This window comes from Lycium ferocissimum, chromosome 4 (assembly GCF_029784015.1).
Source record: "Lycium ferocissimum isolate CSIRO_LF1 chromosome 4, AGI_CSIRO_Lferr_CH_V1, whole genome shotgun sequence".
NCBI classification, from domain to species: Eukaryota; Viridiplantae; Streptophyta; class Magnoliopsida; order Solanales; family Solanaceae; genus Lycium; species Lycium ferocissimum.
The window spans coordinates 14,228,155-14,300,243 of NC_081345.1; the positions used below are offsets into that span (position 1 = coordinate 14,228,155).

At 36.4% G+C, this 72,089-nt stretch overlaps 4 protein-coding genes and 1 pseudogene across 4 annotated transcripts; 4 read left to right on the top strand and 1 right to left on the bottom strand.

Moving 5' to 3' along the window:
- Window positions 1–5,132: 5,132 nt before the first annotated feature.
- Window positions 5,133–10,637, top strand: LOC132051588 (proline transporter 1-like). Its single transcript, XM_059442728.1, has 7 exons — window positions 5,133–5,489; window positions 6,501–6,725; window positions 6,834–6,928; window positions 7,190–7,379; window positions 9,076–9,200; window positions 9,813–10,028; window positions 10,142–10,637. The coding sequence occupies exons 1-7, from the start codon at window positions 5,402–5,404 to the stop codon at window positions 10,517–10,519; spliced, it is 1,317 nt and encodes a 438-aa protein (XP_059298711.1). The 5' UTR covers window positions 5,133–5,401; the 3' UTR covers window positions 10,520–10,637.
- Window positions 10,638–17,832: 7,195 nt separating this feature from the next.
- LOC132054376 (proline transporter 2-like) lies at window positions 17,833–22,939 on the top strand (annotated as a pseudogene).
- A 1,282-nt stretch (window positions 22,940–24,221) lies between these two features.
- Window positions 24,222–28,739, bottom strand: LOC132054377 (O-fucosyltransferase 19-like). The gene is made up of 8 exons (XM_059446400.1): window positions 28,258–28,739; window positions 27,450–27,522; window positions 27,290–27,360; window positions 26,545–26,633; window positions 26,323–26,455; window positions 25,753–25,985; window positions 25,036–25,512; window positions 24,222–24,919 (listed from the first exon to the last, which is right to left on the bottom strand). Exons 1-8 carry the CDS (start codon window positions 28,594–28,596, stop codon window positions 24,718–24,720), a joined length of 1,617 nt encoding a protein of 538 aa, XP_059302383.1. The 5' UTR covers window positions 28,597–28,739; the 3' UTR covers window positions 24,222–24,717.
- Window positions 28,740–57,905: 29,166 nt separating this feature from the next.
- LOC132051589 (large ribosomal subunit protein eL33y-like) lies at window positions 57,906–59,668 on the top strand. Its single transcript, XM_059442729.1, has 4 exons — window positions 57,906–58,061; window positions 58,148–58,376; window positions 58,477–58,519; window positions 59,411–59,668. Exons 1-3 carry the CDS (start codon window positions 57,994–57,996, stop codon window positions 58,516–58,518), a joined length of 339 nt encoding a protein of 112 aa, XP_059298712.1. The 5' UTR covers window positions 57,906–57,993; the 3' UTR covers window position 58,519; window positions 59,411–59,668.
- Window positions 59,669–61,803: 2,135 nt separating this feature from the next.
- LOC132051590 (transcription factor DIVARICATA-like) lies at window positions 61,804–63,712 on the top strand. The gene is made up of 2 exons (XM_059442730.1): window positions 61,804–62,791; window positions 63,065–63,712. Exons 1-2 carry the CDS (start codon window positions 62,415–62,417, stop codon window positions 63,561–63,563), a joined length of 876 nt encoding a protein of 291 aa, XP_059298713.1. The 5' UTR covers window positions 61,804–62,414; the 3' UTR covers window positions 63,564–63,712.
- The last annotated feature ends 8,377 nt before the right edge of the window (window positions 63,713–72,089 follow it).

Below are 72,089 nucleotides of genomic sequence, written 5' to 3' on the forward strand. Positions count from 1 at the left end.
CTGAATGAACAACCGAGGTTCCTATAGCAGCCTGACGACTCAGTGTCCTCGCTGATGCCGATACCTTTCTTTCTCGAATGACATCATTGGCGCCCTCTTTGACAATGCTTTTCCCTTTCAAAGATTTCCTTGTCGGAAGTCCTGAAAATAAAAAATCAGGATTACAATGCGATACAGAAAAACTAAGACCCTATGGGCGGATGGTCGAGGGTAAAGGGAATCTCGGCTATGTTAGCCAACATTTAGATACAATATATGAGCCTCCAAACCTGAGGAGCAATTTGACCAATACACACATGATAGCGGCAGCAGAAGTCCTCGATCACTCGAGGTATGGGGAGAAAAAACCCGATGGTAAAAGGGTAGGTGTAGATCATTGAGTAACCAGCGACGTGATGATTCATTTTCATACCACTTTCAACCAGACGAACATCAACATTCGCACCAAAGTTACAATCCTTCCTGACTATGGGAATAGTAGCATCATTGATACAGGACCCAAATTTCTCCACAGAATCGAGGTGATAGGATATCTTGCAGTTATTCGCATATTTGAAACCCGATGACAAAATATCCGCAGCCAGAAGTCCTAACTCCTCATTAGGACTGGAGGCCCCCGTAGGCGACAGAGGCGGTGAATGGGGAGGGGACATAGAATGGTCCTCGCCTTGGGTTAGTAATGGAAGAGAAGCCATTAATGTACAAAGCCAAACAAAGGAAGATCGCGTCCAAAACGAAGGAAATTTGCGACCCAAGAAAGGGAATAAGAGTTGGTATGAGCACGCCATGAGTTCCTAAAAAAGAAAGGTTTAGAGAAAAGATCAATGATGCGTGACAAAAAAGAGAAGACATAATGGGCTTTATATAGAAGAGGCTCCAAAAGGCTTTTTAGGGGTTCAAGAATTCTGACAAGGGCTGGTTCCCAAGAATGATTTGGCAGCTGAAGTAATAATGAGTTAACATCGGGTAGCATGCAGAAGGTTGACACGAACATCTTGTCTTAGGCAGATAAGGATGGCCCACTCAGCTTTATCTGGGTCCATTTCCAGCAGTCACTATTTCCCCTCGGGAAATGGGGGGACTATCTGTATACGGGTAAAACCGAGGGCATGGATATCCTCGGTTTCCAGGCATAGAAGCTAGGATCGGCTATAGTCAAAACCGTCATACAAGGTCTCGGGTTCTCGTGCTTGGGATGGAACAAGGTGCTGGGCCGCGATAAGAAGACAACTAATCGCTATAGGAGGAAGACCGAAATATCCGCCACCAGCCAGATATTTCGGCACCGATCTCGCCATCAATTATTTGGGGGATTTTTGCCTTATTTAGACTTGTATTAGGGTTAGGACTCCTCTACTATATAAAGAGGAGGGTCCCCTTTATTTTTCGGCCAGTTTTTTTCTGACTTAGACGCAAACAGTTTGTATTGAGCAGGCAACATAGTTATCTACATTCTTCTTGCTAACTCTTTCACCATTGTTCACTGTTCAATATCCGACCGCGATGGATTGAACTCGGTTCTTAACACCCGAAGTCGACCTATACTAGACGCGGTTAGATCTAAATATTTCATTTCCCTTTATCGTTTATCATATAATCTACTGTCGTGTTAAATCAAACCACATATCCTTAGCGCCGCGTACAAATTTAATTGTTATCCATTTTAAGAGTAAACAAAATTATCAACTTATTCTGCCATTAATTTAACATTTATGCTCAACTAGACATTAGAAAGTAATTAAATAACCGTTTCTCGAAAGAACAAAAAAACATTTTGAACAAAGATATATTTTAAAGTAGTCTTTTTTTTTCTTTTTTCTTTTTTAAAAAAAAAAACTGGGTAGTTACTTGTTCCTTATCAAATATTCCGCGATGCGTGGTAGAAAAACGTTCAAAGGTAGATGTTAGGTGTTCTATAAGAAGGCACCCATTTGCACTTGTATTCAAATACCCGCTGGTAAAAATTTTGAGGGTGAAAATTCAAAAAGTGAAAAAGTGAAAGTGGAATGTTATCTTTTATAGGCGGGGGTCGAGACGTTTGGCATTCCGTAACCGACCCCCACCCAACCGGATCACGATGGGTGGCTGGTGTCAGAGTGACGCAACGGATGGGACTTTGATCCTATCCATTTATGAGAAGCGTATGGGAGAAGGAACCGGACCAGGCTACAAATGCATTCGAGAACCAAGAAAGACGAAGCTCTAGCCGCATTTGATTCCGTGTTAAGCCATTTAACTCTTTTTATGGATCAAAGATCCGCAACCAAGGTTTCAACACGGCCAAGAACGAGCATCGGCGTTATTATGATCAAGATCAGGTAGGGTCGAGTATGCCCCATCTCGATCATAGCAAACGGGGGTCGCTATCAAGGCGTTTCGATTTTTCGCGCATTGCTCCAAGTTCGACAAATCAAGATAATAGTGGATCAGACGTTTCACAAACATAAACAGAAGTACAAATTCAAACAGAAGATACAAGTTGAATGCAATCGGTAAAGCCCGGAATAAGACCAAATAATGAAGTTCTATTAATTCGCTCGATATGACAAAACCCCCGATTTTATCCGATACATCAATCCAAGCAAACGGAGAAAAATAAACCCTACTCTGCGACCCTACACTAACAAAAAAAGAAAAATACATAACCGCGCCAGCGTTATAGCCGTATCAAAGGTTGAGAACTTTGGCCTACACCTTAGGATGTGCGGAAAGGTATGAGTCACCGACTAGACAATCCGGGAATACTTGGTTCCGGCTGATCCTCCTCATCAAGAACTATAGTCAGTGGGGCCCACCACGAGGCATTTCCCGCTGGGTCTCCATGATGTGGCGCGTTTTGACACTAGAGCCAATCCCTGAATGAACAACCGAGGTTCCTGTAGCAGCCTGACAACTCAGTGTCCTCGCTGATGCCGATGCCTTTCTTTCTCGAACGACATCATCGGCGCCCTCTTTGACAATGCTTTTCCCTTTCGAAGATTTCCTTGTCGGAAGTCCTGAAAATAAAAAAATCAGGATTACAATTCGATACAGAAAAACTAAGACCCCATGGGCGGATTGAGAATTATCGTGGCTTGCGCCTTTCCACCCCGAAGTGCCATTCTCCTCCAAGAACGGCCCAGGTTGCGAGAAGCTCCTAAAAGTGCGACTACCCATTCAAAGACAGTGACGATGAGCTCAGGTTCGATCGGGCTAGGAGTGAAGTTCCATATTTTTGGGAAATCGAAAAATAAAGGACGGTGAAGCTGGGTTGTACGTATCATCACAAACCGGTGAAGCCACCCCGGTCATAGTCATCCTCAGAGTCTATGAGGCCACGAGTTCCCCGAGGGAGCAAGTGAATTATTCCGTCTTGGATTACCCAAGGTACATATATATGCAGCAGATGGTCGAGGGTAAAGGGAATCTTGGCTATGTTAGCCAACATTTTGATACAATATATGAGCCTCCAAACCTGAGGAGCAATCTGACCAATACACACACGATAGCGGCGGCGAGAGTCTCGATCACTCGAGGTATGGGGAGAAAAAACCCGATGGTAAAAGGGTAGGTGTAGATCATTGAGTAACCGCCGACGTGATGATTCATTTTCATACCACTTTGACCGTACGAACATCAACATCCGCACCAAAGTTACAATCCTGCCTGACTATGGGAATGGTAGCATCATCGATACAGGACCCAAATTTCTCCATAGAATCGAGGTGATAGGATATCTTGCAGTCTTTCGCATATTTGAAACCCGGCAGCCGGAATATCGCGGCCCCGAAGTCCTAACTCCTCGTTGGGGACGGAGGCCGTGGCGAAAGGGAGACGCGAATGGGGAGGGGACACAGAATGGTCCTCGCCTTGGGTTAGTAATGGAAAAGAAGCCATTAATGTACAAAGCCAAACAAAGGAAGATCGCGTCCAAAACGAAGGAAATTTGCGACCCGAGAAAGGGAATAAGATTTGGTATGAGCACGCAATGAGTTCCTAAAAAAGAAAGGTTTAGAGAAAAGATCAATGATGCATGACAAAAGGAAGACATATGGGCTTTATATAGAAGAGGCTCCAAAAGGCTTTTTAGGGGTTCAAGAATTCTGACAAGGGCTGGTTCCCAAAATTGATTTGGCAGCTGAAGTAATAATGAGTTAACATCGGGTAGCATGCAGAAGGTTGACACGAACATCTTGTCTTAGGTAGATAAGGATGGCCCACTCAGCTTTATCTGGGTCCATTTCCAGCAGTCACTATCTCCTCCGGGGGCGGGGGGACTATGCGTACACGGGTAAAAAGGGCATGGATATCCTTGGTTTCCCCGGCATCTAGAAGCTAGGATCCTACCGTAGTAAACCGTCATACAAGGTCTCGGGTTCTCGTGCAAGGGATGGAACAAGGTGTTGGTCAATGCGATAAGGTGACAACCGTATTTACCGCGGAGGAAGGCACCGAACATCCGCCACCAAACGATATTTCGGCACCGATCTCGCCATCAATTATTCGGGGGATTTTTGCCTTATTTGAAACAGACAGTAGGGTTAGACTCTCTACTATATAAAGAGGAGGGCCCCCTTTATTTTTCGGCCAGTTTTTTTCTGACTTAGACGCAAACAGTTTGTATTGAGCAGGCAACATAGTTATCTACATTCTTCTTGCTAACTCTTTCACCATTGTTCACTGTTCAATATCCGACCGCGATGGATTGAACTCTTGCCTAACACCCGAAGCTTTATACTTGACGCGGTTAGATCTAAATATTTCATTTCCTTTATCGTTTATCATATAATCTAATGTCGTGTTAAATCAAACCACATATCCTTAGCGCCGCATACAAATTTAATTGTTATCCATTTTAAGGGTAAACAAAATTATCAACTTATTCTGCCATTAATTTAACATTTATGCTCAACTAGACATTAGAAAGTAATTAAATAACCGTTTCTCGAAAGAAGAAAAAAACATTTTGAACAAAGATATTTTTTAGAGTAGTCTTTTTTTGTTTTTTGTTTTTTTGTTTAAACTGGGTAGTTACTTGTTCCATATCAAATATTCCGCGATAAGTGGTGGAAAAACGTTTAAAGGTAGATATTTTATGTAATCCCACTTCCATCAGCAGCGTTATAAAAAAATAAAAAATAAAAAATAAAAAAAAAATAAAAAAAAATCAATGAAGGGTGTTCTATAAGAAGGCACCCATGTGCACTTGTATTTCTGCTAATTTGGTGGAAGAGCCATTAATTCTTCTTATTCATTGGTGTTGTATAAAAACACTTATATCAACCACTACCCAAATTTGTTTCACACCAATATACGCAAACCTTTTTTGTGCATTGGTGTGAAGCCTTACAACTCTCTCTGTGCCTTTTGAGTTCTGGCTTTGGAAATTAAAGAGGAAGAAGGAGATTTGCTTCTTCAAGAAATGGAAAATGGGTTTGGAGACAGTCCTTCTCGTAAGGAGAAAAAGAGTGATGTTGTGATTCCTGAAACTGCACATCAAGTTAGCAACGGTTTGTTTCTCACTTTTATTTGTGGAGAATTTGTCTTTTTCCCATTTTAATTGGTGAAAAAGGAGGGAAATTTTTCAAACTTTGAAGCCATTCTTGATCTATGGGGGTCACGTAAATTGTTGTAATCTCCGTTTTTCTTAACCAAAAAGTAATTCTCTGTTTTCTGCTTCGTTGTTTTATTATGCTGATTCTTTGGGGAGGAAAGAAAAATAGAATGATGATTCTTGGTCCTTTGTCACTCTAATTATGAAAAAGCAGGGAATTTTACAAGTACTGAAGCCATTATTGATCATTTTTTGCATAGAATTAACCGTAAGTTGTGAAGAGATTTTTGAGATAGTTTTTTTGGGGAAACGTATTCTATGAGAATTGTTGTATCTCTGCTGTTAATTTGTTGTTTTATACTATTTCATTGGGGAAAAAAAACAAAAAGAATGGTAATTCTTGGTCCTTTGTGAATTTTCCCACCTCTTCCAAATGGCTAAAAACATTTTAGGTGCAAAGGGGATTTAACAACTTTTATATGTGCAAAAAAATTCATTTTTGTCCTATTCATGTAGTATAATTTTTCTACGAATCCCCTTGCACCCTCTGCGTCCGCCCCTGCTCAGGTGTATCAGATGCCCCCTATGGATGAACTTTCATGTTACAAACTTCCAATCAAGCGTTTGAGTGCTTTTACATTTCTTTTTTGTCTCTCATTAATAATGAGAAAGAAGTCATTTTACTGTTTGTCTCTTCTGAAATGTTCCAAAAATAGGTTCTCTTATCCATCATTACTATTAAAAGAACTTGGTAGCTTCTGTTTTCTTTTGAGCCGAAACAGCCTCTTACCCCAGAAAGGTAGGGGTAAGGTCTGCGTACATCTTACCCTCCCCATACCTCACTTGTGGGATTACACTGGGTATGTTGTTGTTGTTGTTGGTATTTTCTGTTTCTTTTATTAATTTGTATCGTTGGCATGAATGCTGTTTGACTCTTTTGTTGATTCATTTGCTTTGCGAAATGTAGATTCATGGTTTCAGGTGGGAGTTGTTCTGAGCATGGGTGTCAACAGCGCATATGCACTAGGATATTCTGGCACAATTATGGTTCCTCTAGGTTGGATCGGAGGTGTAGTTGGTTTAGTTTTCTCCACAATTGTGTCTTTATATGCAAGTGCTCTTATGGCTAAGCTCCATGAAGTTGGGGGGAAGAGACATATCAGATATAGAGACCTTGCTGGATTTTTATATGGTATGAGCAATGAAGAAAATACAACTAGCTGATTTTCAAGCTCCCGACATCAATAGCTTGATTGTTTTTTCAGTTCTAATTTAAATTGAGCTTATTTTATTACTGCAGGTCGGACAGCTTATATGCTTGTATGGGCATTACAATATGCAAATCTCTTCTTGATAAATATTGGATATGTTATCGTGAGTGGTTCAGCTTTAAAGGTTAGACTCTTCCCTCGTGCCACCTTTTGTGTTTTTCTTTGGACAATTAGATATGGTGAAGTGGAAATCCTTTTACCCTCCCCTAGACGATAGAAAGGAGAAGAAAAAGGTGGCAAGGCATTGCCAGATATAGATATCACTGATTGAATGAATTTTCTTGTATTTGCGCTTAATTGTTTCATTGCACCCTGCAAATATTGAGTCAGTAGATCTTGACCCTTAAGTAATTCTGATGTACCGTTTCTTTGAGTTGATTGCCAGGCTTTCTATATTCTCTTTAAGGATGACCATCACCTAAAGCTGCCACACTTTATAGCAATAGCTGGAGTTGCATGCATCCTCTTCGCCATTGCAACACCTCATTTATCAGCACTGAGGATTTGGCTCGGGTTTTCATCACTATTCATGCTACTGTATCTCGCCATTGCATTTGTGCTGTCCGTTGAAGATGGTACGCGTGCTACTTCCTTTAATGTTTGACTAGCCATAGAGAACAGTGTGTGCATGTGCCAACAGTTTTATTTCACATTAATTAATTTAGTATACTAGTCCACGGAATTGCAGTTCATGACTTAATAAAGTGGAACATGTAATGACTTGAATTTAACACGAGATCTACATACAACTTGAGGAAGTTGTAAAATAGGAATCTTCCATAAACTATTGTACTTATGACAAAATTGATTATTAGCTTCCAAGTTGCTATTGACTACAAGTTCATTGATGATAAAATTTGATCACAAAATCATGATTATAAATGTTGAAACTGTTGGATGCCTATTCTCAGGATTTATACTAAATATCGCCATTTCTCAAAGTAAGAAAAGCCATATTGTCAAGTTGCTTATTAAAAGACCTGCAGGCTTTCAGTGCTCATCATGTAGTTTTGTTTTCTTCTGCATTATGATAACAACTTATTATAGGAAAACTAATGCATGTTTAAGGAAACCAATTGTGTTAAATTGGTTGCATAAACAGATAACTATCATTTGTTTCAGAGTGTTTGCTAATAAGAAATTTCAAGATGCATCCCAATGTCAAATATCACCAGTTTGTCATATTATACATGGGAAGGCAACTAGATTTTTTCAGTACAGCATGTCATTTTTGTTTTTTCTGTCATTCATTTCTAGAAAGAGTTCCAAAATCGCAAGGAACAGTTGGTAGAGCAATTACGAAAGCGATATTGTGGATTTTGTTCTTGCTTATCAGCCATATTTTTCTCTATCTAGACTGTTCTATGTTGTCTTAGTCTGCAAGCAAGCTTTGTGGCAGTTGTAAAAATGTCATATTCCCTGCCATGTTATCATCATATCAGGAGAATAGTTAATATGTAGGTTATCTACATATGGAGGCGTATCCTGTTTGCAAACCTGATATGTAGTTGATGTCACATTGGAGCATGATTTGATGCGCAAGCACTGTACTCTATATAAAAAAAAAAATTATGGTGTTCAGAATTGGTGAAAGGAATGTTAAAGTTTCAAAGATTATATCATTCAACCTTTCGATTTAAAAGACTAAAAAAGGAGGAAATATGGTTGCAGGAAATCTTTCTTTTGGCCCAAAAACCACTTCTTCGAGGGAGTTAAAAAAACATGAAGAAATTTAATTAGAATGAAGGAGATGCAAAATTCTGTAATATCAAAGATTCCACTCTAGTTTCTGACGGGATCTTTCAAATGGAATAATATCTTTTGTAGTCTCTCACCTTTTTCTCAGAGACCAGTCAAAGGGAAGAAATTGAACTTTTCCTTCCTCTATGTTTCTCACTTTTACCTTGTGAACTTTTTATTTTTTTTCCAAAAAATTTCATGGTCACTTAATGAATTTGAACTTTTTGATTTCTTCATTTACTTGTACTTATTATAGCATTAGGATTTAGGACTATGTTAACCCTTCAATTTTGGTGAGGACTTGTACTTGATGATGAATGTCTATAATAATTTATCACATGCATATCTTTGGCATATGGAGGCAGCTTTAGATTTTAGGCAGGTCCTTCGGTTTGATTTTATTGAGTGACAAGGATGCCTACACTTTCTTCCTTCAGAATTACTTGAAGCAGCTACTGATTATACTTTAGCATCATGTTGCTTGTCTTATAGGTTCTAAGTTTACTGAAGTGTCTAAGTTCCATATTACAGGTGTAAAGGCTCCTCCTAGGGATTATAACATTCCAGGATCAGGAGACAAGAAAATTTGGGCAATTATTGGTGCGATTGGAAACCTTTTCTTTGCATTTAACACTGGAATGATTCCAGAGATACAGGTTAGCAAATATATCCACCGACTTTTGTGATTACTGCCATCTTTTGTTATGAACTTCAAGTTACAATGACATGATTATATCCTTCAGATCATGTTATATGATCAGTATTATCTATATGATATCATATTCAGATTGATATGGCTTCTTTATTATCGAATTGGATTAACTTAAAACGCATTTGAAATGTTCGACCATCATTTGTAATTCCAAGATTTTCTTTTCTAAATACATTGATGGCCAGATTGCGCCCACTGGCACCTGATAATCAAGTCAATGCTGACGTGATAGTTTGCGCTTTTTAGCTCATTTTGAAGGATCTCACTTGCTGATAGAGTGATAATTTTGGTTGGTGCTAAATGTTGCTCAATTAACTGCCATCTTTAGTTTGCTCTCCTCACCTGAAAGAACAAAGTTTGTTTTCTCTCAATCTTTGTTGATGTTTCTTGCTAATTGAGAAATATTCTATCTTATCTATTTAACTGTTGAATGGACCCCGCCAGGCAGTATGGAAAAAGATTTTATCTGGAGAATTCTGTTGATTTTATCTGTTAGCTCTTAATTTTCTTTCAACCTGTTGTTTAATACAGTTTTCTTGAATTTGCATTGCAACAGGCTACAATCAGACAACCTGTCGTTGGAAACATGGTGAAAGCGCTTAACTTTCAGTTCACGGTTGGAGTAGTGCCTCTGCATGCTGTTACTTACATTGGTTATTGGGCTTACGGATCTGGTGTTTCGTCCTATTTGCTGAACAATGTTCATGGTCCAGCGTGGTTGTTGGGAGTGGCTCACTTATCTGCTTTTTTCCAAGCTGTCGTTACCTTGCATGTAATAATCACCTTGTGACTATACTCTTCTTTTTACTAAAAGAAAGGCCAACAGTTTCACTCAGTTGATTATTCTGCTCTAATAGTTGTTATTTTTGCTGCTGCTTCTTGTAGATATTTGCAAGTCCAACATATGAGTACCTAGATACTAAATATGGAATCGAAGGAAGTAACTGGGCTCCGCGAAATATTCTATTCAGACTGATTGTCAGAGGTGGCTACCTTATCATGACCACTTTCCTCTCGGCTTTGCTACCTTTCCTGGGAAACTTCATGAGCCTTACTGGTGCCATCAGCACGATTCCTCTCACATTCATACTCCCAAATCACATGTACATTGTCGCGAAGAAAAACAAGCTATCTAGCTTACGGAAGAGTTGGCATTGGCTAAATATTGCCGTCTTTAGTTGCATGTCAGTTGCTGCATTTGTAGCTGCCTTGAAGCTTACCATTATACAAACTCAAACTTATCATGTCTTTGCTGATTTGTAATTTTTTTTTTTTCTGTTTGGTTTAGTTGGAAGATGTTCCAAGGTCTATATTTCTTTGTTTAGTAACTTTTATTCGGTATTATTATAACAATGCAATTTTGGTTGCAATCGTTCATTCATGATGATCTGATTCAAGCTCAAACTTCGAATATATTAGCAGTCAGGTTTTGTGATTTTGATGCTGCCTAGCAGTTTTATCCATTCGCTGATATTTTATAACAGCCTAAGTTCAGTTTTGGTCTAAGCTCGTACAATTTTATAATGCATCACTAGGATTTAAGGCTTGCACGACCCAGCATCTCCTTCGTATTTTGCCGAGCATCACTTTCGTATTTGGCAATGGAGGATATGTCTAGTGAGTGATACACCTCTTTTATTAAGGGCATGGCGTTCTTGTTAAGGTTTCATCGTATTTTGTAAAGGTCTATTGCATATTTTGACTATGTTATTTGGGTTTACGTATAATATAAACGTAACCCATGTTATTGGCAGGTGTTTGTCTACCATTTTGTTTCTTTACAAAATGATACTTTTGCAATAATTATTCTCTTTGGTATAATTTTATTTATGACATTGACATCCTTCATCGATTAAAACTTTAATCCAACCTTAATTCTTCAAAAAGACAAAAGGAATTGTATAGGCCAGTGCACTAAATTACCACAATAATTATTATTCATCTAGCTGCATTCCTAATGTTATAATCTTTATATGCTTGTGAATAAAATGACAAGTGAAATATGGAGATGTCAACTTGACTGTAAATTCCTCTCTGACAAACCCTTTAAAGGTTTTTGAAGCGAAGAACAATGGTTGGTTTGTATATCATCAATCAAAACGGATGTTCACAACTATAAGCAGTAGTGCTGTACAATTCCTAGCGAAGAACATATACGGTTCTTAGTTTCTATGAATGGACATAGCCCATTAACTCATTGGAATTATATTGTTCGGATTCTCCAACAATATTGTTTGGTGTGTGTCATGAAATCCTCCAAAAGTTATGTATGTTGGAGTTATTTATCTATTTGCCACTGTTCTCTTGTTCTTGTAATGCAAAGCCAAAGAAACTTTGTGGGCCCCTTTTCATTTATTTGTCTTATGTGAAATGCACTTTATCCTTCATTGGTGGTAGAAAGTCTTTTCTTTCTCCTTAAGTTGACCCCCCCCCCCCTCACAAACAACCCTCCTGCGCGAGATATAAGACACCAAAAAATCGTCTCTGCTTCTTTTTCAAACTTCGTTTTCTTTTCTGGTCAATTCAGTTTGTGCAAACTCCAAACTTTTAACCACTAGTGCAAGTGTGTTTGGGAGTGGTGTGAAACCTTGGGAGCGATTTGCACCATAATCGGCCCGAAATCGCTTTCAAGACAGTGGCTTGCGCGAGTCAGCATTTATTCGATAAGTTGTTTTCCTATTTTACTTGATCTTGATAAATATTGTTCTAATTTTACTAACAATGTACTTTCAAAGAATCCAACACGAGGGAGTGATATCTGAAAAATTCGAGCAATATAAATTGTGTAAGCTAGCAATAAAGAAATCCATCATGCGATCTAGTAAGGTTCACGTTAAATGGGCTTATAGAAATACTGACAATTAGTTAGAGATACGAGCCAAAGCCCAGGAGCGCTTTATTTACATTTTTTTGCGCGGATTGCCCTTCTTTTGGGGTGGTCTTTAAATTTTGTCCCTCATATTTGTGGTCTTTAAGTTTTGCCCTTCGCTTGGATACCTAAGGTTCTGGGTTCGAACCCCCGCTTAGGCATAAAAAAAAAAATCACAAGGCAGGGCTGGGGGGAGTGTATGCCGAATCCGACATACAGTCCTTAAGGAAAAATTAAAGTTATGCCGGAGGGGGCAGACTTTGCTTTGAGGCATATATTTTATTTTATTTACTTTTCAAGACAAACTTTTAGTTATGCCTTAGGGAAAAGTTTCGCCTTATGGGGCATACTTTTAGTTACCCCTTAACTAAAAGTGTGCCCCATAAGACATAACTAAAAGTATGCTCTATAAGGCAGAACTTTTCCTTAAGGCATAACTAAAAGTTTGTCTTATAAGGAAAAGTCTATGCCTTAAGGAAAAGTTCTGTCTTATAGGGCATACTTTTGGTTATGCCTTAATTAAAGGCCAAACCCATCGACAGACACTTGTGGTCGTCCACTTCTTTCACTTGAGCACCTAAAGTGCCCCTTGTTCCATTTAGACACAAAGTTGACACTTCTGTTCCACTGAGACACTTTTTGTACTATCAGTCAAATATATATAGTGAGTGTAATACACTCGCTGATGACGTGTCAAAACAGCGAATTAAATGAAGACACGTGGCATATATACTAAAAATAATTATTAAAGAATAAAATATGAGTAGAAAAATTATTTTAAAACTATTTTTTTTTTTAATCAAAACTTTAAAACTAATTAGTAAATTAAAAAAAGGAGCAAAAAAAAAAAAAAACTATTTTCACCCCCTCCCATCTAACCCCTCCGTCCTCCACCTGCCATTCCCCCAACCTCACCTTCTTTCTCCATGTCTTTTTTTCCTTACAGATTCATTTCATTTTCAACGATGATTAATTTATCAAGCAAGCAATTCCAAAGAAAATACAGCAAACCCAGATGAATGGCTATTACGGGGAAAATTTCTGATCGAAATATTTGAAATTTCACCTTCAAGCTTCATATGAGCTTCAATGGAGTTCTATGAGTTTTCAAGTTCAACTTTAGCAATATTTCAGTTGGTTTTAGCATCGAGTTAGTTCAAACACAACTCCACTTTAGTTTCAGATTCGACAAGCAATAGAACTCCAAAACTAATACTCAAGTCGAAGCTCCGTCGGCCAACAATGGCGGATTTAAATTTTTGCCCGACAATGCTTCAAACCCGATGTAGCTTTCATATTTTCGGCTGTGATTGAACAATTTCGAGCTTACAAACATCATCGAAATTAACATCAACAAACAGACCCAAAATCCGAGAATCGAAGCCAAACCAAAATTTCAAACTCAAGCTTAGACTCCAACAATGTCTTTCAAATTTTCGCTCAAATTAAGGAACGATCACGGTTTTCGGCTCTAAATAATTGTTACTCGAAGATTTAAACCCGATCCAAGAAACTCCATCTCATCAACTTCCATTCGCATTTTTCAACGCCGATAATAATTTATCTTCAAGTTCGCATTTTCAATCACCTAGTCGAGTTTCAAAGAAACACCAATGATTTAAAATTCTTCGAACCAAAACTCGTGTGATGGACTAGACAAGACCAACAAGTGATAGATTTTTCCGTAATTTTCTAATGATTTTTGTTTTTTGATGTAAAAGAAAGAGAAAAGGAAGAAGAAAATTTTTAAAAAAAAAAGCGTTTTTTAGGTCTTCACACGCCTATTTGCTGTGCAATTCACCCAAATTGCCAGGTCAACAAAAAGTGTTTAAATGACCATGAGTCTAGCCCCACCTGAAGTGTCTAAATGGAACAAGGGGCACTTTAGGTGCTCAAGTGAAAGAAGTGAACGACCACAGGTGTCCGTCGATGGGTTTGGCCTTAATTAAAAGTTTGCCCCATAAGGCATAGTTCCATAAGGAAAAGTTCTGCCCCATAATACATAACTAAACTATGCCTTGAGGAAAAGTTATGCCCCCTCCGACATAACTTTAGTTTTTCCTTATGATCTGTATGCCCGATCCGGCATACACTCCCTCCATCCCTGCCTTGCCAAATTATTTTTTTATTTTATACCTGAGCAGGGGTTCGAACCCAGAACCTCAGGTATCCAATCGAAGGGCAAAACTTAAAGACCACAAATATGAGGGGCAAAATTTAAAGACCACCCCAAAAGAAGGGCAATTCGCCTTTATTTACGATCCATGCATGATGCACCCATTAGTGATTGGAAAAATCATATGCCATAAGGTTACGGGGTCAGATAAGTCAACTGGCTTTCTCTTTGCCCTGTTTTAGACTTCAGAATACTCCGTAAATTTTGTATCAAGCTTTTGAAGTCATTAACCTCTCAATTTATTTTTTCGATTAATCAAGGTAAGTGTTATTCATTATATTGTTTAAAAATCATTGTCTAATGATCTGAATGAGATCTTAAGAGTTAAGACAATAGAATGTTAGCACTAGGGGTGCTTTGTCTAAATATTTTTTCCGAATTAAAAAATGAATATTTTCTTATGATATTTCAATTAGTAGCTAAATACTAATAAGCGGTTCAAAAAATAGGAATTTCACCTAATTTTCTCTATATATATTTAATCATATAACGTGGATGGCAAGCCTATAGTTCTCTATTAATCTTCTTCATTCAACAATTTAGACACGTAAACCTCAAGATTTTTAGTATGTGTATTCAGAGTGAGTATTAGGAGTGCTTTGTCTAAATATTTTTTCCGAATTAAAAAATGAATATGTTTTTATGATATTTCAACTAGTGGGTATATATATATATTTGACCTAATTTCTCTATATCATATGACGTGGATGGCAAGCCTATAGTTCTCTGTTAATCTTCATGCGTATTCAGAGTGATTATGTTGTTAAAAAATAGATTCAATTAAACCTACATACATAATAAATGTTCTAAGTCCGCCTTTATCTAATTGTTACCGGTACGTGATTCGACTTTCTAAATCCCATTCTTCAACAGTTCCATTTATCCTCCATTTTCTTAGTGGACATTATTAGATTGATACCTTTTCTTTTTTAAAGGATATAATTATAGAAGTAATTTAATTTGTAGATAATGGGACTTTCTGCTAAAGTTTTCAAACCTGCCAAATTAACGTGGCTTTTGGGGCTTTAGTTGCCTCAGTGCATTAATGCATGAGTATATGTTTATTCAACTATGCATAGTCCCTCATTCGTCTTGTAATAGGTACCATCCAAAACTCTTCTCATTCCTACGTCCTTGTAGTCAGGGGCGAAGCTAGTCTTCGGCGTGAGTTCGACCGAACTCAGTAGCTTTTGTCCGAACTATATATTTATATTGAATTTTTTATTAAATATGTGCAAATTATTAATTAAGAACCCGATAACTTTAAAGAATTAAAATTCCGAACCCACAAGTTTCGAATCCTGCCTCCGCCATTGCTTGCAGTGTCACTTGTTAAAATCTTTTGCCTTTTGCAATTTTTTTTTTTTTTAACTCTTCTTATTTTTAAAGTTCTAATTTAGCTTCAAAACAATCATTTTAACTCCAACATTCACAAGAATATATTTTATCAACCAAAACACCTTAGAGTAATTAGACTTAACCTCTAAATACCACAGACATGTACGTAATCAAAGAGAAAGGACCCAGAATATAGATGAGTATTATATATCGATGACAATCAACTAATCTAAATCTAATTCAGAGCATTGCATATATATATATATATAGAGTCTAACTGGACTTTCATATATAATCTTAATACTCCCTACAACAAAGAAAAAATTAGATTAAATTACTAAAGAATTTACTATCATTATTGTGATCCCTATCTATATGATAATTCTTACAAATTTAATCAAGTTCATTTTCAAAGTTGATCAAAACAAAAAGAATAATAAACATGATAATAAGAAAATGATTGTCATTATAATAAATAAAACAACAATCGTCAATAGTGTATGCAAAATATTACCTGACATAATGAATCTAGGGCACAAATAATATTTCAAACGGTTCTGTGGCGCATATGTTGATAATTTTCATTACAATTTTTGTTAATAAGGGAGCTGTTGTGATCGAGAAAATCAGGGCGTTATGCGGAAGCTTATAATTGCAAACCTTGAGCGACTATAAATCAGACAACAAAGAATATTTACTAAAAAACATAATAGTATAATATGAATTGGTCAAGTGACCTACATATTGAAAAACTAATATATAAAACATAAAACCTATTGAGAGAATAATCTCCCCCTAAACAAGACTCTTTAATGACTACATTGTGGATTCTATTGTGTTCAGTTGTATGAAAGAGATTCTTCAATTTATAGTGGTCCAAAACCTTTTCCTCCAAGAAAAGGACTAGCCGGAAGAGAATTATATTTTCCTTTCGTAAAAAAGTAAAGCGATTATGGTTATACTTTGACTTTCTTTCTAGAGAAAAGTAAAACTCAAATATGGTAAGAAAGTTAGGGCAAAACCCTAACAAAATCTCTCCTTTTGTCCTGGATTTTCTTGACAAAACTTGACCCCTCTTCTTCACATATCTTCATCACTTCTTCTTGCCATGGTTAAAAATATTATTGGTTAAAAACGGTTTAAAAAATATTTTGTTTTTGTTTTTAAAGATGCAGCAGCATGAATGTTGAAAATATGGTTGAAACTTCTTCTCCACATGCAGTAGTCCGGATAAAATGTTCATTGTCGTGAAATAGGCGTTGCAGCTTGATTTGAATTCAACCATTGGCGCTGATACCACTTGTTGAATCATTGGATGAACCCAGCGTTGATACCACTTGTTGGGATCGAAATAATCAGGGCGTCATGCGGAAGCTTATAATTGCAAACCTTGAACGACAATAAATCGATGACAAAGAAGATATACTAAAAAGACATAATATTATAGTATGATTTGGTCAAGTGACCTACATATATATCTTTTGTTTCATGGTAGCCTGCTCCAGTCCCCTTACGAAACCTTCATTATTGGGTTAGCGTAAAAACTAATATATATAAAGCATAAAAACCTATTAAGAGAATAATCTCCCCCCTAAACAAGACTCTTTAATGACTATATTGTAGATGCTATGGTGTTCTGTTGTATGAGAGAGATTCTTCAATTTATAGAGGTCCAAAACATCTTCCTCCAAAAAAAAAATACTAGCTAAATATGAAAGAGAATTATATTTTCATTTCAGGAAAAGTAAATTAAAGCGATTATGGTTATACTTTGACTTTCCTTCCAGAGAAAAGTAAAACTCAAACATGGTAAGAAAATCAGGGTCAAACCCTAACAGGAATAATTCGAAAAATTTAATAAACAAATAAAATAGTGGGACACGAAAAGAATATTATACGGGAAATATAAAATGGAAATAAAAGTTGATACCGTTATACGTAATTAGGATTAAAATTAAATACTCGTCATTAGCTGCCTTTAGTCAGTGGTCTGTAAATGTATTCCCCTAGCTTCCTATTGGCACATGCAGCAAAATTGGGACATGCAGCAATATAATAGAGCTATAGATGCTTTAGCTAAGTCCATTACGTATTATTTAGAGAGACATCAGTTGAAGGAGTTGCTCCATCACTCTGCTTAATATCTCCCACATCAGTAGTAGATATATATTTTATATTTGGGCAAGAAATAAAATGGGAGAAGAGAAGGAGGTGGCTGATCATGTTATTTCCAGTCTCTCTTTTGAGGTTGAAGTTCCTAAAACTCTACATCAGATTGGCCAAGGTGTCTCTGTTTCTATCTCCCAACTAGCTCGCTTTTGTTAAGAATGGATCTTGGGCCTAACTCAACCCCAAAAGCTAGCTCATGAGAGGAGGATTGCCCAAGTCCATATAAGGAGACCACCCATCTCATTAACCACCGATGAGGGACTTTTTTTCATTCTTCTTCAACACCCCACCTCACGCCAGGATCGGACATCCGGTGCGTGGGCAATTTAATTTGGGGGCCCACATCGGGTGGCCGGGTCCCCTCTCCGATACCATGTTAAGAATGGATCTTGGGCCTAACTCAACCCCAAAAGCTAGCTCATGAGGGGAGGATTGCCCAAGTCCATATAAGGAGACCACCCATCTCATTAACCACCGATGAGGGACTTTTTTTCATTCTTCAACAGCTTTTAATCATTTCGTGTAATCGATCCGCTCTTTGTCTTTGAGTTAATATCTCAAAATCCTCATAAACTATTCACGTTTTGTCAATTTAATACTTAAACAGTTAAACTATAGAGGGTGTTGGTGCAATATGTTACCTTTGAATTGTGACATTTCCGAATTAAACCCCCTGCAGTGCCAAGTGGCGTGAAGAGTGAGTTCACGCTCTTTGTAGTCTTTAAGAGCTAGAAAATAGACCAAAAATAATATTTATGTAGCATTTGTTAAAATTAACTATCATTAATTATTTTTTTCTTCCTCATATGGTAGACTCAGTTAAAAAGACATAAATCATAATGCACACAACATTTATTTTAAGTATGTTTTAATATTCAAACTTTTCAACTAGATTTATATTTTATTCTAATTTGCAATTAGGTTTACTATTAGAAATTAGCTTTCTTGGTTTTCTGTTATATGAGAAATATATGTTTTCAATTGGATTTACTCTTATAGAAAAGTTGGATTTCGGAGAAGCAGAAAAAGAAACTAATAAATTTAGATAAGCCAAGAAGAAAGAACAAATAAGGAAAAAATTGTTTTACACTTTAAATGTACATTTTTTTGTTAATTTCCTTGTTCCAATCTATGCTAAAGTTATGTATGATTGATTTATTTTATTAGAAATATTAAGGTTACTAAAGCTTAGAAATTTGTCAATCATTTTCATGTCCCACAATCAAATTTCTCACATATAGATGTTCAATTAGATATTGTTTCATTTATTTGAATTTTAGATCGGACATGATATTTTTCATCTTTACATCAGCAGATTGAATTAATTGAATTTGTGTTTTATGTGGAAAATAAAACCAAAGAAGAAGAGAAAATTATTGGAACTTGTGGTATTAAATGTACTATGATATTTATGTGACTGTAAAATTATGTTATCAAGGGTCAAATGAGAAAGTTTAATTTAAATTATTTCTCAATATGAGAACATATCATGCATGAACGGACTAAAAAGGAAAGAATGTGTTGCAAAATGTAGATTCATGGTTTCAGGTTGGACTTGTTCTCACAACTGGTGTCAATAGTGCTTATGCTATAGGATATGCCGGCACACTCATGGTTCCTCTGGGTTGGATTGGTGGTGTGACTGGTCTTGTTTTATCAACACTCATGTCATTGTATGCCAGTACTCTTATGGCCAAGATCCATGAATATGGGTAAAGGAGGCATATTAGATTTAGAGACCTAGCTGGATTTATGTATGGTAAGAAGAAATTAAGAAAAACATATTTAAGACAGATCACAGTCTAGCCCCTTTTAACTTTGACATTTCATTAATATATTCTATTGTTGCTTGGTGTATATGATTATAATGTCTCTGGCTTAGTTAAAAGTTATGTTGGTTGATGCAGGCTGGAGAGCTTATGTAACTGTCCGGGCATTGCAGTTTGCAAATCTATTCTTAATAAATATTGGATTTATCATTTTGGGCGGACAGTCCTTAAAGGTAGGATAATGATTTATAGCAGTGTATTTTTTTTAACACTATTAGTGAATTTAACCTGTAATAACATGTTATGATTGGCAGGCTTTCTATCTTCTCTTTAGGGAAGATCATGAGATGAAGCTGCCATACTTCATCGTGATCGCTGGATTGGCATGTGAGGTTTTCGCCATTGTTGTGCCCCATTTATCGGCTCTAAGGCTTTGGCTAGCAGTTTCCACAGTCCTCAGTATAGTGTATTTCACAATAGCCTTTGCTCTTTCTCTTAAAGATGGTATGCGTTCTATCCTTAATTAATTTCTCACAATGTGAAGTGTGAAATTGATTTAAGTGTGTGGTCCGCTCTTCTAAAAACTTAACTTGTAGGAGAGAGCATACTTTTATTTATTTAATTATATGTTCTTCTCCCGAATTAAAAGTGATCTACGTGATGAAAAACAATTTGTCATTCCTTGATAAATTTATGAAGCACAACTGCTCTGGGAAAAATAGTACTAGTACTATATTTAAGTATGCAAATGTACATATGATACGCTCAAATTACACCTATTAAATGATGTAAAGCGGACCATGTCAAATATAGTAACTCAACTAGGTTGGGGTCGAATCCCACAGGGAATATGGTGTGAAAAGGTTACTAAAGTCGTATAGTACTTTCTTGCGGTCTAGTTTCGTATTCCGTTGAGTTTGTAGAAGGTTGGTTGTTTATTAACTAATGGCTAACTAATTGCTTTTGGTTGCAATAAATGGGTAAAAGAAACCAAGGTTGTGTCCCCCTTTAGATAAAGTGTATGCTATGGTGATTGATCATGATATACTTCTGATGGATCGATATAGGAATGCACTTAACCTCTGATTGAATCCCTAATGTTTCCCAACAGTTAGAGATTATTTCTCTTTATGATTTTCCCAAATACAAAAGAGTATATATGAAGAACGGTTAATTGGTGTCAAGTAAATTCCTCTTATTTCTAAGTGAATTTATTAAACAAGGGTTAAGGCCTTGAGTTCATATTATTTATTCCTACCAAACCCCACTCACTTTCCCAAGTTAAGCAAAGTTTATGGCTTTAATCAATATTTGCAACCATCAATTATGAATGAAGAACAATGAATAAATAAATCCTAACAATTCATTAAGCATATATCAATCTCAATCCCCAATCACAAAACACCCATTTTAGGGTTCACAACTTTAGTAGAGAAATTAGCTACTCATAGTGAAAGACGAATAATAAGAGATAATAGAAATCATAATGCTTACTTTTGATTGATTGGAATTGAAAGAAAGTAATTGCAATTGTTTGTTCTCCAAAAAGATTCAAAAACTATGAGTATTCAATGCTAGGAAAATAATAGTCTAAAACTGACAACTGGTAATAACTAAAATCCTACAAGGAACTATTTATAGTGGGCCAATTTGCTCCAAAAATCAAATAACATGTCTAGCCCGAAAGAACTTTTCACGAACCATGGAATTACAACTCTTCTGAAATCAGGATCATTTGATGCTACCATTTAACGAACTGTGGAATATTTCACGATCCGTGGAATGCCGTCGTGGAATCACCTTCTTCCACATGAGTCACTGAAACTGTTTCACGTTAAGTTCCACGGGCCGTAGAATGATCCACGATCCGTGTTTCTTCTCGTGGAATGGTATCTTCAGGTCTTTCCACTCTTCTATGTCTTTTTGGCTTCTTTTTGCTTAATTTTTACAACTCAGCCTCTCGAGAACTTGAATATCTAAAACATGATAAAAACACGTAACACAAACTTGCGTGAAAACAAATAAAACTTATAGTCAAAAAGCATCATATGTGCTGTAAATTCACGGCCCATCAACATACTTCTCTCTTTCCTGATAAATCTCTTTTCTGGCTCTAGCTGGTTGAAATGGACGGGTTATCTATGCTTCCATAGGTCCTTTGTTTAAATCGTTTCGGCGATAGATGACTTCTGTTGAATCTTCATCTAACCAACTATATCCTGATCATTTTTAATTTTAGTGTTTGAGGAAATATCGTGTTTAATTAATACATCTGCATTCTCCTTTTCCCCTAAATTACAGGTATTAATGCTCCTTCTAGGGAGTGTAGCATTCCAGGATCAATCCCAATCAAAACTTTTACAACTATTGGTGCAGCTGCAAGTCTTGTTTTTGTATACAACACAGGAATGATCCCAGAGATCCAGGTAACTAGGCTATGGATTCGTGAACTCTTGTCGATGTTCGATTTACTGATAAATTTGTGTGGTGGTCGCGGAAAATGATGGAATAAAATTTGAATTATGACCTTAAATTGAATGTCTTTGTTGTCCAATGCAGCGAAGATCTTGTTCAATTTCATTTGATTCTCACATTATTGTTAAATTCCACTATGTCGCAGGCTACTGTAAGAGCACCTGCGGTTGAGAACATGTTGAAAGCCTTATATTTTCAGTTTACTATAGGAGTTGTGCCAGTGCATGTTATTACTTACATGGGTTATTGGGCATATGGATCCAAATCATCATCCTATTTGCTATACGATGTCAGTGGCCCTGTTTGGCTGAGGGGATTAGCCAACCTTGCTGCTTTCTTTCAATCCATCATTACTTTGCATGTACTTACAAGTTAAAACTGTACTTTCACCTTTTACTACTATTTATTTGGTCATTTTCTGCTTTTCAGCCCTCTCTATGAAACGACATATAGTAGATTCGTGTCTAATCTTTTCTCATATTCTACGCCTTGTCTTATTGTCACTGCAGATATTTGCAAGTCCAACATACGAGTGTTTGGATAGTAAATATGGAATTAGAGGAAGTGCAGTGGCCTTTCGGAACCTGGCATTCAGAACATTAGTTAGAGGTGGTTACCTGGCGATTACAATTTTCCTGTCCGCTTTGTTAGCTTTTCTCGGAGATTTCATGAGCTTCACTGGTGCTATCAGTACAATCCCACTCACATTTATTATTCCAAATCACATGTACATTGTTGCTATGAGAAAGAAGATTTCGCCGTTACAAAAGAGCTGGCATTGGTTCAAAACTGTCTTTTTTAGTTGCATAGCTATTGCTGCATTAGTAGCTTCTGTAAGACTTATTGCTGTGGACTCAAAAACTTACTATGCATTCGCAGATTTATGATTCATTCGATGTTTATTTGGATAAGAATGTATCTTATGATCAGGGTGTTACTTGTATTCAAAAAACATTGTAGCTTCTCTATTCGAATAAGAGCGTTATGATTTCCCTCCTTAGAGAAGTAAATATTTGTCCAAGTAGTCAGATAACTAACGTTCTAATAAATTTTCAAATTGATTGGGTGAAATGTGAAAGGAATTTTGAGAACATTTTTTTCTCGACTTTGGGACCAGAGTTAGTGTTGAATGACGAAAGTTGGTAGCGTATCAGAACTCTAATCAAGAGGATAGTTACAAATGAATGACGAACCCTAAAACCAACTGCTTAGCATGCGCAGAAATACAAGATAAATTGTTGTAAATCCTGATGCAGCTCTCAAGTAGCTCTCTTTTGAAATTTCCAGGAAAGATAACTCTTAATTCTAGAAGAATTGTCATGAGCAGCAGGGTATATAATTAACCCAACATTTTTGCAACTTATTATTAGAGATTAACTCTAAAACCTGGCCTTAATTGATTGTACCTGATGCAAATGCTCCACATTATTACAACTATCCTGGTAAGAAAAACAATTAGTCAATTACTAATGGTCAAGATAGAGTAAGTCTAATTCCCCCATTTTGTTTGACCCTTATCACCATCCTAGAAATATTCAATATTCAGAACTATTTTCTAACTGGCTAGTAGTAGGTCTTATATTAGTATCTGCAGCAAATTAGTTGGGAAACTTTTGAGGCAGCATTCGCCTACTTCTCTGTCTTTTGTTTTGCATTTGTGTTTTTATACTAGCATTTTAGAGGGTACTGAACTCAAAGGCAGATGCAATATGGATACAAGGGGTTAACATTCCTTACACTGAGCATAAATTAAATAAATATAGAAAATCACTAAAACTTTAACAAATATAAAAAATGTAGAACCTATAATCGCAATATGAGTTGTGAGAGCATAAAGGTTGAACTCAGAAAGTTTAAATCTTGAATCCGAGTCTGCCTCTAACTGAACTATCTCAGTGTATCATGTTTCGCCTCACTAAATTTGATTAGAGAAGTCATGTGAAGAACATTGAATTGCATGTAGTAAACTGAAAATGGTTTTGTACATTTTTTTCATCTAAGTTGATGATAAAACACCAAAGATAACCTCAATTCCTATCCCAAAAGAAGAATTTGAACAGAAAAACATGCTTAAATATACTAATAAGAAAAAATTGACATTCTTAAATAATCTAATGGCTGAGATGTAAACTTGATTTGTGTAAGCATCAGTCTATTGAATTATTGTACTTGATTTATTAGTTTTCCATTTCTAGATATACAATTACTGAAGATCTGGCAAGCTGAAGATTATATACAAGCGATCTGATCTGGCTCTGAGTTAACTGGTTTGTTGCAGAGGCAGGCAGATGGACCTTACGTTTTATGGTTCAATTGAACAATATTTTCGACAGAGTATAGATAGATATACATGTGAATAATTACTAAAATGTCAACAAATAGTAAATTCTGAAGCCATAATTTTCAAAGTGCATCTGGTTCAGTGTAAGAACCTTAAAAGTTGAACCATCAAATTTATATGCCTTTAGTCTGTTGGCTCTGTGCCGCGGATGTGAACTGAGAATCTTACTCTCCAGAGACTTTTCCATCTGCTTTTGAGAGTTTAGCCGTTGTAAGCCTATAAGCAATTAGGAACAACTTTCTTTCCTTTCTGTTCCTCATCAGTCCCTTTTGTCCGAAACATTTCCACACCCGTCCTAGTCCAGTTAATTATTTTTTGACTTTATTACTCTCGGGTTGGTCTGAGACAAACACAACCGGGGAACGGATTTGCATAGAAATTTTCCTCCAGTTTTGGTGAATCCCCAACAACTCTAACATTTGGTGCTCCTGTCCTGTTTACATGTAAGCCCATAACTTGAGTTGCAAATTCTTTCCAAGTCAGCTTCTTGTTGTCCATTTCATCAATAAGTCTAACAAAATTTTGCCTGCAACAAGTCTAACATGTCAAACAAAGAAGTGAACAAACTATTTAACTAGCTATAACACAAGCAATAAGGAAAATAAATGGTAGAACTTGAGCATTGATCTCTATTTTACTTACTTGTCAGGATTGATAGTCTTCCAAAAGCCTTGGAAAAGACGGTGACCACGAACTGCTTTGGCCATATTCCCGTCATAGGTGTAGAAGAAAACATCGGCATGAAGAGCTATAATATAATCTAATGCAGCAAGCTGATTATGCCTTTGCATGAAAGGCTTCAACTCTTGTTCTGTTGCCAAATTGGTATGGGAATATATATTTGGATACCTTTCTTGAAGAGCCTTTAATCCATTTTGGCCAAAAATCTCTCCTGCAACTATGCATATTTTAGTGTTGGATGGATATTCCATTGCCTCTAGAAAAATAGCAGCCTCTCGAGGTGTCATAGGACAAAGCCCCTGGAGCCGCTTTTCTGTCCCATTTATCCTTTTTTCTTTCCAATGCTTAGTTTTGTACCTTAATTTTCGAAGTTCCTCTGCTTCCTTTCTGGTAAGATTGTGATTGCAGCCTGTGAAAGCCAGCATATCTTTCTCATATCTGTCATGAATGTATGTAACTTTCTAGTCAGTAATGATGATCGATAGCCAATACAAAAATATTGGAATTAGCTGTGAATTTCGTTGCTAAATTGTTTTCACCTAACAGAATTTTTTGATCATCCGTTGCTTAATAGGATTAGTGACGAATTTTTTTGTTTAGCTATAGAATTTGTCTATTGCTAATTCCTGTTTTTCTAATACTGAGCATGTAAAAGTTTTGGGACATTAATTTGTGTACCTTAAATGGAGAGCTATATATGGTTCACCATTTTCCTTGAGTCTGCTTACTAATTTTGTTCCAAGTTCTTCGATTTCCTCAGTAAAACGAATCGCTTCATACATGGCATGACACCGGAGTTTTTGGATTGAATCTGGGATGCCATTGTTAGCGAGTCGCGAATCAGTGTGAGTGAATTCTATTACTCTGTGTCTCTTCAGTAACTTCAGAATATCTCTACTATAGTAACTGGCCTGCACTAAAGTAGCAAACAAAAATTTAGATATGACCAGCCAAGCAGAAACTCACCATTAATTCACTAAATGAAAAATGCAAAATTGTATTCATCACAATTTCGTGACGGATTTGTGATAATTTTATGACAGAATTCATATCAATGTGAACAAAATTTGTGACAAACATGATGATCTGTCACAATTCAGTTACAAATTTATGACAGAAAGGATGGACGTTATTGTATCACAAATTTATGACGAAAATAAGTATACGTTACAATTTCATCACAAATTTGTGACGGAATTGTGACAGATAGTCTTCTAATGGAGATTTTGGGAATATGAAGAAGCATGCCTTTGACCAAGAAACAGGTGCCTTCACGAGAGGTTTCACATTTGCAACACTTGGAGGAAGAGACTCCAATACTTCAATATCATCTTCCAAAGCTTTTCTAAAGTGCTGCCAGTCAAAGATATCTTTGAATTCACTGTAAAACAGAATTAATAAATTTTCTTTTCTTTTTTCCAACTTTATTTCAAATAAATACAGGAGAATGTATGAATATATAATTTGCACCTAGGATCGGTCCAAAAGGATTTGTGATCTAACAAAGGAAGAACCAAGCTGGCATTCATTAGTTTTGCTACTGCTACCATATCGCTTATCTGCATCAAAGTTTAGTAAAATTAAGATGAGAAATTAGTAGTTTTCACCTATAGGACTCGAAACAGAAAAATGAAACCTACCAAGTAGTTCAGACTTTGGTTCAATTAAATTCATCTAGCCCATGGATGCATGAATTTATTTATTTTCAGTTTGTAACCGGATTAACAAATTTTTTAGCTTACAAAGTTCTAGTATTGTTTACCACTTTTAAACTTTTTTCACTTCAAAACTTCCCGTAATAAAGTTGATCTGGTAAAGTTCTTAGACTTTAGGCATGTTTGATTTATGCTATTGCCCTTGATTTAACTGATTTGATAGTTGTTTAAATATAAAGTGTATAAATGTAAGAAATTGCTTTCCAGAATTATGAATGGAACATTGCTTACTTTATAGAAATCATAAGATATGGCACAAAATAAATAAAGAAGATTTTAATTCATTTCCGTTGTATAAAGAAATTCAAGCTCAATGCAGTCTGATCTGCTAAACCGGGTTACCTATCCTCCTTTTTCCTTGGTACATCATTTAATCACGTCTAGTGTTAGATAGTTTCAAACTTGATTGTGTAAAATATGACCCTATAAGTAGAGAAAAATTACTCATACGCACACAAAATAAAACCCTATTAATCCAAAAGCTGGTAATAAAGTCTTACACCGGTTCTCATTTGGTTAAGTCCTCCATTTGCATGAACTAGAATATAACCATTGCTGATAGTTTTGTCTCCTGAGAAAATTTCAATTACTGCTTAAATGAAAAGGTGCAAATAAAATCCAACAAACAAAGCCAAAATATCAAGTGTTAAGGATACGTACTTGTCTCTATACTTGATCGATCGATGCATTTATAATACTTATCACTTCCAGGGTTTGTCCAAATTTCACTATTCTGGGGAGACATGATCGAGGAAAACCTATGATTAGTACAATATCATCCACAACATAGACATACTTTAGCTCTACAAAGGCGCCAATACTCCAAGTAAACTGTTGGGAATTGATTCAAAAGTCTACGTTTGTAAGTTTACCGTGAGTTGAATAAGTCTTTTATTAGAGTTGAAAGAGTCTTGGTTAGGTTGCTATTTTTTCTGATTTTGTTGTTACTTTTATGGTCTTTTCCTTTTTTTTAGTCAAGTGGGAGTCTTGATAGATATTATCTTTGTGAGTTTGTAAACCTATAAAAGACAGGCACTTCTAGTTAATAAAGTATGATCTTCTATAAAGAATTTCCTTCATTTACCTTCGGTAACTCCGTCTTCTAGCTAAAGAATATCTCTTTTTCCTACATAAACTCCCATATTTGCCACAACCATAACCTCGTCGTATGAGCAGACATAGAAGGTAACTTATAGGTTCATCGATCCGAAATCAGTAATTTGAGCTCGCATTCTATATTAAATGTTTTACTAAGCAAATATAAATAGCACTAATAGATTTCAAACCCAATAAATAAAATAGGTAGTGATAATTGAATTCCGAACTTGAAACATAATGGTCAAGTCCTGAATTAGTACCTGCCTCATGTAATCCAAGTTGGTCAAACTTTGTTGACAAATTAAACGGCAAATAAAAAGAAAACTTTGAATGACAATTGAGATTAAAGCCATGCACATATAAAACAAACCTGTGCATGGATGAAGTCACGTGGAAGTTGCAAGAAATCATGGGAAGTCATGGTGGCATTGACTCTAAGAAATATATGTATCAGAATAATCTTCACAAACATGGTAGAAACCATAAGTAACATTAATACACCAAAAATCCAACGGCTCAGATATCTTCCTGGTCTCAATATTGAATTAACCGATGTTCTTCTATGATGATGATGATGGCCAACATTATGCTGCACATTTTGTGTGTTAAAATCAACTTTTCCGTTACCATTTTCCTCAGCATATTCGACAAAATCAACCGGCCTCCGACGAGTTGTGATGGTGCCCGTGGCCAACGGGGAATTGCTCATTTTTCTTTTATTATTATTATGGGAAAAATGAGAATGTTAGGGAAAAATATGGTGATTATAAGTGGAAGAGAGACATGGAAATGGAGAGGAGAATAATAAGCCTCTAGGGGACGTTAATGGCATCATCCTTATTCCCATGTTGTTTAATTACTCTGCCGTTATTGCCGATTTCCACTTTTGTTTTTCTTTTCTTTTGTGAGTAATGGCTCCGATTTATGAGGCAAAGCACCCAATGTAAAATTCTAATAAGCGGTATTTACGAATTAAGGTTGAGTAGTGGAGTAAGTAGTTTCTTCTTTTTTACCTTTTTCTTTATTTTGTTTTCACAGAAATAAAAGGGGCACTTAATTTCTTCGAGGGGAAAATGTTTAAAAAATTAATAGGCAAAACTTTTGGGAATTAAAGGTTAAAAAGAAAAAGAAAGCATTGTAGTAGTTTATTTATCTCATTTTATAATTATACGAAGGTGTTTGAACGAACATAAAATTTTAAAAAATAAACAAAAAATTTAACATGTAAATAAAATATATGCACAGTATTAAAATTATACTAGTAGATTTGACCGCGCGATAAAGGATCAATAAATTTATAATATAATCATAGAGCTAATAATGAATTCACATATTATCCCTCTTTTTATAAGAAAGAAGAAACTTATACTAAATAACATATAGTATTTGGTTTATATATCCTTTGTACACTTCTGTGTATTATATAGTTAGTTATATCTTATCAATGTAGCTTATGTAAGTGTTATCTTGCCATTTAAAGCATACTTTTGTGAGATATACATTTAATTTAGTAAGTAAAACATTATATTAGAGTTAATAATCACTTATAAGTAGCCAAATAATATTTTAGATTGAAAAATGTCAGTTAGCAAAATACTTTTATAAATTGTAATGGAAACCAAAACTAATTCTGTTAAATCCTATAAATAGAAAATTGATAATTGTCTAACATTTGATATGCACTTCACTAATTGAAATATAATTATTCTTTTTTTCCTCCTACTAAGATTAGACTGCGTAATATCCTAAATTATTATTAGTACATTTGAATCCTCTAAAATAGCTGATAATGTGAGTTTTCAATCATCTCTAGCACACACAAAAATCTCTATTATTTTAAATTGTCAAACAAGCTACAACCTAACTAAGTACCCTTCTAAAAAGCTCTTATTGCATCACCCTCATTATAGCCAGCCATTATATGATAATACTAACAGTTTTTATACCTAGTCAAAATATTAATCAAAGTTACCATTTTAAACGAGCCAATATTTCAAAAATATTCAATAGATGGTACAACATGATCTCAAGTAATGAATGGAGTATAAAGTGACTCACCTTCTAACCTTAGTTTCCATAAAGCAAGGTTTCGACATTTAAAGCGGCATCGAAAACAAAGGAGTTTTGTAGAGTGGTTTGTTTTTCTCCGGCCTTTGCATTGTAAAATGTAAATATCTCTTTTCTTTTCTTTGGTCAAAGCGAACAATTATATAAATATAACCCCAGAATTAAAAAAACAAAAAAAAAAGGTTTCTTCCGCATGAATTTAGAGACTACAATGTTGCAAGCAATCTAGAGTATGATGAATTCATCAATTAAGCACTGGTCACTGACCATGTTGGAGGTAGCGTTATGTAGTAAATTGCTTAAGAATTTTCTAGAAATGGATATTGCGACTAAACGTTTGATGAATGTGATTTGAAATAGAGGGATAGCGAGGGGAAAAGAAATGGATCGGATGGCTTTTAACTGATGCCAAATGAAATTGATGCGACCGTTCGGATTGGTAGTTTAAGTAGGACTTCAGTTAGGAGTTTTAGAGCACTTAATTAAGGGTTTTAAAGGTAAAATTCTAAGAAAATAGATAAATGCAAATGCTGGCTTTTAAGGCATGCCACATCACCGAGCTTATGTCCTGATATATATATATATATATATATATATATATATATATATATATATATATATATATTTCAAATTTTTTAATCAATAACAGTGAAAGTTACACATATCTTTTACCACGTATTGGGATGAAGGGTGAAGTGTTGTATTTTGATCATCAAACTAACTTTAAGCAAATTTAAGAAAACAGGCGTCAAGTCTTCCTAACTTGACTTTGGACATCCTCTTTTACCGTGGTACACATAGATCGTATGAACACGTGAAAATCATCTATGTAGCTCAATCTATATATACTCCTTGGGGTCTATTTTAGTTAGCGTGTTTTTATTTTACATGTCTCTTAAGAAATTATTAATAAGAAGAGCTTTTATTTATATCTTTAATAAGTACTCCTGGTAAATATTCATAAAAGTACAGCAAGGTTGAGATAATCTAAACAACTAGTATAACATTATGTGTATAAACTCTTCACATAGGTTTTCTACTTTAAGGATGTGTTTAGTATGATGGAAAATGTTTTTCTGGAAAATGATTTCTTGGAAAACAAGAGATTTTCTTATTTATTTTTTTGTGTTTGATTGGATGTGGAAAAAAACTTTTTCCGGAAAACATTTCTAGTGTTTGGTTTGATGGAAATACCAATCCAACCCCCTAATCACGCGCACCTCCAACCCCCCAACTCACTACCTCTCACCTCCTACCCCCCCCCCCCGCCAAACCTTCCCTACTACCCCCACCCCGTATTTTGGAAAAGATGCTACTTTCACAAAGTGGCTATTTTATAAGATAATCAAATATGTGCATACCTTTGCATAGGGGTGTACATGGACCAGGTTGATTCGGGTTATTCAAATACCAAACTAAATCAATTGCATCGGGTTTTAAAATTTATAAACCAACAAAAGTCAGATTTTTCAATATCGGATTTTCTTGGTTTATTCGGGTTGCTCGGGTTTTTGGATCTTTTCGGTAAAGTCTTTATACAAAACATATACTTGTACTTCAAATATTTCTCTAGTCCTAGTAAAATACGACTATCTAATAAAGATATTTTTGAAAATAACGCAATGTGAGATAGGAGATGACATTGTACAAAAATATTCAATAAAAAAATTAACGAAATCATATAAAATAAAATGATCATAATCTAAAAAGCACCAATTCATGCCATAATAAATACGGATAATTTATAAGGCATATAGAAAATGATCATAATCTAAGTACTAAGTCATGCTAAAATAAGTACTGCTCATAAGTATTAATTACATGACTAGATTTTAAAGAAAAAGGTAAAATTAAGTTATGTATTTTTATTGTTTATTGTCTAAACTAATATAAAACTAAAGAATAAATATCCAATATTATTGTCATTCCTAGTGTTAGAGTATTAGTATTGATTTGATTTTTGTTGGTTTTATTTGAGTTACTAACATCTCGGGGCTATAAAACTTTTTGGATCATTCAAAATTCTAAATCCAAATTTGAAATAATATGTTAAAAAACAAAAAACTATGAAAAAAATTAAGAAATATTTATTACATTATAAATAAATATTTTTGTATATAAAATATTTTTGAAATTATATACACGTAATGTCGGTTCGGTTTGGTTTGGTTCGGTTCGATTTGACTTTTTTTAGTTAAAACCAAACCAAACCAATGGCGGTCAGGTTTTTCTTTTTAAGACCAAACCAAGTTGAACCAAACCACTAGTCGAATTTTTTTCTCGATTTGATTCGGATTATCGGTTTGGTGCGGTTTGCCGATTTCCTCCGTACACCCTACCTTTGCAAGTGGCCTTTTTCTAACACAACAAAAAAAAAATGACTACTTTGCACTTTGAAAGACAACCCAAAAAAATAACTATGTTTGTAAACTAATCATTTTTTAAAAGTGACACAAAAAATGTTATTTTTGTAAATTGACCATTTTTTTAAAAGTGACATAAAATGGCTATTTTTGCAAAAATATATTTCTTGAAAAACGACTAAAAATACAAATTTGCAAAAATAGCAACTTTTTGTCTCTTTTAAAAAAAAGACCACTTTACAAAAGTACCCATTTTGTGTCACTTTTAAAAAATGGCTAGTTTACAAAAGTGGCCACTATCTTAGAAGGGACACATTGCAAAAATGGTTATTTTAGTACTTTCACAAAGAGGTTAGTTTTAAAAATCGCTACGTTTGCAAAGAAATTAGTTTTAAAAAGTGACTAATTTTACAAAATGACTATTTTCTTAAGTGACTACTTTTGCAAAATGACTATTTTTGAAAAGTATGGCTTTTCGTAAGTAATGTTTTTAAAAAGCTGCTACTTTTGTAAAGTGATTACATTTGTAGAGTGGCTATTTTCTAAAGTCCCTACTTTCACAAAGTGCCTAGTTTTGTAAAGTTGAGAGATAGGGGGGAGGGGGTTGGTAGGGAGGTGAGAGGTAGGGGTTTGGGGTAGGTTGTAATAGGAGTAGGGGGTGCGCTAGGTGGTTATAGGCGTGGGGAGAGAGGTAGTGGGGGTGGGGTAGGAGGGGGTGGTTAAGTGGTGGGGGTGTAGGGGTGGTTAGGTGATAGGGTGGGGGATAGTTTGGGTGGTGTAGAGGGTGGTGTATGGGGTGGGGAGTGGGGGTTCGGAAGTGTGGGAAGGCCGAGGAGTAGGGGTTTGGGGTGTTGGGTGGGTGGAGAGGAGATAATGAACTTGCAATGTTATTTGTGGAACTTATTTTCCCACTTATATTAAGGAAGTCATTTTCAGGGAAGTTTTTCTAAAGAAAACATTTTCCAAGACATTTTGACTAACCAAACATGGGAAAATTGGAAAGCCACCTGTTAATTGGAATTGGTGTAATAACTAAGGTAGTAATTACACACCCTGGTAATTACACAGTATAGTAATTATGACGACCAGCTTGTTTGTCAGAACGTAATTACACGTGTATTATTTGGTTGCACAAGTATACTTACACAATTTTACAAATATGTACCTTTATAAAGATATTAAATTAGATATTAATTATCATATATTTGTAACTAATTGTGAAAAATAATTGAGTATATATTTCTCAAAGTAACTTTAATTTAAGTAATTATTAAAACTAAAAGCATGTATTTTGTAAAAATCATGGATGGCAAGTTTGAGAAAAAGATTAATATTATAAATATAATGTCATGACATTATTCAAATGTTTGACAAAAAAAACAATATATCAATTCTAATTGAAAAAAGAACAGCATACGATGTGAAATAACAAGTCAATACTACTAAAGTAAGTAATTGGAACCGAAAATATAACATAGATTCAAAATCTACTTCTTCTTTTTTAACATAATACTCTTATGTCAACTTCCAATATAACATAACATAAATTCCAACATTACTTAAGTAAATAAATATAATTAAAAAGAAAAAGGAAAATATAAGTCTCTAACCTCATTTCAACAACGAAATTCTACTTCGATGTAATCACTTGCAATATGCCAAGTTGTTAATGACTAATTTTTTCTAATATTAGGAGGCGTAGTTTCAAAAACTAAACTAATAATGTAGTTATCCCAAATGAAGAAAATAAAGGAAATGCATAATTTACCAATATACCCATATTAATTGGTGCATATTTTTATTGGATTTCAAAAATGATTTGAAGTGAGTAATTGATACTATGGGTAAAACAGGAAAAAATAAATTATCTTATCTTGATATGCTAAAAGTGACAAGTAAAAATGAAAATCTATTTGTGAAATACTGAATAAGTAAAAGTGAACGGAGGGAGTACATGGGTGACTTTCGAAACAAGCCCCAAGCAATAAATATTGATTACTCACATGAGCTATTAATACCATGGATAAAGTAGGGGAAAATACTTAATTATATTTTGATTTGATTTCTAAAATGATAGTAATTATTTTGGACTACTAATTTTTAGTAACCACAATAACTAAAATGGATCGTAGAGAGTATTAACGTCCTCAAGACGTTGATTCATGACTACCCATGTACTACCTCCTACATAGTGTCATAATTAAATCCTAATTATCGATTTCTATTGATTAACAACTTAACACTGATTTTGACAATTTTGTTGGATACATTTAATAAACAAAATTGGCCATTCATGGTGCATTTTAGTTACATAGGTATGTTGTTGTTGTTAAATCTAGTTGTTGGAGGGAGTGATTGGGAAAATGATGAATATCGATGTTCAATTTTGTCCATTCTTAACTCAATATATTTTAAGAATGTTGTTTTATTTAAACTTATCTAAAATGTATTTTCAGTTTTTTACATATATTACAAGTATTAGCACTTTATTTTCTACTTGTGCACCATAAATTTTTCTAGGCCAAACCCATCGACAGACACCTATGGTCGTTCACTTTTTTCACTTGAACACCTCAAGTGCCCTTTGTTCCTATTAAGCACTTAGACTACCCGAGTTTGCTTCAATTAGGCACTTTTTACTGAGTTGACAAGTAGCGTGGGTTTCACATCAAACAAGCGCGTGAAGGGCTTCAATTTTACTATTTTTTTATTTTTTTATTTTTTTTTTAATCTCTTCCTCCTTCCACACTTCCTCCACCATAAATCACCACTCTGCCACTGCAATGCCCCCAACATCCAACCTTCCCTTCTTTCTTATTAACATGGCCAACTTCTCAGCAATCCCTTTCTTTACTCCCACCATTTTTAGTTTCAAAATTAATGAAGAGAGGAGATGGTGAACAAATTATTGGCCAAATTGAGTTCAACAATGGAGATTTAAAGGGCAATGGTGGGTATGGACGGCAGCAACAAATTGGTGTTTCTAATGGACAATGGTGGTTCTTATTCCAATTGATCCTTGCGACCTAAATCTTTAATCCAATACTATTTCCACTAAATTTTACGGATTGATCATTTCAAGCAAGGATAACAGTGGCAGTAACTTCAAAATGCTCACTTAAAAAGAATATAACAAAAATTCAAGCAATATAACACCAATGTTGCTCCCAAACGCACACGCAAGTATACGTGGTCGTACAAGTAATATAGACTGTTAAGTCCAGATATCGATCCCACAGAGACTTAGATTCTCCGTTAAACTAATTCAAATTCGGATGAAACTATTCAAGAAAGTGAAAATCAAGATTGTTTGTTGAACTAAACTACAACCTGAAAAGTAAACGATTTGTGATGGGTGTTTGTTTGGGAATATCTTGACAAAGATTGTAAGAATTATCAGATGAGAGAAAGATTAGGGTCATGGCTTTCGACAATCCAGTTGATCTTCAGACAATTTCACCTATCTTATTTCCTGGGTTACTAGTTGACGGGTTAATTATGCTTTATGATATTCTCTCGAACTACTCACAAGCCTGTAGATGTTACTGTAACGCCTATATCTCTATGGTCATTAGAGGTAACAAGAACGCATTTATTTCTCCGTATTCAACTAAGTAGGGCTAAAGGGTATATATCTCTATCCTCGGTAAGCGAATAGATTAAATCGAACAAACTCTATTTATTCTTATTACGTACGTGAATTCCCTTTCTCAAGTTCAATTCGCGCACCACAGATAGTGTCTAACTATTGGCCAGATAATCAAACAATTAAGATCAAGAATAAATAAGCAATCCAAAATATGGAAAATCAATAGATAATAATTGTCATCAAATCAACTTTCAAGTCTTTCGCCACAACCAGAAGTAAGAAGTTTAGCTACTCATGATTCGTTAATAGACAAAAGAATTCATGAATAATCTAGGGTTGAAAAAGATGAAAAATAAAAGAAACCTAGAGAGAGAAAAAGAGAACGGTGGCTTACAAATCCTTGAATAAATCCCCCCAATACCGTTCTCAGCTATTCCCCTGTCTATATATAGGCTAGGGTAAAAATAATAATTAAGGAATCCAAATCCTAGTCTAATCGGGAAAACATCCGCAGATCCCCGCTTTCCTCACGCGATGCGGAAGGATCGCGCAAGGATGACTTCTCGCCTTTAGCCCGCGATGCGGGCTAATCGCCTGACTTTTTGGAGCTTCTCGCGATCCTTCCGCATCGCGGAAGGAAAGCGATGTTCTGCAGTTGATTACTCTCCTTTTAGTTCGCCCTTCGCGGTTATCGGCTCGTCACCTCAGCCAACCGACATCTGCTATGACTTCCAAGCATTTCAAGCACATTTTCCATCGTTTGTCGTCATCGTACCTATACACATAAAACATAACGACATAAGTTCAAATACGACGGTTACTTCATGAATTAGGCGATACAAGTCATCATAAGAGGTTGTAATACGACACAAAACATGATATTTGTGCCAAATATCACCACCCCCCACTTAGACTCGCCCTCGCCCTCGAGCAGACACAAACCAACATCAGACTACACTTCTAGCTTACTCATTCAAACAGGTCTGCATCGGGATTCGGCTAGTATGGCTAACTCTTGAAACGAGATTTTCAAAACAAACCATCGACCCAGATTGCGAAAGCCATGCCAAAGGTTTTAGAAACAAAACTCATTTTCAGCACCAAGTATTTCTTTTCAACGAAAACATTTCGAATTTCAAAACAGTTGACTCAACGACACCACTTTAACGCATATAGGTAATCTTATGATCAAGAAATCAACACTTCATCACTCTATTGCTAATTATGTGCCCTCACCACAAAACTAGTCCATATCTCATCAAGAATCATATGTTCAAATCAATGGACCTGAAATCAATAATGCACTCACTCTCACAAAGAACGTCACATGTAATGTACGACATACCATATGCTTGCCCGTAGTGTAACCACTCTACTAATACAAGTAAGGCGAACCTAGAATCAAGTAGGACTTCGAGGGCTGTAACGTAGGCTAAGGGACGGGTAGGAATTATTTGGATAATAGTGACTAACCTCCCTAAGCACTTTAATACATATACTTTTATCATTCTTGCACAATTTCTTCGTTGGCCCTTATTCAACACCATCCAACCTTTAATTTCTCCCAGTTCACCCGTTTTCTTTGTTTAAGCACCCTCTTTAAAAATCACACAATGCTAGAAAGAAAACTTTTCTGCTACACAATTTTTTTTCAGATTTCTCCCTTTTTTTTTTTTTTTTTCTTTCAATTCGATTCCCAACTAACAAGTGAATTAGTTCTTTTCATTCGGTGCTCCCATTGTCTTCCTAGATTACAATTAATAACCATTGTCCCTCTTTATTTCACATCCCAACTCCCATCATACATGTAAATGATTAAAGTGCTTCAGGAGTGTTTTGGATCAAACATTGAGTTTTATAGAACGAAGGGGTAAAGGCTAATTAACTGCTATCAAAGAAAAGGCTAAAGGCTCAAAAGGGGTCACTAGGGTGCTATTTGCAAGTTGGTGGGATAATTTATTTTAGGCTATGTAGTGACTAATCAAAGAAACGCCTCTATCATTTTCTAAGCTCCGCCAAGCTTCATTTCGCTTTGTGAACACACAGGGCAAGTTCTAGATGTCAATACCAGACATGGATACAAGCAAAAATCCTTACACACACATGGCACACAATTAACGCAAGAGGGATCCGGTTGTCCCTTGAATCAAACAGCAATGAAAAACAACAATGCCAAGTGGGTCATTCGAGTCACAAAAACCAATTTCAAGTGTTTCCAAGAGAAGTAATACAATTTCACGATGCTTTCATAAAACAATTCAAGATCGCTAGTATGCCTAGACTTCGCCTATCCCGTGCACCTAGCATTTGAATGTACCTAGCCTACGGACTGATTTTCCCTCAAGCAGGTTGTCATCCACCCGTCATCGTGAGCGCCCCTTTCTATGACTAAAAAAAAAATCTACCTATGCCCGGTTCAAAGGCCCCCCCTCGGGAAAGAACCGAGGCCATAAGAAAACCAAAGGGGGTGGATGATGAATGCCTACTAATGAGGGACTTAAGAAGTTACCAAAGGAAAATAAGTTTTTTTTTTTTTTTTTTTCGACACTAAGACGCAAAACTACTAAAAAAAAAAAATCCTAAGGCATACTAATCATCATCCGCAACCTCAAAACATGTTGTTACAAACCAGGGACGTATTTCCCCACCCCACACTTAAAGGTATGCACCGCCCTCACGTATGTATATATATGAAATCGATAAAACGCAAATGAGGTCGAAATACTCCCCGGGGCCCACTAGGGCCTAATCGTCCTCATCGAGGAAATCCTCATCATCCCGCGCCTTACCGGCGCGGCGTCTTCTTCCTCTTCATTGTCATCGCCTTGCATCGCCGACTCCTCCTCATCCTCATCTTCGAGCGCGGTCGTACTCGGTCGGTGAGTTCTCGTCCTCATCGCGGCGGTAGCTGAGATAGCTCGCCCACCAACGCCCGAGAATATGGGGTGTGTGGGTTATCAATGAAGACCCTGGTGAGATCAATATCAAAGTGCGCACTCGCAACCATCATCCCCGAGTACGGAGGCCACCGAGCTAGTACGGTGGGCGGGCGGACCTCTCCTCCGCCGGGTCAAGCGATGTCCGGATATACTTGCCGGGGCCATGACATTGGAGATATCGAGTGGGTCGACGGCGCATCAAGTACTCTATCGGTAGAGTATGCAAGTCCGTGTCGAGCCGCATTAGGTAGGAAGTGAGAGTGTTTCCATAACTTAGCCGTGTTGACTTCCCAAAGACGCACTCGGCGGATTTCTGCAAAGATCCCAATACCCTATGTTTACCGGTTGCCCGTCATCGTAGTACACAAGGCACACTCTCTCCCGTTGTACCTCCGAGAAGTGATCAAGTGGCATTATTCTCGCATTTAGGAGGCGCAGCCACACTCGGGCCTCTCAAAAGTTGCTCGTGCTCATGCTTCTATGCTTCCGAAGAGGCCCGAATAGCGTGCCCGTTGAGCCTTTGAGTTGGTTCCACACGTAGTCTCCCGGATAGCCCTATAATCGGCCTTTGACGAACTCTAGTAAGCGGCTCGATGGGCGCATCCGGGACGCCGATTGCCCCGCACAAGGTCGATGCCGTTAGTGGCACCCAATTTCGCCGTAAGCCACGTAACCGAATCCGCGGTTTGGTATGCAAGCATAGAATTCCATGACCAAATCGACGTTCATCGGGCCCGTTGCTCAAACACCGACGTCCAGCCCATGGCAACTATACGGTCGTGGATATCCCGGAAATTCTTCTTCGCAGGGCTCGACTGATAGCTCGTTCATGGGTGTACCCCTTCGAGGTGTCAAACCCCGCATACCATTCTGCTCCTTCCCCCGAGAGACGGGGTGTGGTTGTCCTTTTAGTTGCTGGAGGAATGACAACCGCGGGATGCTTACCCTTTCCGGATGTTGGCCCCTTTTTCTCTTTGGGCGGGTTTTGTGTTCGCCCTCTTTTCGTACCTTGGGAGGAGGAGGCGGCAGCTTTTCCCTTGGATGTAGTGTTAACCATTTTTCCTGCAAAACGACGCATTACCAAACGAGAGGTGCAAAAGTTAGTCATGACGGGTCGTGAAACAACCCCACACTTACTTCAAACTATATCGGGAAAAGAAAATCAAAAGAAGTTAACTACTTCTACAAGACCTAGCAAACAAAAACGAAGTACGCGATTGTCATGTTGCCTCGGACTTTAAACATGAAGCACTCTTTTCCAATCCGCCCTCACAATTCGAATTTGAGGGTGCGAGGAATTTCACAAAGGGTCCTATGATCGGTAAATGGTCCATTGCTACTCAAAACTTCATAATTTCGCAAAAACCTGGTTTAGGACTTTTATCGAACACCTTGTGGGCCTAAAATCGTCCCTTAACTTTGAGTCACAATGGGAGGGTTGAAGAACCGGCCCTTTGCGTAAAAGAGAGTCACATTCTAGCCACATTCATACCTATTACACAAGCAATACCAATCCCCGCCCACAAGTCGCCCATACCCAACATCCCAACTCAACACATACCAACACAATGACAAGGAGAGAGAAAATATGGAAGAGGAACACTTACCTTGTGGTATTGATGTGGGATGGATTACACTTTGAAGTTGTTTGTGTGAGAGAGGGAAGCGGGGGATGGAGGGTACGTTGTTTTCGTATTTGAAAGGAGTTTTTTTAGTGGTTGGATTGTGGGATAAAAATGAGGGGGGGAAATCGTGTATATCCTATATTAAGCAAAAGAAATTACAAACCGGGTTGACCCGCGCGATCCTTCCGCATCGCGGATGGATCGCGCAAAGCTGCAGAAGTTCAGGCGATCCTTCCGCATCGCGGATGGATCGCGCAAATCACTGGGCACCTTGTCTGTTTTCTTTATTTTTCGCCCAATTCCTGCAACATGAACAAAAGTGACTTATATCTACAAAAGGTTGGGTTGCCTCCCAACAAGCGCCTTATTTAAGGTCGTGGCACGACGCCCCCTTTTTTTTTTTTTTTGTTGGTTTTTTTTTTTTTTTCACACACGGGTTGCCTCCCGAGTAGCGCCTGATTTAACGTCGCGGCACGACGCAGGCTCCCCTCAAGCCTCTTCTAGATCGATGGTGGTTTTGGGAGCGGTCAGTGGCCTCCCTGTAGTAATGCTTCACTCTCTGTCCGTTCACCAAGAATGTCTCATCCGAGTGGGGTCTTTTAAGCTCAACAAGACCATGTGCAAATACTCGAACTACCTCGAATGGTCCGGACCATTTGCTCTTTAGCTTTCCACCGAAAATCTTTCACGGGAGTTATACAAAGAATACTAACGCCCGGCTCAAAGTCACGAGATTGATGCGCCTGTCATGAATTCTTTTGGTGCGCTCCTTATACATTTTCGCGTTTTCATAAGCATGATAGCGAAATTCCTCCAACTCGTGCCTGCAATAGCCTTCTTCTCTCCAAATTTTGAACCATGTCGAGATTCAGCTTCTTGATCGCCCAATATGCTCTATGCTCAAGCTCGACTGGTAGATGACATGCTTTACCAAAAACGAGCTTATAAGGAGATGTACCGATCGGAGTTTTGTAAGCTGTTCGGTATGCCCACAGAGCGTCATCAAGCTTCAATGACCAATCTTTTCTACTTACACTCACAGTCTTTTCCAAAATCCTCTTGATTTCCCTATTCGATACTTCCACTTGACCACTTGTCTGAGGATGATAGGCAGTTGCTATCTTATGCTTCACCCCATACTTGAGCAACAATTTATCAAAGAGCCGATTGCAGAAGTGCGTACCTTGATCACTGATGATGGCCCGCGGGGTCCCAAACCTCGTAAAAATATTCTTTTCGAAAGCGCGCCACCACACTAGCATCATTGGTGGGAAGTGCAATGGCCTCCACCCACTTCGAAACATAGTCTACACCACCAATATGTATTTATTCCCTTGACGCGTACGGGGCCCATGAAGTCAATACCCCACACGTCAAACAACTCGATTTCCAAGATGCCCTTCAAAGGCATTTCATGACGCTTGGAGATATTTCCGGTTCTCTGGTAGCTATCACATGCTCGAGCAAATTCATAAGCATCCTTGAACAAAGTTGGCCAAGAAATCCGACCAAGTACCTTGGCAAAATGCTCTGTCCCAAGATGATGTCCTCCATAGGGTGATGAATGACACTTCTCGAGAATCGCTGAGACCTCGTCCTCTGGAACACATCTTCTGATTAGCTGATCTGTGTCAACCCTGTGAAAGATAGGGCTCATCCCACACATAGAAACGACCGTCATGCGTAATCCGCTTCTTCTTCTCGTGATTAGCACCGTGGGGGTAAATCTCACTCACTATAAAGTTCACCATGTCCGCATACCATGGCACCTCAACCGATTTAAGAGCGAAAAGCTGTTCGTCCGGAAAAGTTTCATTAATCCCTATTGCTTCATCCACATGTTCCCGATCTTCTAACCTTGATAAGTGATTTGCCACCTGATTTTCTGTGCCCTTTCGATCAAGAATCTCGATGTCAAACTCTTGAAGCAGCAGCACCCAACGAATGAGCCTTGGCTTTGCATCCTTCTTTGCAAACAAGTAACGCACCGCCGTGTGATCAGTGTAGACAATCGCCTTCGTGCCCACCAGATATGATCGGAATTTGTCAAAAGCGTAGACAACCGCCAATAACTCCTTCTCTGTGACGGTATAGTTCATCTGGGCCGCATCAAGTGTCTTGCTGGCATAGTAAATAGGATGAAAAATCTTGTCCCTTTTTTGACCAAGGACAGCTCCCACAGCAAAATCACTGGCATCACACATCAAAATAAATGGCAGAGACCAATCGGGTGCGATGATAATAGGGGCTGACACTAACCTTGCGTTTCGCTCATCAAAAGCCGTCGCATGTGCTTCATTAAACACAAACTTCACATCTTTCTCTAAAAGCTTGCACATTGGATTAGCAACTTTAGAGAAGTCTTTGATGAACCGTCGATAGAATCCGCATGCCCAAGAAAATCGCGCACTCCCCGACCGAAACGGTGGTGGCAATTTTTCAATTGCCTCAATCTTCGCCTTATCAACCTCTATTCCTTTGCTCGATATCTTGTGCCCAAGAACGATTCCTTCTCGTACCATGAAATGGCATTTTTCCCAATTGAGGACCAAGTTCGTTTCTTCACAACGAGCTAGTACAGCGTCAAGATGATTCAAGCAGTCATCGAAAGAATCTCCAAAAACAGAGAAGTCATCCATAAATACCTCCACATAATTTTCCACCATATCTGTGAAAATAGCCATCATGCATCGCTGGAAAGTACCTAGCATTGCCGACAAACCGGGCGGGCATCCTCCGGAATGCAAACGTGCCATATGGACATGTGAATGCGGTCTTCTCTTGATCCTCGGGTGCAATCATAATCCGGTTGTAGCCCGAGTAACCATCCAAAAAGCAATAATAGTCATGTACCCAATCGTCGACATCCGATCCATTGAAAGGGCGGAAAGTGATCTTTTCTCGGTGGCGTTGTTCAGCTTGCGATAATCAATACATATCCTCCAACCCGTAACAGTCCGTTGAGGTACCAATTCGTTCTTTTCGTTTTCCACCACAGTCATGCCCCCTTTCTTCGGGACACATTGTACAGGACTCACCCAATTGTCGAGATGGGATAAATAATGCAAACACAAGCCACTTGATTACCTCTTTCTCATGACCGGGTTCAGTCTCCTCTGGCCCTCAATGCTAGGCTTGCTGTCTTCCTCCAATAATATTTTGTGCATGCGTGTAATGAGCTATTAATACCCCGAATATCAGCTAGCGACCACCCAAGGGCTCGGACTCGATCTCTGAGTACTCGTAACACACGTTCAACCTGCACATCATTCAAATAAGCCGAGAGGATTACGGGCAATGTGTCTTCACTACCCAAGAAATCATAGCGGAGATGAGACGTGTAATGGTTTCAATTCAAGAACCGAGCCTCCTCAATAGATGGTTTCGCTTCTTTATACTCCGGCCTCTCTAGCTCCTCAACCGGTGAACGTCTCGTAGATTTATAGACACTCTTCCACACGAAGTGTCAAGAATACTAAGACACTCTTCCACTTCGGAAGCGTCAATTTTCAGATCTTCCCCATACACCAAAGTCAAGAACCCTCTCCAACATCTCGCGAAACTAGAAAATGATCTAACATCCTCGCATTACGCGAGAGATGAGTAGGCAATCGTGGTTGGCTCAGTTCCACCAACGGGAAATCATCTTCAACCTCATAACGGGCCGGAAGTTTGGTAGCTTTAAACACATCAAAAGTCGCCTCTGTCCATTAACTTCCGTCACGTTTGTTTGACATCTTCCATCCTTCACTCCACCAAAGGTATTGACGGATTTTGTGCGTCGGAATATTTCGAGATCAACAAGAAAATAAGCTGCCAAGAACCCTCTCCCATGATGAGAGGGACACTTTTATCTCGCCTCATAATCAAGTATCACAAAATCAACCTACGACAAACGGGCCGACCTTCACAAGAACATCCTCAATAATGCCATCGTGATACGCGAGAGATCGACCGCTCAAAGAAAAGCTCCACAGTAATCGTAAATTTGGCAAGAGAAAAAAAGAGATCTCCCAAGCCCAACGTTCAAAATTATAATTTGTTTGAATAAGTTCAAGATTCTACAAAGTGGGCACTCGCATTAATACTTTCGCACCTAAGTCACACAATGCTAGCTCAACTTCAGGCCGTGTGGTTGTGGTATGTTTCCAATTGTAATGGAAAAGTTTGAAAGTTCGCCTCGGGATCTTTCAACTTGTGTTTCCTAATGGTTAGTGTGAAGGAATCTTGTTGTCATTATTCTTGCCTCACTCGTAGTGGAACCGCACGAATATGTGAACAATTATGAATTGAACTAAACGATGAAGTGGGTAAACAGCTTGATCGAACTCGTCCATCGCCGTTTGTTTCGCAACCACATCTTTGATATATTTAGCATATTTTGGGACTTCTTCGCAATTTGGTACTTATGCCAATCCACCAAAGGTATGTTGATGTGTACCGATAATTCGCGCACTATTCAAGCAATTGAATTTCCTCGTGCCAATCCGGCGAAACTCGTTTCGGCCGCTCGAGGCGGGGCCCGTATCCCGAGAGCGTATACTTGTGTGATTTGGGCGGGCGCACCACTTCCCCGGCATAAGAAATGCGCTCAAAAACTTGTTGCTCGCGACCGTTTCGCTTTGGATCGCCCCTCGCCAGCGTGACCGCCCGCGGCTCTCGCTAGGTTTTTCTCAGGATTTCTTCTGATAGCATGTCGGCGCTTCTTCGAGCTCTCCCACCATTCCTCAAGGTGACCGCCTTGCATTCTTTCGGTTCTTTTCGGTATCACTAGGGAGAGCACCGATATTTATGAGGTCCGACATTCCGCATAAGAGCCAACCGCCCCATCCGAAGCTCAAGCTCATGAATAGATTTTTCGCATCTCGCTCGAATTTTCCGATTTCGTCGCGTCACTTGATTCTCGAGCAACGAGTCGCTTCATCATCTCCTCTAAATTGCTCGCCGACGTATTCGTTATGGTTACGAGCTCGAGGACGAAAGGCCGAAAATCGTGCGCACAGGAAAATCCCGCTTCCCAAACGGGAGTATTGTAGTTGTTTCATAATAGTTCCCCCGATTTCCGCTACCACATTTTGTTGGCCCCACAAAATAAACGGACTCGGATTCAATGGACAATTTTTATAGTCATGAGGTTCACCACAACCTACACATGCCACTTGATTTCCCGAATATGCCGAATCGGTCGAGGTTGAATCGTGCCGAGCTTGGGAAACACCCTCAACATCACGTTAGTAAGCGGAGTACCTATATCAGCCCCCGAATAGCCGCAACATCATCAACTTTAAGAACCCGAATACCGCAACATCATTTTGTGGTAACCCCGCTAGTCTCGTGATATTCATGATGACCTCGTACATCATCTCAAGAAGATCTTCCATCTCTTCATATGTTTTGTTCAAGATCCGCTCTCGAGCCGAAGCATTCAACAGGCCTCGATTCATGGTTAAGTCCTTCTACGAAATAGTTGCCAATGATCTCCTTTGGCCGTACGTGATGAGAAGCGGGGCCGCGCAGATAGCCCTTATATCTCTCCCAAGCGTGTGGCAGAGATTCAGAATCATTCTGAGTGAAGTTAGCAATTCTTCCTCGCCATCTCCTTTGTTTTCGCGAGAAGTTAACCCGTCGATAAACTTATCGATAGTATCTCCCAAGAAGTAATAGACCTCGCAGTAGATTAGTCAACCATTCCCTTGCTTCACCAATCAATGAAAACGGAAATAAGGATAGCTTCACATAATCATCGGGGACATCTCTATATCGGAAATTCTCGCTCAATTCCACAAACCGCATCAAGTGCTTACGCGGTCTTCACTAGATTTACCCATATATCGGCACGTATGTTGCACCACCTCGATCGTTCCTTCTTTTTAGCTCAAAATTTCCATGATTTCGTGCCTAACAATAGCCTTAGCAATAGTTGCCGACTAGGCCTAGCATAACCGGGAGAGAAGAATTCGTTGTTCTTGTGCTCTTGCACCCCGTTCATCGCCGTCTCTCGGCTCTATCCTCTCTCGCCCGTTCAAGAGCGAGCCTTGTCGCTTCGTTAGCCATTCTTCTTTGTCGGTGAAAAGTTCATTCGATTTCGTGATCAAGATCAACTAACGGTGCTCCCGAACTTCGAGTGCGTGGCATAAACCGAGAAGCTCGAAGTGACACAAGTAGAACAACGAAAAGTAAAGACTTGAATAGAAAAACAAACTTAAATTAGAAAAACAAGAAATTTTTCTAAGTCCCGCAATGCGCCAAAAACTTGTTGCTCCCAAACGCACACGCAAGTATACGTGGTCGTACAAGTAATATAGACCGGTTAAGTCGTGATATCGATCCCACAGAGACTTAGATTCTACTGTTAAACTAATTCAAATTCGGATGAAACTATTCAAGAAAGTGAAAATCAAGATTGTTTGTTGAACTAAACTACAACTGAAAAGTAAACAATTTGTGATGGGTGTTTGTTGTCAGAATCGGGAATATCTTGACAAAGATTGTAAGAATTATCGATGAGAGAAAGATCTAGGGTCATGGCTTTCGACAATCCAATTGATCTTCGACAATTTCACCTATCTTATTTCCGAGTTACTAGTTGACGGTTAATTATGCTTTATGATATTCTCTCGAACTACTCACAAGCCCGTAGATGTTACCGTAACGCCTATATCTCTATGGTCATTAGAGGTAACAAGAACGCATTTATTTCTCCGTATTCAACTAAGTAGTGGCTAAAGGGTATATCTCTATCCTCGTAGCGAATCGATTAAATCGAACAAACTCTATTTATTCTTATTACGTACGTGAATTCCTTTCTCAAGTTCAATTCGCGCACTACGATAGTGTCTAACTATTGGCCAGATAATCAAACAATTAAGATCAAGAATAAATAAGCAATCCAAAATATGGAAAATCAATAGATAATAATTGTCATCAAATCAACTTTCAAGTCTTTCGCCACAACCCTAGAAGTAAGAAGTTTAGCTACTCATGATTCGTTAATAGACAAAAGAATTCATGAATAATCTAGGGTTGAAAAAGATGAAAAATAAAAGAAACCTAGAGAGAGAAAAAGAGAACGGTGGCTTACAAATCCTTGAACAAATCCCAGAATACCGTTCTCAGCTATTTCCCTGTCTATATATAGGCTAGGGTAAAAATAATAATTAAGGAATCCAAATCCTAGTCTAATCGGGAAAACATCCGCAGATCCCCGCTTTCCTCACGCGATGCGGAAGGATCGCGCAAGGATCTGCAGCTTCTCGCCTTTAGCCCGCGATGCGGGCTGATCGCCTGACTTTCTGGAGCTTCTCGCGATCCTTCCGCATCGCGGAAGGAAAGCGATGTTCTGCAGTTGATTACTCTCCTTTTAGTTCTCCCTTCGCGGTTATCGACTCGTCACCTCGGCCAACCGACATCCGCTACGACTTCCAAGCATTTCAAGCACATTTTCCATCGTTTGTCGTCATCGTACCTATACACATAAAACATAACGACATAAGTTCAAATACGACGGTTACTTCATGAATTAGGCGATACAAGTCATCATAAGAGGTTGTAATACGACACAAAACATGATATTTGTGCCAAATATCAACCAACAAGAATGGCCAATTCATATGGAGCTTCAATTAATTCCTCCCCTTTAAATTGAATACGAACCTCTAAATTAGGTGTACAGCAATAAATCGTTTAAAGCTCGTGAATCCAGACTGGCGACCTCAAATGGTAAATCCCAGAACAGATGTGTCTCGCCTGAATTTAAAAAGGAGATGTCGCCGGATTCGGAGCTCGTTTCGGGTGCTTCTCGTGGTTCTCATATGGTGGTTGTCAGAGAAGATGTGAGGCAGTAGTAGAGGATAGAAAGGAGAAGGAGGGTGGGGTAGGTGGGGCTGTGGTGGGTTTAGAAAATAGGTTTTTTTTTTTTTTTTTTTTAATGATTTTGCTAAAAATAGTTTTTTTCTTTTCTTTTTTTCTTATAATTTATTTTTAAATTATTATTTTGTATCAAATGCCACATGTCCTCTTTTAATTAGTCATCATGCCACGTCACCATGAGTGTCTTTCACGCACTTTGTAATATTAGTTGATTATCAAAAAAGTGCCTAATTGGAACAAAATTCGTATAGTCTAAATGCTCCATAGGAACAAGGAGCACTTGAGGTGTTCAAGTAAAAGAAGTGGACGATCACAGGTGTCTGCTGATGGGTTTAGCCTAAATTTAATTATGAATCAGGCTAGATGTCATGAATTGGCTACTTGACCACATTCAACAGGTCCTCTATAAAATATGAAGCGTGAATCGAAAGACCCAGCAAATTTATAGACTCGCTCTCTCAGCTTACCCCTAGGACAAGTCTTTAAAAAATTAAAGTTCTAAATATATAACAGATTTAGACATCAATATATGGTCATGCAACTGAAATACAAGTCATAAACATAATCACACAAAAGAATCATGATGATACTGATGCAAAAAAAAATATTTATAACTGATATGAACTTTTATGGTACATTCATCCACGTATCTTACCTATTTTCGGAGCGCTGGTTGTCTTTTGGCAGACCCGTCTAGCGCGGTACGTCATTCATCTGTCTTATCTGGTACTAGTTCAATAACATAGAGCTACTATTTGGACAAGATCTAGACACATTGTGCCAAGGATGTGTGTGATGTTGACAATGCGATAAAATATTCTAAACAACGAAAGAAATCACATATACATCAAGAGTCCGCTAACTAGTATATCAAATAATTTTGATACACATCCTGGGACACTGACCTCGATGTTGAAACATGCACGCCTTCCATACAAACTAGATACTTTACATGCATACAAACAATGCATAAGTCATGCTCTTGAAGAAATGCAAGCAATTAATATAAGAGTTAAAAGTCTCACTTGCCTAAAATACAACAAACTCTACTTCACTTGAATCGCTCAAAAGTGCTCAAATGAACTCCAATGACCTCAATCTATTAAAAGCCATAAATAATGGGCCCAGATTAATCTAAGAAGACTAATCTCATAATTTTATAATACCCAAAATCAAAGTTAAATGTCGATCAACTAAAAAGTTACCCCTCGAATCAACAGATTAATTTCGAAACAAATTATATTGAGACATAACGCATAAGCTTGGAAATATAATTCTTTTGGAATCCAAGATAGAGAGCCCATTCTCCATTGTTTGTCAAAAATAATTAATGTCCCGAAAATTAGGATTTAAATGTCTGATGTCTCATGGCAATTGCGAAATATTCATTGCATTTGCGGACGAAGCTTAGGCTGAGGTCTCACATTTAAAACCTATACTTCACTTTTGCGTCTACCACTTTTTTGGACTTTGCTTCGATTTTAGGAAGTCAAGCCTGATGCCCTTGATCATAAATATGACTCATGTGGTTGCAAATGCGACGTACCAAAACCTAAAACACTCAAGAAATGTTGAAATATAAAATGTACCGAAACACCCCCTGGGCCCTTCAGATTTCATCCCAATATGGCCGCAAGTCCCAGAACACTAAGGTAATTGTAACTACCCGTTTAGTTATTATAGTGTATTGACCCATTTAACCTTGTTGACCCTTCCTCAAGTCCCATTAGTATGATCTATGACTTACTGAAGTCATTGGGTTGATTTCCACAAGGTTCGAGTGTAAATTGAGTCATTGATGGAGAAGCTAGTTAAGTTAGCGAGTAAGAGTTGACCACGGTCAACGCCAGGTTAGGATGACCCCATGTCAATATTTTGAAAGTTCCAACATGTTAATATGATGATTTTGAACTTGTTCACAAGTTTTGGTGAGGTTCCAAAGAGTTCCAGATGGGTTTGGGTTTTGTCGCGCTCGTATTCGATGTTTTCGCCATAGGTCTGTGGATAGAAACGGCTCCATATTGATCAAATGACCTTTTTTTTTAGTGAGTTTTGAACCATTAGATCCATATTGAAATTACAAATCCATAGCAAAAAGAATCGTCACGTTTGGCCTCCATATGAGGGAGTTATGCCCGTTTTCGTTCGAGCTGTTCCAACTAGCCGGTGGCAGCGACCAAAGGGTCGCTATAGCCGGACCGCTGCAGCGACCAACGGGGGGCAGAAAGCCCTATTTTAATACCCCAACTCCTACCCATTACCCCCAAGACCCCAAAGTCAGTTTTCAAGAGAGAAAGAGGCAAAATTCATTCCATTATTTGGTGAAAGCATGTTAGAGGGTAAGTCCCCATCTTTATTTGTTCCTTTTCCTTTCTTCTTCAAGTTTCATGATTATTTTAAGGTCCATCAATGATGGGTGAAAATCCTAGAACCCTAGAATTAGTAAACTCTTAAATAATTGGTAGGTTGTTGATTAATCATCTAGGAGTATAGATTATCACTTTCTAGGAAGGGAATTTGATTTCTTATGGTTGAAATTGCATGTTGAGACTTAGGGTTCTAATAAAAATGAAAATTTTGTCCTAAAATCTGTTTTAAAGGGTAAAATTGATTAGAAACCCATGAATTGAAGGTTAATGATTGTAGAGATAGAAGTTATAATAAATTCACCATTAAATGATGGTTTCACTAATTGAAAAGGGTAGAAGTAAGTGGGTCTTCTTCCCCAAATTATTGTTCTTGTTTAAATACATGGTTTATTGCTTACTTAGCATCATATTATTAGCCTTTGACTGTTATGCAACACTTCGGAAATAGAAGACTCGTGTGGAGTAGTTCGTGGCTCCTGTTCTGCATTCCACGTAGGTTATGGCTTACTTTAGTTAGATTTTGATTAGCGAAGAGTATGTATTGTGTAGAATTGATGGGAGAAAGCATGATTAGGTCTTCGGACATGGTGTTTTGGTTGGATATTAGCTAGGTTGGTATGACTTCTAATTTTGTGGGCTCGCCGCCATTACGTTATGTACTGAAATATGAGGTGTAGTTGTATTCATGTTGCGGTGATTCGGGATGGATTTCTATTAGGTTGATTGTTGTTAAGGGTGGCTTGTTACCCTGTTATTGTGATTGGACTTATTGCCTAAATTGTCGTGTTGTACTCAGTTCTCTCTTATTGTGACATATATTATCGGAGAAAGGAAGGATAATGAGTTTCAGCTTGAATTGTGATATAAATTTATGACAGTGCGTAGATGAAAACTTGATATATGATTTACTGTTGATGATAATATATAGAAAAGTGGAGGTTCTTGGTAATACGTGACAGAGTTGTGAGGCGTACTTGCTACATGTGGAAGTAAAGAGGGACATAGACTATTATGTTGGTTGAGACGGTTTGTATGATTCATTTCAGGTCGAGTTGATCCAGTCTTGATATGAGTTCTGGCTTTGTGACTTGTATCTTCACTGTTGCTTTATTGTTTTGCATTGATTTACCACGTTTACACTCATTTATGCATTCATACACTCATACATGATGGAAATAGTTTGGAAGACTTGTGGCATAATGTCTTGTGTTCGACATTGATATTGCTAATTGTTCATAGTCCATACATACTAGTGAATTGGAATATGTTGAGACATACATTGTGATGTGAAATTAGTGAAGAAGTTAATATAATCTTCTTGTTGCACTTGTGATACTATTTGATACATGGTACATGATGAATTGATCATTGAGAGTGATGTGACAGTGTTACTATGCATATGAAAAGGCACATTTGACTAGGGGTGAGGATGTGGCCTAGTTGTGAGCTCGTAGTCCAAAGTTCATTCCGAAAATGAGTGGTATATGATGTGGATCCGGGTCCAAGGTTCTTTCAAGAGCGAGGGTTTATGCTCCGGTACGATGAGTGAATCCGGAACGAGTGGTACATAGACACCATGGGTCCCCTGCAGGTCATGACTACTGAGCAATGACATCAGTTAGCATGTGTGTACAGTTCGAGTGATTGGCCATTGCATGGCATTGCATTGCATTCCAAATCATTACATTTTATTCTGCATTATTATATGCTCGTTTGTTTCTGATTTTGGTATGGATGTTGAATGCCTATTGTAATATAATGATGACCATTAACTGAGTTAAATTGTGGATTAGTGACCCTATCTGGGGAAGGAACTTGGACTTGTGATTACAAGGTGAGATTATTGAAACTTGACAGACTTGTGGGTTAGAAGCTTCATCTTAGGCTGTGACTCCATTATGGGATATTCTGTGACTTGAATTTGAGTGTTAAGTGCCTATTTGTTTATCTTGTTGATTTTATACTTACATGCGTGAACTAATCTTAGTCGGCCTATGATGCTTACCGGTACATAGTGTTTGTGTGATACTCACTACTGGAGGGTCAGCACCCTTTTTGAGTGCGGATTGTGTTCCGAGAGATTTCATCCGATTACATCTCTAGCTTGGAAGCTAGTTTGCTCGATCGATCCGAAGGTGAGCTTATCCATGCCATGCCACCTGAAGATCTCTTTCCGGATGTCTATTTTTATTCCAAACATTCTTTGTTATTATATTTGAGATATACTTCATTCTTTAGACATTGTTAGTTAGAGTCCTTGTACGATGACTTAAGATTTTAGGGTGTAATAGTTAGAATTCGCACTTATATTATCTATTATTTATGACTTTCTTTATTTATTCATTCATTCACTTATCTTTTGACTGCTAATAAATGATTAAAGGAGTTAAAATTGGCTAGTAATTAATAGGTTAACGGTTAAGGGTTTGCCTACTAGTGATAATAAGGTAGGTGCCCGCACGATTGGTAATTAGGGTCGTGACAGTAACATAAACAAGCATTAAAACATGCAATAGAATACAAATGCTTAGAAAAGGTTGAATTTTTACAGTATATCAGCAATGACACACTTTTCATCACTGCTACCATCTCGACATTGTGATATCAACCACTATACGACTAATGTTCATGGATGCACTTTCATTATTGCTTTACCATGATTAAATTATTCTTTTTGCTATCATGTTGTCATTACTACTATTCTCGTTGAATCTCTATTTGCTATAATAGAAAAATAACGTATTTTAAGCGTAAAATAGCACAGTATACTAGACTCATATCGAAGAACTGAGCCGAACAAGAAAAATCAAATCGAAAAATTACGAGTTAGTATTCGATATAAACACATTGAAGACCAAAGCATTGAACGAAATTACTAAAAATCGAATCGAAGTGTCGGAGCATCAAACGATGTTGCAAATTAGACAAAGAAAGGGTATTAAAGTTTTAACATAATGAAGATCATACCAAATCATACAAATCTGACTTCACTCATGAACAATTTAGCAAGATAGGTATTTTAATAATAACTAGTCTCTATAAACGTGCAGTTGCACATTATTCCCAAACAATCTAATGGAATGCTTGAATATAATTAGTCGTCATACATATTGCACACCAGTTCCTACTCGCTGCCTTCTGTAATCAGTCATTGATTCTAAAGCTTCATGCATAATTGTAGTACAAGAAATATTATTAGAAAAAATAGTAAATAGCTAAGGATAGAAAAGGAGATCAATTTACTTAAATTAATATGATAATTGGTATGTTAATAAACGTAAATTAATAAGATTAGGCCTTATTGCATGAGTTAGTTATAGTAGTAATAGAACTACTAAAGAATATTCCTAACTAGTAGTAATAGGGTTAAGTATTTTATTTACTAAAATAGACAATAGGAATATGATATAATTAGACTAAAAAGGTACAAAAGTCGTTCAATATTTGAAGGGTATTTTGATCAACCAACATTTATATTCATGCTTTTAAAATAGTATAGATTTATAGATCTAAAAATTAATCAAAGAAAAGAATTTCACTAACAACAAGGAACTTCATCCACTTTTAGGATCTTTCTCTCTTCTTTTATATGTGCAAGAAAGAGCGTTGGTAAATCCATAATTGTAATGAGTAATGACCAAATTTAAAACTATTAATAACTATCCCACCCCTCACCCCAACGTATATGGAGCCCTTTGAACATGATATCAAATCAATGATTTTAAATCATGATGATTTGAAGTTGAAATTTTGTTTAAAAATGTAATTTGGATTTCTTAAGTTGGATTTATTCTCATAGACATCGACAAATTTCCGAATTCTTATACAATCTTACTAAATGAGCAAATCATAGTTCATAACAAAAATAAGACACCACTGGAAGACCTTTCTAAAAAATACAATATCAATTGATCGTACCTTAATTCAATAAAAAGGAAAAATGAAAATGAATTGTAATGTAACTACTCTTAATATAATCCTCCTACATGGTATGAACAATCTCTTCATGTCGAGCACGCATTTCCCAATCAGATGACCGAGAAACTGAACCAACATTGTTACTTTTAATATTTGATATAAATGGTTTGTAAACATGGTTGGTAAATATATCTACCAACTTATGGATCTTTTACAAAATATAAACTTATGAGTCAAGTTTTACATTTAGGGTCTGTTTGGAAAGCCACCTGGTAATTGGAATTGGTGTAATTACCAAGGTAGTAATTACGACCTAGTAATTACACACTATTGTAATTAGAACGACCAGTTTGTTTGTCATACTGTAATTACAACGTAATTACAAGCGTGTTGTTTGGTTGCACAAGTGTAATTATACAGTTTGTTTAATTTAAAAATAAAATTTAATTATCAAAAATTTAAAATTAATATTAAAAAATATGTGCCTCGATAAATGATATTAAATTAGTTATTTAATACACATTGTTTCTTGAAAATATATTAATTAATAATCATATATTTGTAACTAATGTTGTAAAAAAATAATTGATATATATATTTCAAATTAATAATATTTTAATCTTAATTAATTATAAAACTTAAAAGCAAGCTTTTTTTGTGAGAACATCACGAATGAGATGTTTGACCCAAAAAAATAATAATAATAATTTATAGATATAATGCCATAACATTATTCAAATGTTTGATCAAAAAATCTATCAACTGTAAGTGAAAAATAAACAACATGCAATGTGAAATAATAGGTCAATAGTACTAAAGCAAATAAATTAAAATAAAAAATATAACCTAAATAAAAAATTCAATAGAAAAAGTTTTAACATAATACTCTTATGTCAAATTCCAACATTACATAAATAAGTTCTAACGTGACTTAAGTAAATATAATTCAAAAGAAAGGAAACATAAAGTCTATAACCTCATTCACAACGAAATTCTACTTTAATAACGTCACTCATTATATACCAAGTTTGTTAATGACTCATTCTTTCTAATATTAAGAGGTGTAGTTTCAAAATTAGAACAATAGCACGGTTATGTTAAATTAATAAAATAAAAAAAAATAAAAAATGCGAGCAATTACATAAAACCACAGGAAGTAAAGGTTGAGATTAAGAAGAAAGGAAATGATAGATAAATATTATAAAAGAAAATATATTTTAAAAAATAAAAATAATTAAAAAGTAAAAATAAAAAATAAATTAAAATAATAGAAATAAAAAATAAATTAAAGAGAAAAGAAATTAAAATAAAACAAAAAAGAAAGAAACTAAAAAGTAACTCTGGAATTACAGATTGTAATTACACCCAATTCTCAGCCCCCTTGAGAATTGGAGAGTGTAATTACATCCTCTCGATTACACCCAATTCCCACCTAACTGTGTACTTACGTAGGCCTCATTTGTTTTCATTAAGATTAAGACGTGCGAATACGAATGCGCGTACGAATGATTGAGATGTTGTACGTAAGAACACTGAATGCTTAAGACTGTTTGTTTTTCAACATCTGAATGTGCATAATGTATTTATTTGCCCACAATAAATATATAATTCAAATAAAAAAGTAACTAATAATTTAATAAAATAAAATATTATTTGATTAAGAAAAATGAAACAGTTATTTGTGCTAATAATGGTGGAGATGTGTTGTAGTGGGGATGGGTAAGTGGTTTTGGGAGGGGGGGGGAGTGGAGGGTTGGGGAGTGAAGGTGGAGGGAGGGTGTTGAAGGTGGGGGTGGTGATGGGGTGAAGGTGGGGTAGGGGGGAGTGGTGGTGGGTGGGGTTAGGGGTGGGTAGTGATGGAGGGTTGGGGTGTAGGGGTAGGGTGGGTGATGGGTAGTGGGGGTGGGGTGAGGGTTGGTGGTCGGGGTAAAGGTGGGGTGGGTGGTGAGGAGTGGCGGTGGGTGGGATTGGGGGTGGGGTGGGGTTGGGGGTTAGGGTAGAGCTAGTGGTATAAATTATCCAGACAAAAATACCTCTTAATGGAATTAAGACTTAACTCAAGATCTTAATGATTAAAACCTATTCAGACCTAATAAGTGCTTAGATCTTAATGTTAACAAATGCACTTAATGCCCTAACGTCTGAACCATTTAGATTCAAACCTCCATTAAGTGCAAACAAATAAGGCGTCAAACAAACAGATCAAACTGTGTAATTATACCTAATTCCAATTACCTAGGTGACTTTCCAAACAGGCCCTTAAAAAATTTGAAATCATGATTTGGAATCCAAATCATACCTTTTTGGAGAATTTGGTATTTGAATCATGATATGAAGTTGAAGTTAAAATTTCGTAAAAATTGCATAAACAAATGCCGATTTAAAATCCAAATATGAAATCATGATTTTATATCGCCTGCCCAAATGTCTACATAATTTGCTATTACTACTGGTTGTTTACTGAGAACGGTCACTCTTTGTCCTTTGAAACACTGTTTAAAAGAAACACTAACGCGGCTGAGCTTTCATTAAATAAATGTAAAACGTTGGATAAGGAAGAGGAACAGAAGAGGCAGAGGAAGCGGAGGATGCGGGTATTTTAATCCAATTTTTTTCTTTAAATTTAAGAAGGTTATTTCCGTATAAATATCAAAATTGGGGATAATATTTTAAATAACAGTCCAAAAGCCCTAGTCCTTTTGGACAAAGAGTGGGTTAAAAATGGGTGAATTAATCTTAAAAAAATAAAGTAATTAAAATGACGCTAAAAACATTATTGATAAATTAAGAAAATTGAAGTATTGGGAACAACAAAATAAAAGTTTTTAAAATAACCACGAGTTAGAAAAATGTATATGTAATAGAATAGTTAGTGGATAATGATATCAACCTAATTGGCAATATAATGAAAAAAATATTAACAATGTAGAATTACTAAATAGTTGATAATGCGATAAATAAAAATAACATAAAAGTTCTTTAACGACTATATATTTGTTTTCTTTAATTTCAAATGTTGTTAATTGGGCCTATTAGATTGAGAAACCAAATAGTATTTGATATTTCGTAAACATAATATAATATTTATTGTGTTCAAATAAGCAATATCACAATTTGACATGATTAATGTCCTTTAATATCGTCAAATAACAATCCAAAAGCCCTATTCCTTTATCCATTTTTTGCTTGTCTCCGGGCCTAATGTAAATTAAAGCCCAACTCAACTGATTGGGGCCTCCAGCCCATCCAATTGCCACCCAATCATATAAATAAATCTCTTTGCGCATAACAACTCGTGCTAGGGTTTAGGTTTCTCCTTCACAAAAATTACCATCAGTCAGCGCAGCCCCAATCCAAGAAATCGAAAATGGTGAAGGGACGCCAAGGAGAACGCGTCAGACTCTACGTTAGGGGAACTGTTCTTGGATACAAAAGGTAACTAACTAACTAACTAACCTTCTCTTTGTCTTTTTTGCAATATTCTGCTTAGTCATAAAATGGGTATTCATCCTCTTCTTTAGGTCGAAGTCGAACCAGTACCCAAACACATCGTTGGTTCAGATCGAAGGAGTGAACACTAAGGAAGAAGTGGACTGGTACCTTGGGAAGCGATTGGGGTACATTTACAAGGCTAAGACAAAGAAGAATAACTCACACTATCGTTGTATTTGGGGTAAAGTTTGTAGGCCCCATGGTAACAGCGGTGTTGTTAGAGCTAAGTTCACCTCCAATTTGCCTCCTAAGTCCATGGTACATACATTTTTGTTTATTAAATTTTTATTCAGCTGTTTGTGGTAATGGGAGAGAAAAAGATTTGTTTTTTCTAATATTTTGTTGCCTAATTTTTCAGGGAGCTAAGGTTAGGGTCTTCATGTACCCAAGCAACATTTAAGGTAACTTGTTTATGTTTTCATCGTAATGTTTAGATTTGATAAGTCATGTATTGATTGAGGTTTGTGCTTGCTATGTTCTCTGTTTTGACACAATCTGCCCTGCTATACTTCATTAATAAATAAAAGGTAGTCTGGGCTATCAACTTGCCAAGTCATATATTCATTGAGTTTTTTTGATTCCATGTTCTTCGTTTTGACACAATATGCCGTGCTACTGTTCATTAATAAATAAAAGGTAGTTTATGCTATGTAGGCTGGATTATATTTCTATTGTGCCTATTTGAAGATACATTTTGGATACTTCCTTGTGTCTTTTCCTTCTTGTCTTGCATGAATACTCAAGACAAGAATGATGACAAGGGTTAATTGAACAATCAAACAATTATGCTTCAATTTAAACTATGTATAGTCTTTCTACATATTTGTGAAAATCGCATGTATTTTAGGATTAGCTGGTAGTATAAGATCCTCCCATGTGAAGCTGGTAGTTGCTAGTTAATAAATTGTTTACTTGCCTGCATACCTCAGTTATGAAAAATTGAGCTCCTAGATACAGGGAATGAACATATTAGTGCTATCTGAATCATATCTAGGATTCCTTACCGTTTTTGATACTATGTTTGAGCTTGACAGTGTGCAGAGACTCATTTGAATTATTAATCCCGAAAGAGGTCTATCTTGCTGTTGAAACAGCATAGTATTATATGGTAGATGTTTTTCTTATTTTGATTTGTTAAATGAATGTGACTGATGTCTGATTATTTGAATGAAAACCTTTAGTAGTTATTTTGGTCGGTCTTGTATTATTCTGACTATTTGTAATTGCCTTCTTGTACATATCCTACAACTTGATAATATGAAGTTTGCTTAACCTGGTCTTATTTGTTGCAGTGGAGCATTTAGAGGTCATGGATCTGGATTTGACATCGTTGGTTGCTTTGGATGGCCATAGTTTGCCGCATCAATGTTTTCAATGATGATGAATCTTCATCCTTAAAAGTAGTTAGAGTTAAGTTTTGTAATGTGCTTTGTGGAGTTTCTCATCTTATCTTTTTGTTTTCATCAATTCCGGTTAATACCAAGGGTTAAACATCTGATTAGATGTGGCTAATTTTGCTCATGAAGCAGTGCGACTTTTTTGTATGACTATTAAGCTGTGTCTTTGCTATAATCTTTTTACTTCTACCAAGTTTTATCTATTTGCTTTTTCCATAATAATTGTTGCACCTGCTAGATTTGTTCATTATGCTGAAAGTGATTTTGGAATTGCCCGCTTTTGATTGTGATTCATTAAAAAACTTTAGTTTGGCTTGTCGTGGTGACATCTATAAATGAAAATCTGCAATAATAGAGGAGATCTCTTATTTTGTCCAATTAATGATTCTATTATTGTTGTACACCTTTTAATGTCAGCTGTTAACTGAAAGTTAGCAGGTGGAATAGTTGAGAGTTTTTACTGAAGTTTCCAACGTGGCTGTCTTAAAGCCTGTTTGTTCAAGTTTTTAAAATCAGTTTATTTTGAAAAGTGTTTTTTTTTTAATAATGCTTATTAAAAAAGTACTTTTGTCAAAAAACAGTTCGTGTTAGGTCAATTAATTTTAAAAACATTTTTGAGCAGCTATTTGTGTTTGATTAGGCTTTTACAAAGTGCTTTTAGGTGTATTTTTCTCAAAAGTGCTTTTGGATAGAAGTTATTTTTTTTAGTTTTTATGAAAAATTGCTAACTTCAAGAAGCATTTATCTTTTTTCAAAAGCTTAGTCAAACGCTTTACTTTTTTTAAATAAGTACTTATTGGAAAAAATAAATATTTTTGGAGAAATATAAGGTGGGCATACAAGCTATTAATTTTTGATGTGGATTTATAATTTTATCCTTGTGCTCCAAGGCTTAATGCTTCTGATGGAGATGCCTCAAGCAGTGTTCTGGAAATTAAACGTGTTCAGCAGTGATAAAGAGAACTGTTTCATTGGTCTGTATCGTAGGTACTAAAGGCAGAAATGATAACTTTATATTGGTCACCAATACGCTTTGATCACTTGGAAATTGTTCCCTACAAAATGAAGCAGGAGTGAAAGTTCCCAGATATTTGCGGAGGAAACTTAGTGCAACAGCGAGCTTACTTTATCAGAATATAAAAGAAAGAATGACCAATGAACAAAACTGTATATAGAGAACATCAAATCAAAGTTGCTATCTTTAACGCTAGAAGGGAATACTTCTCAGTTGAAGTAATCTAGATGATATAAAATATCTTGATGATATAAATATTCTCAGCCAACTTTGTTATTTGCTTTTTAAAACTGATAATCAAGATGATATAAAAACATTGTTACTTTTATATAATAAAAAATACAAATCCTTAAAGAGGCTGTGCTACGAACATCATTATCCAATAAGTTATTATTAAAGAAAATTCGACCTCAGTATAAATTAGTGGAATTTAAAGTCTGATAGGCGATACACTTCTTTATAAAGGATCTAAAATCCTTAAAAAAGTAATTTACGGGGTACGTCGTGTGAGCTATTTCTCCTATCGCGTCTAAGTTTTTCTCATTGGCATTCAATAAAATAAATGAGATTGATAAATGAATATAGGAGTCTAGTGACAATCATTAATGATTCGCTTGGGAGAAGTTCAATTGATCGAATTCAGAGAGATGAGCCTCTCATGGCTACATCCAACACTAGGACCTATAAAGGTATAGGGTGGTCATATGATTATGCCGATTCAGTCAATAAAGTTACTGTCGATTTAGATGATTATGCCGTTTAAAGGGGATGCTTTGAGTGTTGAAACTTATTTCGGTAAGATGCTGATGACTCCTTCGGGGACGTCAAGATCTAAGATCTAAACTGGATGAAAGCGTTGAGATCTTCTAGAGATCAGGAAGAGACATTAGGAAAGGAAAACACAACAATTCATCGTCCATCCGGGGGCGGAGCCAAGAAGGGCTTAGGGGGTTCATCTGAACCACCTTCGATGGAAAATTACACTGTTTGTACATGGTTAAAATTATTTTTTATATATATGTAGTAGATGTTGAACCCTTTGGCTTCTTCGTATTTTGAACCCCTGCAAGTGAAAATCCTAGCTCTGCCTCTGCGTCCATCAGCCTACAAAATGAAAGAGCACGTCCGACAGATGGACATGCAATCTACTCTCTACCTCTACTCCCGGTGTCGTTGATGTAAATATAAAAACAATGACTCTATTATTTGTAACAAGTAACATGAGAGATTACACCCTTTATAAAAGCAGGTAAAAGAACAAGTCCTGAACCCGGAAAGACAGAAAAAAGAGAGGTTGATCTCTATGCTAGCCCTTTAGGCTAATATAAAAGTGTATCCTACTTGCTTTTAATGGCTAAACCACAGATTGCTAACAGCCGCAGTAACCTCCCTGATATTTATGTCTTGTGAACTTAGTATATAGTATTACACATAGCTAATCTTATGACTGGTGGACCCCCAGCGTCGACCTATCGATATCTCCTTTTTATTTACACTAATATTTTCAAAGTTTAGTTCCACTCGTCATTTCATATCATATAAAACAAAGCACAATTCACTCATATATCACAAATCCGCTGCCTGTCACAGGACATACTGATTTCCCTAAGCTTTCACAAACTCATTTTGCTGTTCTCTATTTCTTCTTTCATTTCATAGCTTTTAATCTTCTGTTCTTTGTAGATTTCTTAGTTGCTATTTTTCCAAGATTCTGAAAAGTAGGGTCTTTCTCTAAATTCTCTAATCCAAGATGCTATTCAAAAGGGTATTCTTATTCCCAGTATATGATTCTGAATTAACTACCTTTTGGTAATCATAAAAATCTCATTCTCTAGACACTGCACCTCAAAATACTCTTGCACACACTTATTGGAAGTTGCGGAAATGGAAACTTTATTTCCTAGTTCGTTTTTACCAAATTCAAGTTGGATGAGTAAGAGCAGAGAATGGACTAAAGAAGAGAACAAGCAGTTTGAAAGTGCTATTGCAATATATGATGAGAATACTCCTAATAGGTGGTCTAAGATTGCAACTCTAATCCCTGGAAAGTCAGTTGTTGATGTGATGAATCAATACAAGGAACTTGTTGCAGATGTTTATGACATCGAAGCTGGATTGGTCCCAAATCCTGGTTATTTCCCCTCTTCGATTACATTAGAACTGGTCGATCATTGTGGATTACAAACATTTAGAAAGCGAGGCAGCAAATCTTCTGATCAAGAAAGAAAGAAAGGCGTACCATGGACTGAGGAAGAACACAGGTTGTTGCCTTTTCACTCTATTTTTTAGCTTTTTCTTAATTTTTTTTTGGCGTAGGTGTCTAACAACCTTTTATTAATAATAAAAATAAAAAATCCTCAAGAGGATAAGTACAACAAGGGGGCCTAGGGCCTTTACCTTACCAATCCTAATACGAACCTCTACTAATTAACAGGCATGGAGAAAATAAGAGCTAGAGATTCCTGATCTTAAATTTGTTGCTTGTGATGTTAATAGATTTTTTTTTTTTTTAAAAATAAATAAATTTGGTATAGGAGATTCCTGATGGGACTTGAGAAGTATGGAAAAGGGGACTGGAGGAACATATCCAAGAAAATGGTAATTTCAAGAACACCAACCCAAGTGGCTAGTCATGCTCAAAAATATTACCAGAGACAACTTTCAGGAGGCAAAGATAAGAGGAGGCCTAGTATTCATGATATTACCACTTTCCATTTCACGGCCGATGCGTCTGAAAACAACCTAGTATACAACATTAATTCCTTGTCTAAAGAAAAGTTATATGCAGCCTCGCCTTTGCAGAAATTCACAGCCACAACAGATATAGTGAACTGCTGGAATGGTAGCTCAAGTGATGAAATGGATTTTGGATCATCTTATGGCAGGTCATTTGTCGCGTACCCGTATGAGATTGCTTCACAGTCTTGGGATGAACATGAAGCTGATAATATTACTATTAATGATAATTCACAGTTCCAGTTCCAATCAACAAGATACTCAATCAGATATGGGGTTGATCAGTGGCAGGGTTGAAAATGAAAAATGTCTATGTAGGATTCTGTTTTGTGATGTTGGTATTAAATTATAATTGTAATTCAAGTTTAGTTTGGTATGGGTAGTCTAATTTGTATGTCACTCTTTTAGACTTGAAATGAAAATCTTCGACTAAGTCTTCTCACCAATTTCAAGCTTCTTTCATTCGATCATGTAAACATATGTCTGCCTCGCTTGCATGCTTTACACATTTTACCGAGTACTGATCGAACAATAGTCAATGCAGATCTAGGATTAGGGATGCGTTCAATTGAATCCATTATTTTCAATTGTATCCGTACTTTCACAGAGCTCAAAATTTTGAAACCATTAAGTTACATCCCGAATCCATCTCTGATAAACTTACACCAGTGAATCTACGTTTCCTTTAAGAAGACTACACAAAGACAAAGTACAGTTCACATGGTTCAATTCAAATTGAAAGATTGCAAATTTTTTGTTACTTTCATTTTGTGTAAGGAATAATGTAAATATGGAATCTTTTGGTTGTTAATTTCTTTTCCCGGCCAAACACAAAAGTGTAAAAAAGTTTTGTTTCTTTTTTTCCCAAAATTTTCCATGGAATTCTTCCATATCGAAACTTTTGAAGATTACTTCGGCGCGAGGTTTTCCACTAGCTAATAATACCACCACAACTTTTAGACTAGTGCAGGAACTTTTCTTTTTTGTTTAATTTCATAAAACTAAAGGCAAAATGGGACCTCTTCCCTATTTCTTAAATTGAGTCCAAAACATTAGGCAACAAGGCATGTACCTGGAAGCATAACTTTGCACTATATGAAATTCGAGAGGATCTGATTGAAACTAAAGAGTTTTAACTTTTATATATTGACGCATAAAAGAATATGTCATACTATCAATATGTCTGTCGTGCCACCTAATATAGCTATAAATGCATAAAAAGTAAGATCTATAACTTGAAAAATGAGAAAAGTTTCCTGATAAAACATGTAAAAATACATTGACATTATAAATATATCTTACAAGATCAGTATGTATAAGAAATCCATCGTCTGAATTTAGGAAAAGAGATGCAATTGGGACAAGTTGACTGAGTTTGATCCTGCATGTCACTTTTGCTGAGTCTGCTTTAATTTCCACTAATTTCAGAATCACCCCTTTTTTCTTTTGGGAATCGTCATGTTTTGTTCACATTATGTTCCACGCAAAGTATTACTATTATTTCGTCCACTTATTCATACTACTGCATCATAGAGTTTCTTATAGTATTAATCTTATGCTATATATCATATTAAGACAGTGATGGGAACGGAAAATAGAAAATTTTCAAGTGTAACTGTTATCGTTTAATTCTTAGCCAGTGAAGTCTTTGTCAGTCGATGCAATCAAAGCAAATTATGCAGCTAGAGTATTCCTAAGCAGCAATTGGGGGTGACAAATAGGCGATTTGGACTGCAATTAAACGGGTTAAGACGTGATGATTTAATAAAAGGAAATGTGGGTATTTAGTTATTACATTGACCTGTCCAAAGTTTAGTTGGGTTAAGATGGACGGGTTAAAGATGAGTTAAACAATAGATATAACCCAACCCCGAAACTATTACTATACATTTTGAGCAACTAAAAAGAGTAATATACTCAAAGCAGCAATGTAGCATGAGTATGTCTGGAGTATTACAAACTTAAAGCTCATGGTAAACTATATCCACGTACATGGATTTCAGTAGAATTAACCTCGCATATATGTTATATAAGTTCGTATTAACTAGTCAACACAATTAAATCTTAATTAAGGTCCCTTGCAAATTCCATGTTAATAAAAGTAAGTATAGCTCCACCAGTTGGGGAGATTCGCATCCAAGAAAAGGTCCAATGATTCTGATTGATGTCCAATATAATGATGGTTCAATGTAGACTACTCAACTTTAGTAAATGACATTAAACGGGCTACTATTACAAGAACAGCACCTTTTGCAACTTGCAAAAAAGAAGCACAACAGGAAATTCCTTTTTAACTTTGATCAAACTTTTTATGAGATTTAAATAGACCCCAGTTAAATATAAAGTCCCATAATTAGATTTGGCCCTATGTGCGGGGAGGGGGTAGGGGTGGAGTGCAGGGGGAGGGAGGAAGGGCCAATGCGTTCGGCGGAAAATTACACTGTTTATACATCTTTTTTTTTTTTTAAATATATATATAGTAGATGTTGAACCCCCTTTGGCTTTCTCGTGTGTTTACTTTTTCATATTTTGAACTCCCTTAGTGAAAGTCCTAGTTCCGCCACTGGTTGGATTGGGGGGGGGGGGGGGTGGTTAATTAGATTTTTCTTAAAAAGATAAAGAAAATTACTAATAATTTTGTTAAACCTATTCACATATCCAAAAAGGTAATTTAGGAATAAGCTTGATTCTATTTCTTTCGTTTCTGTTTGAATACACCAAAGATCTCGAATCGATAAAAAAATCATGTTCGATTAAGAAAAGATAGTTTGATCAATATTTATTTTTTGGATAAATTTTACAAATGATCACATAATTATATGTTAGTATTTAAATAGTCACAATCGTGGAAAAAAGTAACTTTTGGTGGGCTTATTTTATTTTTTCTTTCACTTTTTTTCACTTATTTCAAACAAATGACCTAAAAAAAATAGACAAATTGAGAGTCATCCATTATATGACATTGGTGCAAAATACTTGCATGACTATTTGAGAAATTACCCATTATTTTTAATATAATTAATAGCAAATAATTTGGTAAATTTGGAATGAGGTGTGCATTTTCCATGAATAAATTTCAGTTAAGACACAATAAGATCGTACTACACATTAGTGACTAACCGAATCTCTAAGCCCCAGTACTAACTTCTTTCAGCATATTAAAGTAACAATATTTATAACCAAGTACCTCTTACAAAACTTACTAACTTTTGATATGGCAAAGCAATAGAAAAAATTGTCTCTCTTTTCTAGGATAATCTAATATCTTAGTGTACATCCATGCACAGAACCAAGGTTAATATTTAATTTCAATGCTCATTCAGGAAGAGAAAAGAATATTTTCGGAAAAGGAAGCAATCACAACTAAAAATAATAATACACAATGAAAATAAAGATGAAATTTAACAGATAGATAACTGATATCACTCGAATCAAATAAAAACGCTAATAAGAAAACTAAATAATTAATGGGTAAACTAGCTAAATAGAAGATATTAACGTATTCATTTAATATCAAAACAAACTCCTGATCTTGTTATTTCCGGTTCCCTGCTTTTTTTTTTTTAAATTTATAAGTATTTTAAATTGCAGTTTTTTTTCATTTGGCCCACAAGCCTCGCCAGCCTAGCCTAGCCTTGGTCAAGCTTCAAGGGCTAACAGAGTTACTCGGATTTTAAAAACCTCGTTCTTAAATGGGCTTTAAAAAGATTTAGCCCAATCCTATCAAATAACGGGCTAGACTGGTTCGGACTAGTAAGTAACACCTATGTTAACGACTCTATTTCTCATGTTCAGCGAATTTTGTATTGTGAGACTGTCTTATTATTGATATTCAGTGTTTTGGTCGTTTTATAGCATGCTTAACCTAAAGCGTTCACTTGGCGATGGTAGTGGCTGTTGGGTGTCCTATCACGGCCTAAGTGTCAGATTTAGGTTGTGAAATTAATTAATATATAACTTAATTCACAACTCTAGTAGATGATTTGTATGCAACTCAATTATTTCATGATTACATTCTATCTTCCACCAATAACAATATCAAATAACTTTGCCCTCTAAAAATTCGACAGATAGATGAAAATAAATAACTTTTGCATCTCTGTAGAAATTTGAGTTCGGGGGTTTCATTGAATTTTTATCCTATCTTATTAAGAGTAACAATAAGGTCACACGTATATGTTTTGACTTTCTAGTTTCTATGGAGAAGAAAGTTCAAGAATAAAAATACATCGATCTTTGCAATGAATAGTAAAACATAATATATACTCCCTCCGTTCACTGTTACTTGTCCACTTTGGACTTTTCATACTATTTAAGAAATAATAAATGAAGTACATAATTTATCAATGTACCCATATTAATTAGTGCATATTTTTATTGGATTTGAAGTGATTAATTAATACTATGGGTAAAACAGGAAAAAATAAATTGTCTTTACTTGATATGCTAGAAGTGATAATTAAAAGTGAAAATCTATTTTTAGAATACTGGACAAGTAAAAGTGAACAGAGAGAGTAAAAAATACGCAGGATAGTCTTTTTTTTCAAGGTGGTGACGTCCATCTCGATAAAGAAATAAGTTTTAAAGAAGGATATATGAGACCTGGAGGTCTATTAAGGGCATAGGGGTATAATTGGACCCCTTTGCTAACAAGAAGGGAATTTTTATCCTACTTCTAATAGACCAAGAGCATCTTTGGACCAAAAACTAAATTGAGCGCGAACAATGAATGTAACCCCCAACCTAGACTATATTTTTGAACTAGAAGTAAGAAATTACACGTTTTTCCTAAGATGTTTTTTGGTGAATGATGAATACTATAAATGCAGTGCCTGCGCCAACGAAAGAAATCTGAAATTCATCGACAATAGTGCCCTTTTTCTTTTAGACTCAAGCTAATTCCTAAAACAATGAAATTACAATAGTCAATATCAAACCGTAGACAAGCAAATTTGTGCATAAGAGTAACAAAAACAAAAGAGAAAAAAGGCTGTATTTTAAGTATAGCAAAACTCACTTTAAAGAACTAAACTTAAGTTGTATTTATTTACCCCCTTAACAACTTTCGAGTTAATTAAATACCCCTTAACGGGTGACATGGCAAAGTCGTACTCAATTTCTTAAAAGCGCGTGGGATAAAAAAAAAAAAAAAAAATACTAAAACTGATCCCAACCGTACGGATGTCATCTTCTAATTGGATGATATATTAAGATTTTCTTTATATTTTATTTTCCATTTTAAATTAACTTTTTTCTTTTCTTTCTTATTCTTTTCCTTTTTCTTTTCTTTCTTATTCTTTTCCCTTTCTTTTCTATCCTCTCGCTTCTGCTCTCAATCCGCATCTTCTTTCTTCTTCTTTTTATTTTTTTTCCTTTCTTTTTCTAGATAAATTGAAGAGAGCAGATATGCTTTAAACGATAAATTGAAGAGAGTAGATATTCTTTTCTCAGATATGCTTGTTGTTCAAACCCAATTTAAACAATACCCACTTATCTAAATCACTTATTTCTCCACTTTTTGTTACAATTTCATCCTTTGAAGCTTCATATCTTCGCTAAAAAGCACACAAAGCAAAAAACTCACTTGAATTGTTGTGGGGAATAAGGAGATGGGGGCAGAGACACAAATGAAACGATGGGGAATAAGGAGAAGAGAGGAGGGGTGAGTGGGGGCGGAGGGATGGGGGCAGAAAGAAACAGCACAAAAATGAAGAATTCTTGGTATACTTTATTTCGTGGTATTCTTTGACAGTGCCAATTTATTTTATACAAAATTATAATATTTATAGTCGTTAATTTATTAATTTATTTCTCTCCAACATTTAATCCATGGAAGAAGAATAGGGTGGGTTAGTGATGAATTGTGCTATGAATTAGGGAATGGGTGGAGTTTTGTTAATTTTATACAATTAGTTTTTCCTTTTTTTTTTTTTTTTGGTTTGGGATTGTGTTGAAGAAATGAATGTATTTCAATTTGGTGTTGATTCTGGGTGTTGGGTGTTGCTCATACGTGAATGTTGTTGAAGAAAGAAGAAGATAGCAGCAGCAAGTTGGGGGAAGAAGGAGAGGGAGCGGGGGGGGGGGGTTAGAAGGAGAAGGGATGAAGAAGAAAGAGAAAAATTAAATAAATAAAAATAATTAAAAAAATATTTAATGACGTGGGACCAATCATGCGGGGCGAGTGGTGAACAACAGCCAAGATCTCATCTGCATTCCAGAACATTAAGGGGTATTTAATTAACTGAAAGTTGTTAAGGGGGTAAATAAATACAACTTAAGTTTAGTTCTTAAAAGTGAGTTTTTCTTTACGAGTTAAAAAACATGTCTTTTCCCAAAAATAAAGAAAAATTAATATGCAAGTGGATAAGAAAAATCAAACCAGTTACAACGATACCAAGGTTCTGGAATCTTCAAGCTATTGATCATAGGGACTAATTTATTATGAAGAATTAGGAAGAAAATAATGGGAGCCGAATATCAAAATAGAATTACCTTTTTTATCCTTAACTTTGACATTCTATTTGTGTCGAGCAATGGATTCGTGCTCTGCCATCACCACAACCTCCTTAGCACCATCCTTCTCTGGCTCATCCCCGACGTCCTCTTCCATTGCTTATTCCTTGTTAGTTTCCTCCTCAGTTGTCTGGTCCTTGTGTATTCTTCATCCGTCATTTTCTCGACAAATTCTTATGACTCAACATCATCTTCTTGCGGCCAAGTTACCATTTTGATCAAATATGCATAAAATGAGGGGTCGAGTTCTTCATTCTTTTCTCAGATATGCTATTTATGTGAAATGCGTTCTAAACCCAGCCGAATTAGCTTGGAATCTAATAAACTTTTAAAGACAAGTCTCAAATAGCTAACAGAAGTCTCGAAATGCTGAAATTAAAAATGGTCAGATCATTACATATAATTAACAATAAATAAATAGAATTAAGTTTAACAACAACTAAGTACCCATTAACATGAGATATGCTTAACTAATTAAGAATTGACAAGCCTAATTAACAGAAAAATTTAACTAATTCATAGTTAAGTATTTAAAACAAGTTATTATCATAAAATAAATAACAATTAATCAAGTAACAATTAGTAACAACTAATTTACAAAAAAAAAAAAAAAAAAAAAAAAAAAGATAATAGAAATTAAAAGAAAATTTTCTGGCACTGAAAGTTGGAACTTGCAAGGATCAAAACCGGAAAAGTCAAAAACAACATAAAACGGGGAAAACATCCATGAGACTCTAAATTTAAGGCTAATAAATGCTAGAGATGCTTAAGACTATCATTTGTTACAAATACCTCGATGGAAGAAGATTTGGGGTTGTTTTCAAACGGGTTAAATGAAGCCTTTTTCCAAAATTCAAGATGAGAATTTTGTACCTTAACTTAAATATAGCAAGCATCTTGAGTTTGGAGAAGAAATTTTATGTAAAAAAGTTGTTTTTAACTTTGTCTTGAATGGTGTCTTTTTTTTTTTTTTTTAAAAAAAAAAAAAAGGTGCGTGGGGGGGGGGGGGGGGGAACTAGGCCGGGAAACAAATGTCGGAGCTGAGAATTTTAAGGGTTGTATAGCGCATTAATACATATGCTATACGGGGCACTATGTACATAACACCCATCAGATCGAGCATCAGTCAATCCTCATATAGCACATGAATCATGCGCTATAGCTAGTTAAGTTCTCCTTTATTTTACACATTAGTCCGGTATATTTGGAGAAAAAAAAATCTCATTTAGATTTGGAACTCTATAACTAGGCTCTGATACCAAATGAATGGTAATTCGTAACAGCTCAAGGATTATTACATAGATTAATGGCAACATTAAAAAAGCAAGATTAAGTCGCATACCTGATAACCTGTCTTGTTCATTAATGCGGAAGCGCATCCCAAAAGTGTGAAACATTTGACTACGTCTTCCTATCATTGTTCCTCCTACAAGTGGCAGTCGAATGGGAGGAGGGAGGACTAGGTGTGACAGATGGTGTGGTATGGAATCATGAAGCTGTGCTGGCCGAGTATGTGTAGAATATAGCAAGTAAGGTTGATAATTTGTGGGTGAAGTGGGTGAATCATATATTTATCAAAAGGGCTAATTTGTGACAATATGAGGTGCCTGTTATTAGTAGTTGGTACTGGAGAAAGACATGCAGTATAAGGGATAAATTCAAGAGGGGATATAATCAGAATGGTTGGCTAAGACCTTTAGGCACCTATACCATTGCAAGTGGGTACTAATGGTGCAAAGGAGAAGCAGACAAATGACAGCATTGGAGATGGGTATGGACCAATATGAATGTGTCAAAGCACTATTTCATTTGCTGGCTAAGTGCTCATGGGAGACTACTAACATTGACGAGAATGCAAACCATGGGATTTTGCCAGAAATTGGACTGCTTATTATGTGCTAACGCACCTGAAGACCTATCCCACTTATTCTTTGATTGTCATGTGTCTAAGAGTTGTCTGAACGAAATACTGGGCTGGTTAAGGATGCCAACGATGACTAAAAACCACCCAGGATTATGGAGAAGGATATTCAGGAAAGGGAACATTAAATGGACGCTTTGGAATGGCAGTGCTAGCTACGTCGGTGTATGAAATCTGGAGGGTAAGGAATGAAGCTAAGTGAAACTATACAGTCAAGAGGCCAGAAGTGATATGGCAACAACTTAAAGAGGAATATCGATACAGAGTACAAAGATACTACACAGCACAGAAGTATAAGAAAGATATAGAATGGATAAAAGCTTTATATATGTGATTTTATTGACAGTATAGAGGCAGGATAGATAATGTTATATCCCGTATTTTGTACA

Excerpts from the sequence above, each read along its gene's own strand:
- LOC132054377 (XM_059446400.1), bottom strand. The coding sequence starts at position 28,596 with ATGAGCAATTCCCCGTTGGCCACGGGCACCATCACAACTCGTCGGAGG. Across the intron at positions 27,523-28,257 it reads GTGACTTCATCCATGCACAG|AATAGTGAAATTTGGACAAA; the intron begins GTTTGTTTTATA and ends ATGTCTCCCCAG. Across the intron at positions 24,920-25,035 it reads AAGACTATCAATCCTGACAA|GCAAAATTTTGTTAGACTTA; the intron begins GTAAGTAAAATA and ends GACTTGTTGCAG.
- LOC132051588 (XM_059442728.1), top strand. The coding sequence starts at position 5,402 with ATGGAAAATGGGTTTGGAGACAGTCCTTCTCGTAAGGAGAAAAAGAGT. Across the intron at positions 9,201-9,812 it reads GAATGATTCCAGAGATACAG|GCTACAATCAGACAACCTGT; the intron begins GTTAGCAAATAT and ends GCATTGCAACAG. Across the intron at positions 10,029-10,141 it reads AAGCTGTCGTTACCTTGCAT|ATATTTGCAAGTCCAACATA; the intron begins GTAATAATCACC and ends TGCTTCTTGTAG.
- LOC132051589 (XM_059442729.1), top strand. The coding sequence starts at position 57,994 with ATGGTGAAGGGACGCCAAGGAGAACGCGTCAGACTCTACGTTAGGGGA. Across the intron at positions 58,062-58,147 it reads ACTGTTCTTGGATACAAAAG|GTCGAAGTCGAACCAGTACC; the intron begins GTAACTAACTAA and ends CCTCTTCTTTAG. Across the intron at positions 58,377-58,476 it reads ATTTGCCTCCTAAGTCCATG|GGAGCTAAGGTTAGGGTCTT; the intron begins GTACATACATTT and ends CTAATTTTTCAG.
- LOC132051590 (XM_059442730.1), top strand. The coding sequence starts at position 62,415 with ATGGAAACTTTATTTCCTAGTTCGTTTTTACCAAATTCAAGTTGGATG. Across the intron at positions 62,792-63,064 it reads TGGACTGAGGAAGAACACAG|GAGATTCCTGATGGGACTTG; the intron begins GTTGTTGCCTTT and ends AATTTGGTATAG.